Here is a 67,549-nt window from a genome sequence, read left to right as displayed (position 1 = left end):
CCCCACAGATTGGCAGCCGGTTCTAGGACAGGATATTTGCATGTGACTTTTTGCTCTTGCCTTGCTAGAGCGGGGAGGAGGGCGAGGAGGAAGTGGCTTCTGGGGGAGGCAAGCGAATGGAGGGTTGGGTGAGGGACTTAGGTGGAGGGGAGTGGGAGGGGCTACACTTCTGGGGAGGCCTTGCCATAGGCTAGTGAGTAGAGGTCTCTTGCTCAGTGAAGCAAGGCTGTGGGGCACATAGGGTACAGGCAGGGTCGCAGGGCCACCAGAGGGTTTGTTTCTCAAGGGGACCCTGCAGCACTTCCTCCTTCCTCGGGGAACCCAATTAGGGACCCAGCCCTGCCCCTTTCCCGGAAGTCAGCTTCTCCTACCTACTTACTCTGGGTCAGGTGGAGGTGGTGCCTGGGAAACTGATACCAGGCAAGTGAAATTGGTTGCCTAAGGTTGTCAGTGAGCCAGAGCTGGGTCTTGCCTCTTTCTGCAACCCCACTGAGAGTTGGACACGAGGCTCTCCCACTCAGCTCTGGGGTGCCTCTGCAGGCGCCGGGGAAACTGGGTGGTGTGGGTGATGCAGCAATGGCCAAAAGTATGCATTGGAGTTTCAGGTTCGGGTCCTGGAGGCTGTAGAGCTCAGGCCTCTCCTACCGTCCTTGATGTGTTGTTCCAAAGACACATGTGGCTCCTTCCCTGACATGCTCTGTGTTCCTTCAGTGTTCATTTTTTTATTTGGTTAATTTTCTTGAGACCTTGCCTATGTAGTCTTGGCCGTCCTGGAACTCATTATGTAGACCAGGCTGACCTTAATCTCGAAGAGACCCTGTCTCTACTCCCTAATGCTGGGACTAAAGGCATGCGCCATCATCCCCAGCCTGTTATTTTTAGTTTTGTTTTTCAAATTTCCAGTCCAGTTCGCCTATCCCTCACTGTTTCTGCAGGAACCGCCTAACATCAATCTACTCATCAGGGTTTAGAGGTGTCCCAGCTGCTGTTGTGGCCCAGGCAGCTACAGATAGGGGCTCACCTCGGTAGGTAAGCATCAGGGCAAGGGTAGGTGCATCCTGAGCCCAGCCTTCCTACCACCACCTTGCTGTGGGCAGGGAGATAGTTCTAAGCAGCCTGGGAAAGTCGCCCAGGCTGCCCCTGGGATCTCAAGCATGCCCCATGCCACATAGGATCTCTGGCTGGCATGTCTTGGCCTCTTAGTGACCCCTCCACCATGCTGCCCTTGTCTGCCCACGTTCTTGTTTGTTTGCTCGCTCCCTCCTTTTTTCCTTCTCCCTCCCTCCCTCCCTGTCTGTCTGTCTGTCTCTCTCTCTCTTTCTGCCAGGGTCTCACTGTGTATCCTTGGCTTTCCTGGAACTGATATGTAGAATATAGACCAGGGGCTGCAGAGATGGCTCAGAGGTTAAGAGCACTGGCTGTTCTTCCAGAGGTCCTGAGTTCAATTCCCAGTAACCACATGGTGGCTCACAGCCATCTGCAGTGGGATCAGATTCCTTCTGGTGTGCATGAAGACAGAGCACTCATACATAAAAGACATGAATAAATAAATTATAAAAAAGAAAGGAAAAGAAACCAACTTGCCACTTGGACAACTTAACTTGCCTTTCACTAGGACATGGTGGTGCACGCCTTTAATCCCAGCACAGGAGGCAGAGGCAGGCCGATTCTCTTGAGTTTGAGGACAGCCTGGTCTATAGAGTGAGTTCCCTTATAGCCAAGGCTGCACAGAGAAAACCTGTCTTGAAAAACAATGATGTGACAGACTTTGATGATCCCCCTTGGGAGGCCTCACCCTCCCTGGGGAGTGGATGGGGGAGTGGTGGGAGGGCTTGGGAGGACCAGAGGGAGAGGGAACTGGGATTGGTATGCAAAATAAGGTTTGTTTGTAGTTTAAATAAGACTTTATATAAAAAAGAAAAACAAAAAGGGTAGACTAGGGTGGACTCATCCATCTGCTTCTTGGACACTGGGGATAAAGGTGTGCACCACCACTGCCTGGCCTCTCATCTACTTTTCCGTAGTTGTTTTTGGAGACAGAGTTTCTCTATGTAACAGAGATGCCTGGCTCTGCTTCCTGAGAGCTGGGATTAAAGGTGCCACCCCTGCCCCTGCCCGGCTCTAGTCTACCTTCTTAACCTGCAGGAGTTGTGCTGCCTAGGGGCAGTGAAGGAGAAACCTGAAATGCCCTCACTGTTCTTTCTGGTTCCCATCCTGGGGGCCCTTAGCGTGGGTATCCGGAAGGACCGTGTGTTGGAACTTGTGAAGGGCGTGCTGGAGTGCGTAGCAGCTCGGGGCCCCAGTGCGATCCAGCTCCTGATTGTTCTTGCAGGCGGTGGTGGGAATCGAAAAGGCAAAAGCAAGAAATGGCGCCAGATGCTGCAGTTCCCCCATATCAGCCAGTGTGAAGAGCTACGGCTCAGCCTTGGTGAGGTGAAGCTCTGCCTGCCAGAGCAGCCTGGGCTCTGCCCATGAGGACCTTTCCAGACCTTGCCCTGGGTCATGGGCACCACGGGGGAGGGTGTGTCGAGTGCCCAGAAAGACTGAGATCACTTGATCCAGCCCAGTTTCGCTTCCTGGGTTTGGAATGGGTGGAGGGCTGAGACTCGGATTGACTGTTGTCAGTGGAGTGGGCTCGGGGAAGAGGAGGGCTGGGCTGGGCTGGGCTGGAGGAAGGAAAGGTGGCCTGGGGCCAGCAGGTTTGGAACATCAGGCCTATGTTTATGAGCCTCATCCAGGCCAGACCTGAGGGCACCCACCAAAGCTACAGCAGTGTGATCTGGTTATTTCTAGAAGGCATAGAAGCCCCCTCCCCCCCCAATCCTATTTCTTGACTGAGGATCTGAACAGTAGCCAAGGTGTCCCAGGTCCCTGCTGATGGCTGGCATGTGGGTAGAATGTACCCTGCTTGGGAAGGAGGCCCAGCTGAGGGCAGCGGAAGCCACAGCTTCCTCTCACACTTTCGCCAGGCAGGCAACAGGTGTGGGCTGGGCTGGGCCGGAACCACACAAGACCACACCCAACCCCAGAACTGTGACATGCAAGTCTGTGCCACTGAATTGAATTAATCAAGCTCTCTGGGTCCCTTAGACCCCAAGTTACACTGGGGTAATAACAGGGTTGGGTGCCTGCCTGAGCATTGCAGTGAGGGCCCTGAGGGATAAAATGGCTACTATCACTCTTGGGCCAGGAGTTAGTGATCCCAGGTGTGGGGTATAGACCAGAGTGCCCTGCCAATGAATTCTAAGTCTGTGACCCAGCAGCTCCCCTGTTGACCTGCAGAACGTGACTACCACAGCCTGTGTGAGCGTCAGCCCATTGGGCGTCTGTTATTTCGGGAGTTCTGCGCCACGAGGCCTGAGCTGACCCGCTGTACTGCTTTCCTGGATGGGGTGGTGAGTATCCCCACCCCAGGGCCCAGCCGAGCACTGAGGGCAGGCAGAGGTCGAGGATACTGCCCCCCCCCCCCCGTCACTTCCCCCCACTCCTCTCAGCCCCAAGCTCTTCCCTTCTCACCCTGCAGGCTGAGTATGAAGTGACCCCTGATGAGAAACGGAAGGCCTGTGGGCGGCGGCTAATGCAGAATTTTCTGAGCCACACGGTGAGTGAGCTGAGCAGAGATGGGAAGGATGAGGCAGTGGGCAGGGCCCAGTGACAAATGGCAGAGGAGTGACCACAGCCTGGGCAGTGAGTGCCTTGGACCTGTTCCAGGCAACACCATGGGCATGGAGCCCAGGGATTGGGCTGAGCCTGGGTCAGGAAGCCTGCCAGTGGCTGTCTTAGCCTGTCTCAAGTGGGAGGGGGCAGGAAGGGAGTTCAGCAAAGAGCCAGCTAGTGCACTACCCACCCACAGCCACCCTTGGCACCCACAGACAGCTGGCAGTGTCTTGGGAGCAGGCAGCTGTCCAAGGGAGCTCTCTGCATTGACCTGTCTGTGGCCTGTCCCTAGGGTCCTGACCTCATCCCTGAAGTTCCCCGACAGCTGGTGAGTAACTGTGCCCAGCGGCTTGAGCAAGGACCCTGCAAAGACCTCTTCCAGGAGCTGACCCGGTAAGGCTCCATACCCACAAGTCTGGAATTGAGCTAGGGCAAGGGGCTCTGCGGTCCCTGGAGTCCGCAGCAAGCTCAGCTCCTCTCCCTGTCCATGCCCTCCCTTTGTGTGTCAGCATGAAATGTCAGCATGTCTTCTGCTCAGTGTGTTAGTGAGAAGATGCTAAGGGACAAGGGTGATGCTTCGTGAGCTGAGCAGACATAAGACGGGAGGCCTGGGCCTGTGGGCTAAGGTCGGGTTTGTTAGGGACTTCCACCTTCCCTCAACAGGCTGACCCATGAGTACCTAAGCATGGCGCCTTTTGCTGACTACCTCGATAGCATCTACTTCAACCGTTTTCTGCAGTGGAAGTGGCTGGAAAGGTGAGACCCTCCCGGGCCAGACTGGGATAGGCGAGGTTGTGGGGTTTCCTGAAGGAATACCTGTGTAAATACTCGTTTCTTTTATTCCTGTCTGTAGGCAGCCAGTGACCAAAAACACCTTTAGGCAGTACCGAGTCCTGGGCAAAGGTGGCTTTGGGGAGGTGAGTGGCCGCCTGACGCCTTTGCAGAGAGTATTCTAGATGGGGTACCAGCATGGCTGGCCTTCATCTGTTCCTGTCTACCCTGGCTACAGGTATGTGCCTGCCAGGTGCGGGCAACGGGCAAGATGTATGCATGCAAGAAACTGGAAAAGAAACGAGTCAAGAAGCGGAAAGGGGAGGCTATGGCGCTCAACGAGAAGCAGATCCTGGAAAAAGTGAACAGTAGGTTTGTAGTAAGTACACAGGCGCCCTCCTTCCCTTTGCTCACACTGTCGTCCGCATGCCCCACCCACCCGCCTAAAGTCCCTCCCTGTAGCCAAAGGGACTGCCCTCTGCCCTGTCCCTTCCTGCCCTGGCAGAACCAAAGAAGGGTGGGGTAGGAGTGCTATTCCAGGCTCAGGAAGCCTGCTGAGCCCTAAGGAGTGGCACCTAGAAGATTGTTTGGGTGGCTGCCATGAGCACATGCACAGACACGCCCCGCACGTGCGCGCGCACGCTCGCACGCACGCACGCGCACGCCCAGCCGTCCCCCACAGCTCCCCTGAAGGTTTGTTTCTCCTGAGGACAGGTGAACTTAGCCTATGCCTATGAGACGAAGGATGCCCTGTGCCTGGTGCTGACGTTGATGAATGGAGGCGACCTCAAGTTCCACATCTACCACATGGGCCAGGCCGGCTTCCCTGAAGCACGCGCCGTCTTCTATGCCGCCGAGATCTGCTGTGGCCTGGAGGACTTGCACCGGGAACGCATTGTATACAGGTGGGACTGAGCTTCTCCATGACTGTTCAGGACTTGGTCCTTCCTGGGCAGGGCAGCAGTGAGGTACAGCAGTGGCAGCTAAGGCTGTCTGTCAGGCTTGACAGTGGGAAAATAGCGTGCTGAAGGTTTGTCTAACCACAAGCCAACACTGGCTCTAAGCACACACTCACCCACATTCGATAATTTGCAGTACTGCTGACCTAGGTGTTGGGGTCTAGCTGGCTGACCAGTGTGTGAATTCTGGTTTTTCTTACCCTTCTCGGTGTGACCTTGAGCTAGTCAGCTCCCTGCTTCCCACATGAACTGTTTCTCTGGGAGACGGTCATTCCTGCCTTGCAGGTGGGCTCAGTAGTAGAGAGCTGTGCTTATGGTGGTTATGGGTGACGCTTTCATCTGAGCCTCAAGCAGCCCTCTGAGGGACGGAAGAGTAGCCACATGTGACAGAGAAGGTAGCGTTGGCCACCAGGGGAAGGAGCTTCAACGTCAGCGGTGAACGAGTCCAAGGATTGATCTCCAGGGAGCCCCCCTAGATGGGTCCCCCCCCACTGGGTGGGAGTCGTCACTCCTTTGGATTGGAGCCACTTCTCACTGCCCTAGAAAGTTCCTGAAGGTCTGGCTCTGGAAGACCTTGCCCTGCTCCCCTGAGTTGTCTGCTCCGGGGAGAGTAGGGCTCTTCTACCGTGGCAGCAAATGAGCTCTTCAACTTGCTCCATACCTGATCCCAGCAGACAGTTGAACTATGAGATTGCTGATACTGGGTTCCTGAAAAATGGCAGCATCTGACTGTTCCTTTTTTTCTTCCCATAGGGACCTAAAGCCAGAGAATATCCTGCTGGATGACCATGGTGGGTGAGAAGGCCCAGGTGGGAGGGATAGGATGGGAAGGCCTGGCCCATCATGGACCTACCTGCTTCAATGCCTCCATCCAGGCCACATTCGTATCTCTGACTTGGGACTGGCTGTGCATGTGCCTGAGGGCCAGACCATCAAAGGCCGTGTGGGCACTGTGGGCTACATGGGTAAGTCCCTTTGACCTAGTGCAACAGTCTCCTGGGTCCCCTTACTGTGCTAGGCCTGTGGGAGTAAAGCTTAAGAGAACCAAATGCCATTTCCATGGCCCATTGTCCCCTGCAATGGCCCCTGCTTGGAATAACATGGCCATCGGAGATACAGGCAGTGGAGGCCTAGCGTGTGGACTAGTATATCCAGGTTTTCCAGGCTGTCTTGGGCTGCTCACTCTACTTTTAGCCTGTTTCTACTGTAACCCTCATCAGAGCTGGCTCCTGGAGGAGCCTACCTGGGCAGGTGGGAGGTATCAGCAAGTAGGTGCTTTTAGCCCCTGTGAAATCCAGAAGTTACTAGTCAGTGGCTACATGGTCCTGACTTGGCCTACGTTAATTCTGAAGTTGAATTGTTTTTAGAATAATTTGAATTAATTGCCAATACTTAATTAGCCAAGCAAGTTCATGTTTTAAAAAAAAAAAGTGCTGGGGTTTGATGTAGCTCGTGGACTACTTGCCTGACGTATGTGGCCTGTGTTAAAAAAAAAAAAAAAAAAAAAAAAACTCCAGCATTGGGATTCCCCCCGACCACCAAAACAAAGAACAATTGATTCTTGAAAAACAAAAAACCCAGAACAGCCAGACACGGGGACCCTTGGTGTGACTGTCACCCTCCTTCAGGGCCACATCGGCTTCCATGGGTGAAATGTGGCTTCTTATACGGCTGAGGTCTCCACCAGGCCAGTGGCACCCTGCCTAGCCCGTGGGTGTTTGAACTGACCCCTGCTTTTCGTTTCTGGGGCCCACGGGCTCTGTTCCTCACTGCGCACCCAGCCCTGACTCCTGTCCCCTTGCCAGCTCCGGAGGTGGTGAAAAATGAGCGGTACACGTTCAGCCCTGACTGGTGGGCCCTGGGCTGCCTCCTGTATGAGATGATTGCAGGCCAGTCACCCTTCCAGCAGAGGAAGAAGAAGGTCAAGCGGGAAGAAGTAGAGAGGCTGGTCAAGGAGGTGCCGGAGGAGTACTCGGACCATTTCTCCCCACAAGCGCGTTCACTCTGCTCTCAGGTACAAGCTGTAGGCTTGACTGACCTGGCCTGGGCTGGAGCTGGGGATCCCTCAGCTGCTTAAAGGGGTAGCTCGGCCGTTACAGGCTAGGCTCACAACCATAAGGGACCTCACCACCTCTGCCCTGCTACAGCTTCTCAGCAAGGACCCTGCTGAGCGCCTGGGGTGCCGTGGAGGCGGTGCCCGGGAGGTAAAGGAGCACCCCCTTTTCAAGAAACTGAATTTCAAGCGGCTGGGAGCTGGAATGCTGGAACCCCCTTTTAAGCCTGATGTAAGTCCCACTGCCCTTTGCTAATGGTCTGGGCAAGCCAGGATGCAGGGGTCCTTGGAGCAATGGCCAGGGCACTTTCAGGGCAAATGTTGGAAAAACCCATGTACTGGTTTGGGCTGCCTTCCAAAAAGTCTGTATGAGTGTTTGTGTATGTGTGCATGTGCATGTATGAGGCCCAACATAGTGAGTTTTAGCACAAGTTGGGACGAGCGGTGGACATGGGGATGCTCCAGGACTGTTACAGGGACTTGGTTCCTCTCTGTACTGTGATTGGTTAGTCTTTCATGGCAGTCATCCTTTCCCAGAGAATGGCATTGCTGGCTTACTAGCTCAAGCTCACATTTTAGCTAGGCAGCTACCCAGTGAACAAAGAGCAACTCTTGTTTAAGAACTGGAAATGAAATTCTAAAACTGTGCATTGAAGACCCTCACTGGACACTTGGCTCATGCCTTCTGGCCCGTGGGAGCTGCCTCCTTCCCACAAGCTTGTGGAGACTGCGTCCAGTTTGGTGTCTATCAGCCACATATTTATACACTTAACAAACACCTGAATCCCATATATGTCAGGCCTTGAGATAATGAGGTCCATGGAGCCAGCCTAGCCTTATGCTCTAATGGGAACACCAAAATAAACCAGCAAGCAAGGAGAGCTTTCAAGTAGTCCTGGATGCTGGAGCAAAGAGAGGAGACTAGGAAGGCTGCCGTGAGGGGGCGTGGTCACTTCACAGGATAATCTCTGTGTAAGTAGAACTGAGGAGAGAATCATGCCAGGATCTGGGGACATGGGCATTCCGGGCAGACACTGACGCCCCAGAGCAGGGCCAGCCTAGGGACAAGGGACCGCGTCTGTGAGACCAATACAACCGCAACTGTGTGCCGAGCAGGGACAATGCATGTTCTCAGGATGGCAGGGCACCTTGGGGGTTCACCCTGATGTGATGTGAGGTGTGGGAGCCAGGGAGGGGCCTGAGTGATGGCTCACATGGTAGACCTCACCCACCAAGAGGCCGAGTGATGTCGAGTAGGTCTGACTTTTTCTGCTGGATTCCCACTCTCTGCATGTCCTCTGACTGAAATAGTCACACGGCTATGGGCCATTGTTCAAATTTATAAAGTCAGTATCTTGGAACTTAACGTTAGAAGCAGTAGATGAAAAAGCATGCTTGACAATGCTGTTTTATTTTATTTTAATTTGTTATGAATTTTTATTTATTATGTGTACAGTATTCTGTCTGCATGTCTGCCTGCACACCAGAAGAGGGCATCAGATCTCATTACAGATGGTTGTGAGCTGCCATGTGTTTGGTTGCTGGGAACTGAACTCAGGATCTCTGAAAGAGCAGTAAATGCTCTTAACCTCTGAGCCATCTCTCCAGCCCTGCTTCTTTTTTTAATTAAAAAAAAAAAAAAAAAGTCTGCATGTGTATCCCTGTGTGGGTATGTGAATTCAGGAGTCTGTGAGGCCAGAGGTTTCGGGTTCCCCTGGAAGAGCAGTGCAAGCTTTTAACCTCTGAGCCAGTACTTGGCTGTTTTTTGTTGATTTTTGTTTGGGGTAGGGGACATGGTTTCTCTGTGTAGCTCTTGACTGTCCTGGAACTTGCTCTGTAGACCAGGCCAGCCTTGAATTCAGAGGCTGCCTCTGCCCTTTGAGTGCTATGACTAAAGGCATGTGCTATCATGCCCAGCTGACAATACATTTTTAGCAACTCTATTGAGATGAAATTCACAGTTAACCCATGTAAAGCATGCAATTCAATTGAAAGAGTCATGTGGTTGTCACCACATAAGATCAGAATGTTTTCACCAGCCTCTCCAGAACCTGAACAAAACCCTATGTCCATCAGGGTTCAGAATTCTCCCTCTTGTCTCAGGAAATCACTGGTTCTCTGTACTCGTCCACTTCGAATGCTTTAGATATGTGGGTATATGGGACCCTGCTGAATATGGTCCTCTGTGACTGGCTAAGAATGCTTTAAGGTTCATCCATGGTGGAACATAGGCCAATATGCCATTCATTTTAAAAGCTGAATAATATTCTATTATATGGGTATAAATTTTATCCATAGTTGAGGGGTAGGGCTATCAAGAATAATGCTATCTACTTTTACTTTTGAGATGAGGGCCATTGTGTTACCTTTGCAGTTTTGAACTCGCAGACTCGAGCATTCTCTCTGCCTCAGTGCATACATTGCTATAAAATTACAAAGTCATACATGGTATATCTTGTAGGGAGCTTTGGACTTTTCCAGGTCAGACACACCATTTTTACAGGATGATCATGTCTGTACCAGTAGGTAGATTGGTAGATAGTGTATGTGCTGGGGATGGAACCCAGGGCTCAAGCATGCTGAGATGTGCTCTCTACCACCAACTACACCTCTCGACCTGTGATAATATTTTAATTGACTTCCTTTGTGGTAAGATTTTGAAAGCAGTGTAGAGATAGAAAAGAAGTGCTCTTCAAATGCAGAGCCTAACTCCCAGCAGCGACTGGGAAGATGTGAAAAACATCCCAGTCCTGGACAGTCTAGAGTGGAGATCCCTCCAGTCCCTGTAGGGAGCCAGTACCCCCCCCCTTCCCACCCGAACCCTAGCCACATTCCCAGGCGGTCCTGTACAAGCAGAAGGCCTGCCCGGCCTAGCAGCAGGCCTGTGCACAGCCTTATCCGGTTACTGCACAGCCAAGGGTCATGACCCTAGGCTACAGTTTGCGTGCTTCAGAGGTAAGGGAGTGCTGAGCTGAGGCGTGCATGGGCACCTTGCTGCTCTCCAAACGCAGGTGTCAGGGCAGATCCAAGACAAGGGTGGCTGAGATGGAGGCCCTCTGACCCCTCCTGTCACCCCCAGCCCCAGGCTATTTACTGCAAGGATGTTCTGGACATCGAGCAGTTCTCTACGGTTAAAGGTGTGGATCTGGAGCCCACTGATCAAGACTTCTACCACAAGTTTGCCACGGGTAGTGTGTCCATCCCCTGGCAAAACGAGGTAGGGACTACCCTGCAAGTGGGGAGGGCTCCCGGCGGTGTCCCTGGGACCCCTCTCACAGCCACTTTCTCTGGGTAGATGGTGGAGACTGAGTGCTTCCAGGAACTAAATGTCTTTGGGCTGGATGGATCTGTTCCCCCAGACCTGGACTGGAAGGGCCAGCCACCCGCACCCCCCAAGAAGGGATTGTTGCAGAGGCTCTTTAGTCGCCAAGTAAGTCCTGTGTGAGGCTGACCTGTGTCCCTACCTGCTCCACGGGGATAGTGGGTGGGAGGCGGGGCTGGTGCTCACCTACATTGGGAGTGAGCATCACCCAGCCCTTCCGGTGGTGCCTGAGGAGCCTCATTCCTGCCTGTCCCCCACGCCTGGCTGGTCTCATGGCCTCTTTTCTCTTTCCAGAGGTGAGCAGTGTGGGCTCCTCATGGGGGGGCCTTGATGCCTGACCGTGGGGAGCCCCAGGGAGTCCTTCCATGACAGAAGCGAGATGTAGGAGAAAGAAGTCTGGTGTCCACCTCCCCGCTCCCTCCCTGTGCTTGCTTCCCTGCTCCCTGACCCCTTCGAGCTGCTAACCCCACTTAGCATCCGCCTCCCTGTGCCTGAGTCTGTCCAGGGGATGGACAAAGGCCTGCTCGCCAGACCCTGGGAGCTTCCTAGTCTTACCTCGGTCTGTCGCTGAAGAGCTGAACCCTGACTGTTTGACCTGAGCTGCTACTCTAAAACTTGTGGGGCCCCACAGCCCCTTTCTGGGCATGACACTGGCCTTGGTCGGCCTTCATGGTGACTAATGGCACCTGCTGTGCCTCTCTCCCTTCATGTCTTCCCTGTCCTCCAGGATTGCTGTGGAAACTGTAGCGACAGTGAGGAAGAGCTCCCCACCCGCCTCTAGTCCCCAGGCAGAGGCCCCCACCGGTGGTTGGCGGTAGCAGCCACTCTCAGTGACGTTTACAGTTTTGCACAGCGGTGTTCCCCATTGTCCACGCAAGTGGTGGCCTGGGGAACACAGCCGGAACTGTCCCCAGTGTCCTCCGCCCCTCAACCCCTGGCCCAGCTGAGTTTGACGAGGTCTGGGCCATCTTGGGACAAAGGTGCGCCCCTTCAGCTCTTCTCTGTGGAGCTCGGGGCTTCGTGTATTTATGTATTTGTATGAATGTATATAGCTACCAGAGTGTTCTTAATTCCACCCCGGACCTGGGAGAGCCAGGAGCTGGCAGGGGAGAGCCAGTGCCACACTCTAGGCTTCTTGGTCCGAGTCCAGATGAGCAGAATATGGGCCAGATCGGTTCTCTGACCCCAGCACTGCACTGGCCGCCACCAACCGCCAAGTGAGACCTGAGCTGCCTCCCTTCGTGGACTTAGGCCACCACCTTCTGCTTGCCCAGTGCTGTCACTTTTTCTCAGCATTTGTCAGAGCCGGAAATGGGGGCTTTGTGTCCTCTAGGCCTGGACCATAGTATAACCACAGGCTGAACTGACTGGGACCCATCAGACCACAAGACGGGCCACCTGCCTTCCAGGTCCCAGAACACATTATTCCTTATTCTGGGTCATGTCCTGAGATTCTCAGAAGTGCCCCAGCGCAGGCCATAGGAGGGGTTAGAATACCCCTCCAACATTCCAGAAACCCTCATAAAAGTAGACATGTGCCCAGCAATAATCCCTTCCTTGTGTGTCTGGTGGGGATGGGAGGCGGAGTGTGTCAGTGTGTGAGGAGGACAGGGTAAGGCTATGCCTAAGCCAAGACCCTGGCCCTGGCCTATCCCAGACTGTGATGGCTGCCCTGATGCTGGTGTTACGACAACGTGGGACCATAAGGCCCTGGCTTTTCCATATTTAAAGCCAATGTAAGCTGCCACGTGTCTGTGTGACCAATGTGAGCTGCCACGTGTCTGATGTGAATACAGTCTGAGCACAAGCCTGGCCAGCCACCCTGCTTGCCTCTTTTTTTAAAATCGTTTCTGGTGTTTCAAAGTTCTTCCTGTTTTCTTGGCCCGGTCAGAAGGGATTGGAGATGGATCTTGAGTGGGACTAGGGCCTCCCTTCAAAAGTCCATGAACCTCAGGACTTTACAGGCAGATGGGAGCTGTTGTGAGAAACACCAGCCCTGAGTCAGTGTTAAACTGGCCTTCTGCTGTGTGTCCACCCTGACCTGGCCCACATGCATGGTGTCCAGCTCTGTTTTCTCTTGTGGGTGGCGGTGGCCAAAGAGGATCTGAGTGGTTTGGGTGGTTTGAGGGTGTGGCAAGGTAGGAGGGACCAGCCACTTGAGTTTGAGAGAGTCTCCTGAAATCAGTGACTACCAGGTCCTGAAGCAGCCTCCTGAAGAGAGGAATTAGGAAGATCGTTTGGGGAGGGAAGGAGATTTCCTGTCCAAATGTTGGGGGCAGGAGCTGTTTAATAACAAACTTCTCCCAGGCTTTGCAAAACCCCTTTCAGGGTGTTGAGCTTCCCACAAGTCCCTGGGACCACCTTGCCTGTGAGCTGGGCACCAAATGCTTTGGATACGAAAGCCATAGGTACACAGTCTGGCAAACTTTGAAGCTAGCTCTGCCTATGCCCTTTCTTGTCTGAGGATGCCAGTTTCCTTGCATATCAGCTATTAGGATATTAAACAACCAGGGAGTCCATTGGTCACAATTTACGTAGGCCAGACTGGCCTCTAACTTCTGGCCTTCCTGTGTAATGTTAAGGTTATAGTATACTTCTGGCCTTCCTGTGTAATGTTAAGGTTATAGTATACGTCTGGCCTTCCTGTGTAATGTTAAGGTTATAGTATGCGCCATCACACCAATAGGTGGCAACAGACATCTTTTCAGCAGGGCCCTCCCAGCATACACGGTGTTTGCTGATGCTTCTATCTGTACAAAGGGAACAGGGTGCACTGGGTAGAAAGAAAGCCAGATGAAGGAAAGGTATGCAGGGGTGAGTGGGTACCAGGCAGGGCCATGAAATACTCTGCCTGCTACTGGGCCAGACCCTTCCACCTCCTTTGGGCTAGGAGGCATCCAGGGAACTCCTTGTCTAGGGTTAGGGTCACCTTAAATCCTTTGTGAACTTTACCAACAAGACTGTCAAACTCCACTCCTCCCTACCCAGTCCTGCGGTGAGAACTAGGGACCATATGGAGATGAGGTCCCAGCCAGCTTGGAGGTTATTGGTAGGCAGGGAGATGTGGAAACAGTCACATTCAGTGTGGTCAGCATTGTGGTGGAGGATTCTAGAGGGCTAAGACTTGGGGAACAACATTAAGCAGTAGTCCCTTGACCTCAAAAGTCCTGGGGTTGATATTCCCCAGGGTAAGGCCAGCTGTGCCCAGCAAATGGATGATGGAGTTGGGTTGGGAAGTGGTCAGATGCAGCCATCGTTGAAAGCTATGCTTTCAGAGTGTGAACTCTACTGGAGATTGGGAGTGTCCCTGAAGGGTTTTGACTGGCTGCATTTTGAGAGCCTGCCCACCATGTAGAAAAGCACTGTATTATAACTGGCTAGCTATTTTCTGGGGTCCCCATCCATCTGCCTTAGATAGCACTGGGCTTTATCTCCTTGTACACACAACACACAAAAATACACGTGACCCAGGTAGGAGTGCTGGAGGTGTAAATAAGAACATGGAGGTAGCTGGGCTGTGGTGGTGCACACCTTTAATCCAGCATTTGGGAGGCAAGGGCAGGAAGATTTATGAGTTCAAGGCAAGCCTGGTCTTGAAAAAACAAAAAACATAGGATGCTTAGGGATGTAGCTCATGTGTGAGAGCCCTGGGTTTGATCCCCTGAACTGTGAGGAAAAAAAACACCTCGGACAAACGGGCCCCTGTTAGTTGCTAACTCCTCACATAAGGGTAGGACTACCAGAAGCAAGGCTCTCTAGCTGATTGGCTTGGCATCATTGAGTCTAACTCCTAAGTGTCTGGAATCCTAGTGACCAGATAGAAAGTACCTTGGAACAGAATTTTTGTTAGCCGATAACCCTTGATGGTAGCTGGGGGCAGTGATTATCCCCTTGAAACCTGGGTGTTCATGCTCAAAGGGCGGGATCGGACACTGAGTGGGTGTCTGGAGTGCATGTCCTTTCCCATCCTGAGCCATGGTGGATATGAGTCCTAAGCATCACTTGTGGATGTCTAGAACTACAGGGAGTAGTGCTCTCTTCTCACTGGGGATTGGTGGCACAGCTTAAATGAGCTGTGGGGGCCATCCATGCCATTATTTGGGGGCAATGTGCTTGATACCAACTTTTGAAACGCCTGAACCAACTGTGACCAAAGCTAGTTTAGTTTTGAGTTCACTGGTTTTATGAGCCCTTTTCCTGTGAGTTAAGCTTATCCTAGATCTTAAATGTCCCCCATTGATGTGGTGAGAGGTACTTTTGCAAAATCACCCTTAATGCCATAGAGAAGTTGAAGTAGAAACAGTAGAAAAGCCAGTACAGCCTGGGTCAAGCTTAAGATGGCCCACTCTATAGAATACTTGTGCCCTGGGGGTAGGTCTGTATTGCTTCTCACTAGGCATGCTTTAGTGTGCCGAGTGGGAGCCACACTGGGGTTCTGACTTGCACTAGCTACCGCTCCGGTACACGTTTGGATATGTACAGGTTGAGCTGTATGAGTGTCTGGGTCCGTGAACTCACCTGTTCCGCTAAGCATCCTGCGAGTATGGCCGCTTTGTAGCACGAAGCTGCCGGTGTATGCTCCCTTTGGGTAGCCTGTTGCCAGGAGCTGTGCAGAGTGTACTTTCTCTGTGCTAGGATGCCCTTGGTAGTGCGAGCTCACACCTTGGTGTGCCCTGCCTGGGTGCGGCAGGTGGGCACCCCTTCCCTCATCGCAGCAGCCTCGGCGGCGTGTATGTAGCAGGGGGTGGGGGGTGCCTCTGTCGGCTGCGCGCGCGCGCACGCCAAGCTCAGCACGCGCCCGTGCGCGCGCCCCGCGCCTCCAGCCCAGCACTCGGAGCGGCTTTCGCTGCCACTGTCTGCTCCCTCGGGCCGCCGCCTGCTCCAAGCTGGGGCTTCTGTCCGCTGGGCCGCTCGTCCCGAGGCAGGAAGACGAGTTCGAGGAGGATGCCTGGGCCCGTGAGTACCGCGACGGCTGCGGGCCGGGCGGGAACAGGACGCGGGCGGAAGATGGTCTTCGGGCTGATGACCCTCCCTGCGGGTGGCTCAGAGCCTTAGCCTGGTAACGCCACCCGGACCCCGACCGGGACAGCAGGCAGCCCCTCCCCCAGCCCACACCGGAGGGAAGGAAGGAGGGGAAGGAGCGCCAGTGAGCGAGGGAGCCCTAGCCGGGCGCGAGCCGCCACCGGTTCGCTTGGAAACCGTTGCCACAGCAACGGGGTTGCGCTCCCCAGCAACGCGACTGCGGGGTGGCGACGCCCCCTCCCCCACCACGGCCGGGGGCGCGGGCGGGGGGGGGGACAGGGACGAAGGGGGTGCACTGTGGAGAGAGCATTGCTCCTCTGGCCGGTCTGGGTGTGCCTGCCTGATCACGTCGAGGGTGGGGGTAAGGGCGAGAGGCTCTGGGCACGAGCCGGCTCCCACGTGGCTGCAGTCGTCGCAACAGGGCTCCCAGGGTGGCTGCGAACGTGGAGGCGGCCCAGGGTCTGGGCCGCCTCGGGAGGGACAGGCCTGGAGGTTGGGTCTGGGGTCTCTGTCGGATACTACCATCACTAGTACCAGCACTAGGGTGGTCTCTCGCGCCCTTGCGACATGGCCTGGTCCAAAATCCCTTTCTTCGGTGGTGATTTTTCCTTACTAGGGAAGAGGAAATAAGCTAGCCAGCCTTTCCCCTCATGGCCAGGGTATGTGTCAAATCACGGGCCTGCGGTGGGCCCCCACCTGGTGTCCTGGCCGCCATTCTCCAGGGAGGATAGAAGCAGAGCAAAGGACATTGCTGACCCGAGGAAGCCAGTCCCAGGCCAGATAGGAGCGACCCAGCTCATTGTCTGGACCACAGTGCCCCTTTCTTGTCTGTGCACAATGCCCTGACTGTGTGGGGTGACATGGAGGTTGGCCTGCAAAGAGGCCAGTGCCACATGGAGGTGCCCTACCCAAGGGAGCCCCTCGAATGGCTGCTGAGTCAGAGGAAATGACCTCTGGCTCCCCTCCCAACCTCCCTTCAGCAGGCAGTGTGCTGGGGAGAGAAACGGCCCCCTTGCAGTAGGGCCTGACTCAGCAGATGCCAGTCCTGACCACAGGCCTCGAGACCACAGCCACCATGGGGTTTTTTGTTTTGTTTTCTCTCCAGTGAAGTACTTGGTACCCAGGACCTGGGGCATTTGAGGCCTTGGCATACGATGCCCTTAAATGGGTGCTGCCTGGGAAGTCAGGCCTGAGGTCCCGAAGGCAGGGACCTGGGGAATTAGTGACAGGTTCCTTTCATTTTTTGCCTGCTCGGAGTGCTCTGCATTCACGGTCTCCTGATCTTAGAGCACTTGTGCAAGGTAAGTTTGTTATCCCTGTTTTAGACATGAAGTCTCACGGGGTTCAGGAGGTGAAGAGACTTGTCCAAGGTCAAACGACCCCTCTGCAGAAGAGCCCAGTCTCCTGCAGGCTCCTTTGCTACCACAGCCCCTCTCAGCCATGTGATCCAGGCAGGAGCTTGCCAGAGGACCATTCTTAGCCTTCCTTCATGTTCCTCCAGCGAAGAACTTACCCGTTTGAAGCCTTTGGTGCGCCTTTCCTTGTTCCCACTGAACCAGCCGGCTTCCCCCCCTCACAGTCAGGGTAGGGTGTGCTACTGGTAGGCTGCCCCCCTCCCTCCTCCATTTTCTCTCTAGCTGAGCCCAAGCCTCAGTCGGGCTGCTTTCGCCCCTTGGGAAGACCCCAGTCTCTTAAGCAGAAGTACAGGCCTCACCGTGCTGGACTCCGTGGTTAGCCAGTCCTGCTGAGGCTGGAAACCCAAATGCCTCCATAGGTCACAGGTCACAGGGCCAGTGGGAAGAGGGAGGCAGCCAGGCACCTGCTTATCAATTCGTGTCACAATCCGTTGTGGACTCTGTGTGTTTAGAGCATCGGTTTTGGAGATCAAGCATAAAAACTGGCCTTTATGCAAATGTTGGGAAGAAAATGAATATTGAAAAAAAAAAACTATTAGTCATTGGCCAACAAAACACATCCATGAGTTGTGTTAAAGTTGAAGGTCTTAACTCTTAGGCTGCATGCAATCCATGATAAAGTGGGGACGATCTCCACTGGACCGCCGACAGACACGATGCTGGGTGCTGGCCCTCAGTTGGCCACATGCAGGTGTGTACATTGGACTTAAAGTGTTCCTCACCAGTTGTCCCCCACCCCCACCTCAGGCATTATTGGAGAAGATGTTTTAAGATTTATTCACTTTATGCGTGAGTTTTGCCTGCATGTATCTCTGCACCCTGTGTGTGAGCTTGGTGTCCGTGGAAGTCAGAAGAGGATGCTCTATGTCCTGGGACTGGAGTTTCGGCTCTTTGTGGAGCACTGTGTGGATGCTGGGAACTTAACCCAGGTCCTCAGCTCTTAACTCTTCAGCCCCTAAGGCAGATCTTACCATCCCTGTCTCCAGGCAAAGAAGCCACGTGAAGTGTGAGACTAGGATGGGATCACATGGTTCAGTTAGGGCAGAAACAGGATTTGAATTCATGCCTCCCTCAGTACTTGACATGTTACCACAGGCTGCTCCGTATGAGACACAAGCATTAGCTTTCCCTATCACGTGGCTTCCTTCCTCATTTGCAAAAACAAATTATCATGTCCATGCTGAATGGGTAATGGAAACACAGGACACCACAGGAGTAAGGTTTTTCTATGAGTATGGGCTTGTTTGTTTTGGTTTTTCAAGACAGGGTTTCTCTGTGTAGCTCTGGCTATCATGGAACTTACTCTGTAGACCAAGCTGTCCTTGAACTCAGAGATCTTCCTGCCTCTGCCTCCCGAGTACTGGGATTAAAGGTGGGCTCTACCTGAGTCTGGGCTTTCAATGTCTTACCCCATTTCTCCCACACCCTGACAGGGCCAGATCTGAAAAATGAGCATATAAAGAAACCCTGGTGTCAGCAGATCCGCTTGGGCTCAGATGTCCCATTGCAGGTTCTTTGTGTCGTGGTCAGTTCACAGGCCTGGGTCAGGACCCTGAAGGCCAGGGTCCCAGCCATTACTGAGTCCTACTGGAAGTGAGGTTATGAGGTTATGGCCAGCTCCTTGCCAGGCTGACTTTGGGGGCTGCAACAAGTTCGGCTCTCAGTGGCCTCCATACATCTGGGTGGGTGTGAGAAGGAGGTGTAGAAATATCACCCATGTCCCTCTGATATGCCTTTCTTGCCAGGACAAGGCTTTCCTTTCCAATCAATTGAGTACCGCTGAAATCACAACTGCATAGGCTAGTGATACCTGCCGGGATAGGGGACAGCTGCTGTCCCCTACCCACCCCACTACACTGCCACTCCTCCCGTGCGTCTCCTCAAGCCTAGGGTTCCATTTTGTCACGCAGAGTCCCTGTGACCCGACCACTCTCCACTCCGTGCCTCTGTATTGTTTTTCCTTTTATCCATAGATGACTGGAGTTTTGATTTAGTTATAGCCCACTCCAAGGCCAGGTATAGTGGTGCACACCTTTAATACCAGTACTTGGGAGGCAGAGGCAGGAGGATCCCTTTGAGTTCAAGGCCACTCTGATCTACATAGTCAGTTCCAGGACATCTGGAGCTAAATAGTGAGGTCTTATCTTGAAAAAACAAAATGCCCTACATGGGCTAAGAGCTGGGCAATAGCTGCTTCTTCGGTACCGTTTCCCAAGAATGACGTGTAAAGCTGACCCAGCTCCCGAAGGGTCCCCTCCCCTGCAGCTGAGGTGTCAAACGGGTGACGGACAGGGTATCAACAAGTGGCTCTTAGCCACCGTGTGCCAGCCGATCAAGCCTTCATTAATACTCTAGAGCATTCCGAGGTCAGTAGGCTTTTACTCAGCCCAGGGCGGCAAGGTGGCTCAGGGTAGACTCTCTGGGGAATGTTGGAGAAGGCCAAGAGGGCCTGGCAGGAACTCATTCTGGAGGCCAGGATCTAGGTCACAGGGTTTTTCTGGCTTCACATCTACTAGGAAATTGTTAGAAGTATGGACTCCGAAGCCAGGTGTGGTGGCTTTTGCCTGTAATCCCAGCTTTTGGGAAATGGAAGCAGGTGGATTGTCATGAGTTTAAGGACACAGCCTGGGCTATCGACTGAGATAGACTAGAAAACATGAACAGGACTACCCTCCCCCAGACTTACTGAACCGAGTGACAGTGGCACTAGCTTTCTGGGTCTGGACAAAGCTCCCTCTCCATGCATTTCAGACATTGTACAAGCTTCAGAGATACCAGTCTGAAACATTCACCCCAGCCCCAGAAAACTCTGCCCTTTGCAGTGGCTAGCTTAACCCTTCCCATGGTGATTCAGGAGGAAATAGGCAGCAAAGTGGAGAGGAAACACCTGGGGCTCTTGCTTCTGTCCCTTGGTGTAATCCCAGGATGGTCTAAGAGAACCCAGCAAAGCCATAAAATGCTACACAAACCAAGATGGAACCCTGGGCAACCAGCGATCTGCAAGAATAAAGCAGAAGAGGGAATACAGAAAGAGTAATATGGCAGATGCAAACTTGAGTCCATCTGGAGGGCATGGTTCCCAACAGGGAGGTGAGCAAGTGGCAGGCGTTTGCTGTCAGCTGTGGAGCCAGAAGGCTTTGGGTCTGGGGCTGCAGGTTCCTCCAGCTAGGGCCCAATCGTGCAGAGGTGGGGAAGAGCCTTGGGGCAGCAGCTTTGGAGAGTTTGGCCTGTTCAGTAGAACGTTTCAAGAAATCCAAATGACCCCCCTGATGCTTATGTACTCGACAACTGTTGTGGACTAGATAACGTACAGGAGGAAGGCTTCAGGCATGACTGGCCCTCGGTAGCCCCACGAAGAGAGCGTGTTCAGCATTAGTTGGACTGTCGTCAGACGCTGGCTCAGTGGTGTGTTCTCAGGGAAGGGATTTCTCTCTGACCCCTAGTCTGTACACAGTGCAGTCAGTGGCGGCTCCTGGTCCTTGCAGAATGGACTTGCATCAGTGACAGCAGCACACAGATTGTGGGTTTAGGCTCTGGAATCTGGCCCAATGCCCAGTCTGCTGAGCGAGATACTCTGGTGGCATAGTCTCTGTGCTTTGTTCCACATTGAGCCTCAAGCTGTCAATCTCTCTCCACCCTGTAGTACTTCCCTGAGTGAGCTACGCCGTAACAGGTGATCCAAGGCCTTGACAGGAAGGAACAGGAACACATACTTTGGCTACTAGTTAGCCACCAAGCTCTGACATGCCGAGCTGACACCAGAGCTTCCATCTGTAGCTCCCCACAGGAAAACCTTAACCCTCATCAGCTGTACAACCGAAGCGAGTCTTCCTTCTAAGCTTGTCACTCCATCAAGTGGTGGTGTGGCAAGGTGATTTTAATACTGTTACAGTTCTGCGAGGAGCCCCGTGTGGTGGCACATGCTCTTGAGCTTGAGGCTAGCTTGTCCTATGTAGTGACACCTGTCTCAAAAGCAACAGAAATGCACATGGGAAGAAGGGACAAGTTCTGATGACCTTGACAGACATTTTGAAGCTCCCTTGTATTCATACACTCAGAACCATGATGCCATGTTGTCCATGGTGGCCAGTCTTTAGGGCTCAAGCCACCCCCACCCCTTGATAGACACTTCCAATTTAGAAAGCACCTTTACCTCCAACCACAGAAATCCTTTTCTGACCAAGGACTGTTTCTGCCCTTTTGGCCAAAACTGTTTCCTCAGAACATTCCTATTCCTGGGGGCTCAAGGAAAGGAGAATAACAGATTTAATTAACTCCCAGTGACTGGCAGCATCGTGTTTTTATCTGGGCTGCGTCACCATGGCAGCCTCATGGTGGGGTTGTCGAGGGGGCGGGCAGAGCTGTTGTTCCCACCCTGCTCTGGAACGCAGGCCCAGGAGGATAGGCCTGGCATGGGTACCAAGGGACACATGGCTGAAGGCAGCCAGAGAGTCAGACAGGAGCCATCTGGGGGAAGATGGAGTGGCCAAGGCCTGGCGCCCTTTCAGCTGGGATCGTAAGGGGATGGCAACCAAAGCTGAGTGAGTGGTACTGTGCCAAGGGCAGGCAGCCCTTTGGAGTTTTCCACAAGCTCAGGCCAGGGCTTTGCTGCTAGGCCTAGGTTCGAATTAGCGCTGCCATCTGTGCAGTTAACTGCTCTTCCAATTCTCAGCTGTGCATCAGGAATACTTCATTATCCAGTGGGTTGTGTTAGAGCTCCTGGTAGAAGGCATTCAAAAGGGGCCGTGAGGAAGGATGGTAACCCGTCTGTTGCTTGATGCCCTTAACTAAGCAGTCAGGGCTCCTGCATTCTCTCCCGATGCAGAGATGTCCTCGGCCCCCTGCTGTGACAGGAGGTGGGTCCGAAAGACAAATTCTCATCTAATTTTCCACCCCTCTGCAAACAGGGAAAGGAATTGGTGGAAGGGGGGGGGGAGGCTGGAAGTAAGAGAGGTGCACCAAGCGGGGTTTGCGCATGAGTACGTGGTGAGGGAAGTCAAGTTGGGGCTGGAATGCGGCTGGCAGAGGCGCCTAGAAAGAAGGAAAGAGCGCCTGGCCCATGCCCAACACATCGCGTCGGGAGCAGACAAAGGCAGGGCCGGTGGCATGCAGTGGCAGCCGCCCGCCAGTCTCTTAAAGGCGTGGCTAATATTTGGAAGCAGCACAGGGCAGAAGCTGGGCGCCAAGCGGGCTGCTTCTGGACCTGCAATTAATGGACTGTCCTTTTCCTCACGCAAAGTAACCGCGCCTAGACTACCCTAGTGCCCTAGTGGTCACACAGCCTCGGAAACCACCTCGAGCTGGACCCTGGGGTTGCGGGCGGACTCCGCGCGCCCTCTGCTGGCCCGTCTTGGGTCGCGTCGGCACGCGGTGGCCAGGTCTCGATTCGGGGAAACCCTATCAGGGAAACCTCGGGCAGTGACGTCATCCCTCGGTGACGTCACCCGGCCCCCGGGGAGTGCGGGGGTTCCCACCGAGGAGGCATCCCCGGCCCTGCGCGGGACGCGGGTGCAGTCCGGGAGTCACCCAGGATCCCGGCGAGCCTCGCTGAGCCCTGTGTCTGCCCCGCAGGTCGCTCGCGGCCCCGGGTGAAGCAGGCCCGCGCCGGCCGGCGCCATGGAAAGGAGCGGGAACCAAAGTTGCCCCCCGCCGGCATGCGCGCCCATTGAGCCCCGCCGCAGGCAGCCCCCGGCCGCAGGTCCCCAAGTGACGCTGGCGGCACCTGGGAGCGTGGCGCGGCCCCGGGGCCACGCCGAGGAGCCCAGCGTCCAGTAAAGCTGCCGAGGACCTGCCGCTTGCGCCGCAGCCATGGTGATGTCCCAGGGCACCTACACGTTCCTCACGTGCTTCGCCGGCTTCTGGCTCATCTGGGGTCTCATCGTCCTGCTCTGCTGCTTCTGCAGCTTCCTGCGCCGCCGCCTCAAACGGCGCCAGGAGGAGCGACTGAGGGAGCAGAACCTGCGTGCTCTGGAGCTGGAGCCCCTCGAGCTTGAGGGCAGCCTGGCTGGAAGTCCTCCGGGCCTGGCGCCGCCACCACCACCGCACCGCAGCCGTCTGGAGGCGCCTGTGCACGCGCACTCGCACGTGCACGTACACCCGCTGCTGCACCACGGGCCCGCGCAGCCGCACGCGCACCCGCACCCACACCATCACGCACTGCCGCACCCACCGCCACCGCACCTCTCCGTGCCGCCTCGGCCCTGGAGCTACCCGCGCCAAGGTAAGGCTGCGCTGAGGCGGGCGAGCGCTCCCTGCCGACGCATCGGGAGAAGCGGGCTGGGGTGGTGGTGGCGGGGCGAGGCTTCTGCGGGAGGCCGGGGCCGGAGGCTTCATCTTCACAGCCCGCTCGCTTCCCGTTCCGCAGCGGAATCGGACATGTCTAAGCCGCCGTGCTACGAGGAGGCGGTGCTGATGGCCGAACCGCCGCCGCCCTACAGCGAGGTGCTCACGGACACTCGCGGCCTCTACCGCAAGATCGTCACGCCCTTTCTGAGCCGCCGCGACAGCGCGGAGAAGCAGGAGCAGCCGCCTCCCAGTTACAAGCCTCTATTCCTGGACCGGGGCTATACTTCGGCGCTGCATCTTCCCAGCGCCCCGCGGCCCGCCGCCCCCTGCCCCACCCTCTGTCTGCAGGCTGACCGCAGCCGCCGGGTCTTCCCCAGCTGGACCGACTCAGAGCTCAGCAGCCGCGAGCCCCTGGAGCACGGAGCTTGGCGCCTGCCAGTCTCCATCCCCTTGTTCGGGAGGACTACAGCCGTATAGAGGGGCGCCCGGCGTCCCGGGCCCCACGGGCGAACTCCTAGCCTGACTGCGGGGCTTTTTAAATGCTTCCCTTGGACTGCAGGGACGGGTGGGGGGAGGGTGGGATTTCTTACCCCGTTTGTTACATTTTGAGGATAATAAAGGTGTGTGATCTGCTTTGGTACAAGCGGAGGGGAACACCAGCTGCTTTAAGCCGAAGGTGCTAGAGACCAGGCACGTTGAACCTTAGGGAAGGAGCCTGACTGCTGGCCTGCTGGGGCGCGTATGTGTACAGAGATGAGTCGTCCACAGGATAACAAGTGCGCCCCCTGTAGCCTCGGAGGTGACAGGAATTGGGGAGCGGGTCTTGAGGGCCGGCGCCCACGCCAGATCAACCCCTGGAGGCCCAGAGCAGCAGGCCCGAAGGGATCTGGATTTCTTTATTAACAGACATGAGCATGACCCATTACATAAAGTTGTGCTTTAAAAAAAAAAAAAAAAAAAGGAAAACGGGGGAAGTTCATGTGAAAAAGAACCCAAGCAGAGGCGACGGAACGGGAGGGGGCACCCAAACCCCTGGGTCCCATCTATAAGCCCTGACTCTTGAGTCACGCCTAGGACCTCCAGCCTGGGACCTGCCCGGCAGGAGAGGGCGGGAAGCCAAGGGCCCCAGGTGGGCCTGATAATTCCTTTCGACCAAGCAGCGAGGGTGAAGAGAAGGGGAAGGGTCCCAGGGAGCCAGAGCCCACGAGCCATTTATTGCCATGGTTTAAAATTCGTGCAAAATATCTGAAGCCCTGGATAGAGAATACAAAGTGATATTTTTTCCAAGAAACATAAAACTAGGAAAAGTGATGGGGGGAACATTTTCCCACCAGAACCCCCAACTCCCACCAGGTCCCAAGCAGGGTGAGGCCTCCACCCTGGTCGGCCGAGCGGAGAGACTAAGCTACAGTCTGGTCTGGGCAGGAAGGGGGTGGAATCTGCAACACCATCTCAACTACCAACGGGAGGAAAACCAGTCAACTGTACAAGTCTATCAACTTTTAAAAAAAGAAAAAAGAGAGAGAAAAGCTGTAAAAGTCAGGCCCTGTGGGTAGGGAAGCAGACAGATCCCCGGCCAGAGCCGGAGTCCAGAGTGGGTGCCAGGCGGGGCCGCCGCTAATCAGGCGCTGCAAGCCGTCTGGCCAGAGGCTACCGCAGGTGGGCAGCCTTGGCGAAGGCAGCCAGGGGGCAGTTGCCACTACTAATCACCACCCTCGAAGCCCTCTTCCTCTTCCGGTACTGGGTCTGCGTCCCAGCAGGTGATGTCGATCTCTAGGATATATTAGGAGGAGAGGAGAAGGCTGGGCACATCTATCAAATGTCCCCCAACCTCTAAGAGCTGTGCCAGCTGTGTCCAGTGACACTGCTAGCCCTCAAATCCCATTCTGTCACCAGATTTCCCATCATTCATCCAGACAAGTACTACCTGGAGGCTTGTTGTAGAATACAGGAGGTGGAGCCTTTGCACACGGCTCTTCTGATTGGGCGAACTCTTCCTCCTGTGATTGACTGAAGTAGCCCTCGCTGGCCTGCTGGGTTTAAAAAGAAAAGTTAGGGAGCACAGGTCACTAGGCCCACCAGCCAGGGCTACAGCTGATCTATCAGGCATTAGTCTGTTTCCCTGGCAACCAAGGATTCCAAGAGGGGTTGCTGGGGAAACACAGATGCCTGCCTGCCAGGGAACAAATGCAGACAGGGGAAGGGGAATGGAACAGAGCTGCTTCTCAGTATGATCTACAAGCCGTCAGCCCTCCCCCTTAGCCCTGACTGCTGTTGCTCCCGCCAGGCCAGCCCCACCTGGGTCCCCTCCTTTTGAGTGGTCTCTCCATTGGTCAGCAGGTGAGGTTCTGGCTCCAGCTCCTGCTCCAGGACCTGGTCTACCTCCTCTAGAGCTGAGGGCATACTTAAGACCTGGGAGGCAGCCAGCGGCTCCCCGTCGGCTTCCTCCTCTGGGTCACAGAAGGTGGCTGGAGGTTCTGGCAGCTCATCAAAATTAAGGAGGTTGGCACAGCCTTTGCCCGCTGGAGGCAGCGGCTCCTGAGCCGCCTCATTCAGCAGCGGTACCTCTGCCGGGGCGGCCTCAGCACCTGAGGGTGGTGTGGGCACCCTGGGCTCAGCCTGAGGTGCTGAGGCCTCTTCCCCATTGCCAGGCCATAGATCAATGAGGCTGGCAGGGGTGACATTGTTGGCAATGGTGGTGGCAGCAGTGGCAGCGGCGGCCTCAATGGTGTCGCCAGCTGCTGAGGTGACAGAGGCAGCGGGTTCTGCAGGGGCAGCCGAGGCAGCCTGCGCTGGGGATTCTGCACACACTAAGTCCTCCACGGGGCTGCTTGGCACCAGGGGAGGGTCCTGTGCCTGAGGGGGCCCCTCCGCACAGCCGGCCCAGGCCCGAGGGGTCGCTGCTGCTTTGCCCTCCGTGCTGTTGTCTTCACCATCCAGTCTGGAGGTTGACTCCTGGGTCTCTGTCACAGGACGCATGAGGGATACAACGCGGTCAGCACCCATGCGGGAAAGACAGATGCCCTGGGCCAATCGGCAGTGCCCTGCCCAGCCACAGAAGAGGAAGGGAGTCAGGGACTTGGGAGGGAGCAGCGCTCTCGGCACCGGCTGCACCTAGCTCTCCTTGCACCAGCTGGTTTAAAGCCACCGGGCAGCCCAGGGAGGGAGGCCACATGGTCATTTCAGTGGGGAGCCAGCGAGGGTTAGAGAAGGCTGGGCTGACAGCAACACCAGACCTCGCCTCTGCTACAGCCACTTCCTGAGTGTGGTGCTGGGGATGAGTGGTCCAGTTCCCTTTGAACTATGTTACTGTGGCAACCAGAGACTGATGCAAGGATACAGGTGGAACCCTTCTCTCACCTTGAGCTGGCGGGAGTGGCGGGGGTGGGGGTGGAGGCTGTGAGGATGTGACCTCATCCAGGGCCCTCTCAATCTGCTCAGTGACAGGAGTGGAGGCTGCGCTGGAATCAGATGGGCTCCGGGTGGGAATAGGAGTAGGCGCCATCCTCCGGTGGCTGTCCAGGTGGCTGCCTGTGGAACAGATGCCCAGGCTAGTCAGTGAGGGCCGGGGAGCCAGGTGGAATCAGGACTATCCACCTTGTCTTGAGTATGGGTGGGGGCGATGAGCTCCCCAGGCCCCTCAGGGGCCAGATTACTGCTCCAGACCCTGTAAATCAGGCCCCTGGGGGCCAGTGCCCTGCAGGGCCAGGGACAAGTGGCAGGTAGTACCTGCTCTGGGGACAAACACCAGCAGTCAGCAGTCAGGCTGGGGGAGAAAGGGCGAGGGGGCTGCTGGGAAGCGGGGCCCTCCTTACCCCACCCTGCCGAGGCCTGGGGCTGCTACCTACATGGGAGGGAGGAAGAGAGGTTTGGGGTGCGGTGACAGGTGATATAGGGTAAGGGAGTCCGTGGAGGGGAAGAGGAGGAGGAGGAGGAGGAGGAAGGCCCACTGTCCGATGCCTTTATGAAAGGGCAGTACGGACGACCTGCCAAGAGAGACAGACAGAGAAAGAGACAGAGGACAAGAGAGGGTCAGTCTCCCCCACCCCCGCCCAAGGCCTCACCCAGCCCCAGGGCCAGCCCTACATGTCCAAGCCACCATCATTCAGCCAAGCTGGGCCATAGCCTCAAGCGATCTGATGCCCCGCCCCCCCCCCCAGCCAGCACAAGACACACACATGGGCACACACAGCCAGGCTGAGTAGCAGCACAAATGAGTGTAGTCCGCCATGCTCCTGGGGCCACAGCACATGACCAAGCACACAGTAGTAGATGCAATTACTCAGACCAGCAGACAAGAAACAGAAGGGCGCTTCGAGGGGAGGCAGAGGCTACACAAGGAGAAGCCAAACAGGATCCGAGAAGACAGCTGCTCCAGGATGCTCAAACTAAAGGCCAGGGCAAGACCCCACCCTACCCATGCATCCAAGCCTTCAGGCCAGACCTAGTTCAGCCCACATGGAAGCCCCCAACACCAGCCCTGTGTCTGCCCCTGCACCAAAGCTGCCCAACTGGGCCTCAGTACTATCCATTGCTCAGCCAACGGCCAACACGGACACTGCCCGCAACCCAGCCCCGTGGGTGCCACCACCTGCAAAGCCGTGGGCAGAAGCACACCGAAGGGGTCTTGCCTTCTCCAAGGAGTCCTTGGGCAAGGCTTCTTTTCCAAGAAGTTGTCCCACAGGGAATTAGGGCCACAGTCTGAGGAATATGGTTGGGGCAAGGACAGGGCCAAGAACTACCTGGTCGGTGGTTGAAAGGTGAGGGCGCATCACAGCTGCCAGCAGAGGCCGACGCAACTCGTTCCTGCTGCCTGAAGAACTCCCGTGGGTTATCAGGCCGCTGGGCAATGATGGCCGCAGCCTCCTGAGGGCACAAGGACAACGTGAACGAGCTGGGCATGGCTAGCTGGCTGAGCCAGCCCTTGTCCATCTTACTCGCCATCCCCCGCACTCACCTCCACTTCAGATTCTGACTTCTTCATCTGGGACTCTTCCTCTTCCTCTCGCTGGTCACCCTGGAAACCAAAGGGGCGATGTCCTGAGAATCTCTTCTACAACCCCAGCAGCATCTTGAAGGTACCCAGTTATGCAGCCTTCTCTTTTCCTTCAGCCACCTCATTCCCAGACTGGCCAGGCCTTGGGGACCTACCTCATTCATTCCACATCTAACCAGACGCCCAGGGCCATCTGGGGTACTCCCTGTCTTCTAGGTAACTTAGGCCACAGCACACTGGCTGAATGTGGCCTATGCATTGGATATTGTTCTGATGCTGTATTTTAAAGCCATTTTAAAAAATGTTTATGTGTGCCGGTGCTTTGCGTGCATGTATAGCTGGTCACCATGTGTGTGCAGTGTCCTCAGAGGCCAGAAGAAGGCATCACATCCCTAGAACTGGAGCCAAGATGACTCCCAAAATGTGAGTACTGAGAACTGAACCCCGGTTCTCTACAGGAGAAGCCAGTGCTGCTCATTGCTGAGCCATCTCTTCAGCCCCAGATAGCAGGTCTTTACACCCATGCCGCCAGGCTCAGACCTTCAATCACAGCACTCAGGACACAGAGGTAGGTAGATCTGAGTTCAAGGCCAACCTGCTCTACAGATCGAGTTCCAGGACAGTCACGGATACACCGAGAAACCCTATCTCAAAAAAAAAAATAAAATAAAAACAAGTTCAGTTTCATATTGACTGAAATTACATTCTGGTTTCTTATTTTGTCACACTAGGGATTGTACCCAGGTCTTCACAGAAGGCAAGCAGGTGCTTTACCAGTGACTATACCCATAGCTCTTTATGTTTTTATTTTAAAACAGGGTCTTATTAAACAGTTAGGCTGACCTTGAACTTACGATTCTCCTGCCTCTGTCTCACCTGGCTTTTTTTTTTTTTAAGATGGGATCTCTCACAGGCCCTGAGTAGTATCCAGTTTGTATTCTCTATCTCTGTTTTCTGTGTGTCCACTCCCCCATTACCACCACCAACACACACACAACACATCTGGGGCCTTGTAAACACTGAGCTGCGTACTCAGGCCCCTAGCTTTTCAACACCATGGTAGCCAGATACAAACGCTGCCTCGCCCCGGAAGTGTGCCACTCTCTAATTCCCATTTCATGACTTATGCTTTAAGACTGAAACTGAGGACTATAGGTAAGCAGTCCCCTTGCTTGGCTACATTCCCCCCTCCATCTGATCCAATCTTCATTATGCTTCCAACCCAACCCCTCCTTCTATCCCAGCTCCAACTCGCCCACATACTCTGCCAGTCGTGGACATAATGTCCTCTGCATGCTACAGTCACAGTGCCTAGAATAGTCATACTATTTCCCAATTGCATGCTTTGGCATGAAAGATCTGTCCATCCCTCCCAAATGCCTAACCCACCATCACCCTTCGTTTAGCCTCTGCAGTTGAAGGCCTCTGCTCAGACACTACCTCAGAGGAAGGCTCACTCTGGTCATTTCCTTCTCTGGGTCCCAACAGGGAGTTCCCAGCAGACACCTCAGATGGCATCGTGTTCCCTGTTTCTAGAGTCACTTCTCTCATCCTCTGTGAGCAACACAGGATGAAGCCCCAGTCTTTCTGAGTGGCCAGCACAATGTCGGTCTGTGTCACTAATCCAAAGTGTCTTACTTCACCTCCCGCTATCCATGGGGCAAACTGGGCAGAGAAGGGGCTACTAGGCAAGGGGAAAAAAGGTAGGTGAAGAACAGAACTTTTGTCTTTTGAAATAGGGTCTTACTTTGTAGTACTGGCTGGCCATGACGTAGACCAAAGTCACAGAGGTATGTCTGCGTCTGCTTTCCCAGTGTTGGGATTACAGGCTCGAACCACTACTCCTGGCTCAGACCCTCTTTGGTTCTGAGCATATAACTTAAAAGTTGCCCAGTGTAGTTTCACCAGGTTCCTTTACTTTGCTTCAGAGAAAGGAGCAGAGAGAGGCTGGATAGCTCAGTGGGTAAAGCATGACGGCCTAAGTTTGGGTGCTTAGCAGACACACATAAGCCCACAGAGCAGCACATGCCTAGAATGCCAGCACTGGAGGTGCAGAGGTGGACCTCTTGGGCCAGACATTCTAGCCAGCATGGTGGGCGCCAGGTTCAGAAAGAGAGCCTGTTTCAAAAAACAAGGTGGGTAGCAATAGAGGAAGACAGAGGTTAACTTCTGGCCTCTACAAATGCATGCATGGGTAAATGCACTGTCCACACCAGATAGATAGACACACACACACACACAGAGGCACACGCGCGCACACGCGCACACACACTGAGGAATACAGCAGTTAATCACTGTGGACAGTGTGACCTCTGAACTAAGCGCTGTTGGTAGGAGAGAGAGCAAGAATCCAGCAATGTGGGTCAAGAGCACAGTTGTGCCTAAGCACTTTGACACACGAGAACTTCCTAGAACCCAAGGCAAAGCGGGAACCAAGGGGCTGGAGAAATGGCTCCTTGCTTAAGAGTACTTGCTGCTCTTATAGGGACCCAGATCTGGTTCCCAGCACCCACATGGCATCTCTCAACCATCTGCAACTCCAGTTCCAGGGGATCCATTGTCTTCAGAGCCCTGCAGGCACACGGCAGGTACACAGGCATACACGCAGGCACTACACTCACATAGAGTAGGGTAAATAAATCTAGACAAATAAACTTATTACAGGGAAGAAAGCAGCACAGCCCCCAAGGATCTCTGAGTTAAGGAAACACTACAGGGCGGTAAATTCCAATTTCACAGGGGACCTTCTTTAAAGGACCTGAAACCAAAAGGCCACCAAACCACTGGTTACAGTTCGCTGCAGTTACTTTCCCTTGAGGTAAGGAAGTGGGGGCAGGGATGGAGGACAAGATAACAGCAAGAGCTCTGCAGCCTCTTGGGACGTTGACAACGGCAGAGGGATGCCTAGTTCAGAAGTCAGCACACTAGTACGCTTTTGTGCGTGCACGCACACCTTTGAAATTTCTATAAAATGAAGCTTTTGCAAAAGACCGTGCTGTGAATGGGCAAATGTAATACAGATCAGGACGGCAGGAAGGAAGGGGGGGGGCTGCGTATGAGTAGTCCACAAGAGCACTGGCCTGCATTCATTCCGAGCCACTGTCAATATGCAACCTAATTCTCAAGCCCCCCCCCCCCCCGCCAAGTACAGAACCCACGACTAATACACCCATGTCCCCAGGCCCCCAAGGGGGAAGGGGGCCAGGTCAGTGAGGGGCTAGGTCACGGTGGATTTTCTCTTCTATAAGGCCTGTGCCATCCCTACCCCCACACACAAACACCAGGTTCCCCCGTGACAGGTGCTAACACGCTCACGATACTGATGTCCATGCATGCTCCAGAATACCCAGTACTAGTACTGTTGCAGGGTCCCAGACGTCTCTAGAGGACCCCAGCACACTTGGACCATCGTCACCTCCTGGCCAGGCATGAGGGCCCTGGAAAATAACTTACAAAGATAGACTGTTCCTTTAGTCTCCTCTTGGCCTCCTCAGCTTCCAGAGTCTGCTGTTTCCTCCTAGAATGAGAAGCACAATCACACCCTTCTCGGTGGCTGGGGCGGGCAGCCGCCTGCGTCGGGGCGGTGGCTGGGGGCGGGCAGCCGCCTGCGTCCGGGCAGACCCCACCTGTGCTCCTCGATCTGCTGCTCCCGCTCTCGGTAGCGCCGCTCCCTCTCCTCCTGTTCCTGCCGCTCCTGCTCCATTCGCTCCTGCTCAAACCTGAGCCTGGCGTCCAAGGCCTTCTTCCGCTCCTCCTCCTTCCTCAGCTCCTCCTCCTTCTGCACCCCACACCCAGAAGTACAAGCCCTGAGCCCAGGCCAGCCTCCGTCCCGTCCCTCCGTGCTGCCCCTACCCATGCTGGGAACTGGGGGCATGAGCCCTGCCTTGCAGGAGACCAGAAAGGTTTGCTCTTTCTGCTGAGAGAGGTCAGAGCTACCCTGAAGGCTCAGGTAGGGATGCGTGGGCCTGAAGGCTTCGGGTCAGCATTGCATACCTTCGCCTGCTCCCAAAACTGCTCACGGTTAATCCGTTTCATTTCCACGGCTGCGTCTGTCTTCTGGTAGGTAGTGCCCTGCAGAGTCAAGCGCCCTGACATGAGCACAAGCAGGCTGGGCGGTTTAGTACTCACACGTGCAGAGTAAATAAAGGCTAAGAGAGACTGCAGCAGCCCGACTCAGGGGCCATGCCACAAGGGAGACGCCTTGTTGGGGAAGATTATTTTAAAGTGCATTACTTTTGTTACTTCTGTGTTATGCTGCATTTGTTATAACTCTGGGGCTGTGTTACTTTGCCTGTCTAAAGTACCTGATGCTTTAATAAAGAGCTGAACCCTGTCTAAAGTACCTGATGTTTTAATAAAGAGCTGAACGGTCAATAGCAAGGCAGGAGAGGACTAGGCAGGCTGGCAGGCAGAGAGGATTAAATAGGAGAAATCTGAGAGAAAGGATTGAGGGTTATGGGAAGGAGAAAGGAACAGGGAAGACTTCAAGGGCCAGCCACACAGCCACACAGCCAGACACGGAGGCAGAAGAAAACGTATATACGGGAATGGAGAAAGATAAAAGCCCCGAGGCCAAAGACAGATGAGATAATTTAAGAAAAGCTGGCCAGAAACGAGCCCAAAAGTCAAAAGCCAAAAGAGTAAAACACCACACAACAATGTCTGGGCAAGACCAGCCTGTCCCAGGGATACACTCACCACGGGCTCCGCATTCTCATCCTCTCGAAGCCGCAGTCGATGCAACACTGGGCTGGAGAGCCGTGCCAGCCCATTGGAGAGCCGCTGCCCGATGGCACCAGCATCGATGTCTTCCACACTGCTGGCGTTCACAATTACGTCTACGCCCTTTGATTAAAAAAAAAAAAAAAAAGCAGTGCTTAGGTGGCAACCCAAACTCCCATGGCCAGCCCCAGCATACAGTGACTGTCCCTGCCCCCTTGGTACCCAGTCCCTACATACCTGGAAGAATTCAGCCACCTTAGCCACGTGGCTGGCACAAGCACACTTCCGGGCATCAGGCACATCCTCACCAACCTGCAGTGAACCCAGTGAGGAGGGCTCAGCAAAGGACAGGACAAAGACAAAGACAACAGCCCGCAGCCCAGGCTGCCCTCCCAAAAACCAGTGTGGGGTTTTCCCAGCAGTGGCTGTGGTGGAATGTGACCACTTGGGGCCTTCCGTTCCCAGCTCCATCCCACAGCTGCATACCCAGTTGATGAGCACATATTTTGGCAGGGCCGCCTGGGAGTCCTTGACGCTGCAGAAGCCATACATCACTTTCTGGTTCTCGAAGTGGCCGGAAAGCTCCTGCAAACCCCCTTCTGGGGAAACCAGGAAGGTGTCAGGGCTTTCTGTCTCCTACACCCTTGACCCTACAAAGGGCCTAAAACCCCCCAGGGGATTTCCATTCTGTGAGTTCGAGGCCCAGGTCTCTGTGGAAGGAGATGAAGGGGTGGACAGGATGCTAGCTTTGCCTCTGAACCCTCCTGGGCCTGATCCGAGATGGAATTGAAAGGCTGTGTGTTCACACATCTGCATTTCTCAGTCATAACACCTCTCATTCTTACCAGGTACTAGTGCCCAGCGAGGTAAACAAGCCTTCCCTAAGGAAGTCCTCCAGCTCTAGAGAAAGCAGTGCTGAGCTGGGCCACCCTACTCGGCCCCTTCCCTAGCTGTGTGATGTTGGGCACGTTGCTTTCCCTCACTGTGCCCTTCCCAGAAGTCAAACAGGAAACTAGGCTCCCTCCCTCTATACGCTGAGGGACACAGGATGACAAGAGGAAGGACCCCATCAGACAAGTGTGGGTCTGCTGGATGGAGGCAGGAAGGTGGACGGTAGCCAGGGAGGGGGAAAAAAACAACCAGAGTAGGTGGTGGGAAGGAAGAGGAATGGCTGGAATTCTTACCTCCTGATGCTGCAAGCTTGAGGTCATCTGAGCCATCCTCGTATGTGTACAGAGCCCTGGGGAGAGGGAGGGGTGGCTCATAGAACTGTCAGGTCCTAGGCAGCCAATTTTGGGTGGAGAAGGCATGAGGGAGGAAAAGTGATTGGGGGAGGGGCAGGGCAGAGGGGGCAGGGCAGAGCAGGACAAGGAGGGGAAAAGCTTTGGTTGTCAGTTGGTTGTGACAACAAGGCCAGGCATCATTTCCGCTGAGCCGGAGACCCGGGTCAGATGGCAGTCAGGGAGTAGTGGGGGCGGGTGCAGTCTCTGCCTAGCCAGCTCAGCGTCCGGCCCGAGCCCTGGCAGCCCACAACCCAGTGGAGCGGGTGTGCGATGGAGATTCCAAGGCAACGGTTCCTTGGTTACCGTTCCCTGGCGACCATGATTCTCATCTCTCATTGGCCAGAGCCAGGAATCTACCTGGAGTGTGCCTTGGTACCCGCTGCCCCTCCCCCTGTTGGGAGGGAGGAGGAGAAGAATCTGGTGCTCAATGCTGGGCATCCCCTGGTAACCATGGCAACCCAGCAATTGGCACAGAAACCAGCCCACCAGAGCTGTAGTCTCCTCGAACACAAAGGACCCCAGGGACATCCTCAGACTCAAACTCTCCCTCTCTGAGATGGGGATGAGGTCACTGTGATCACTCCCAGACTCTAACCCTAAGATCTCCTGGTCTTCTAACCCCTAGGTTGCCTGTGCCTTAGCTGAAGTCTCCTAGGACTGCCATGTAGACTGAGGCTGGCCAGAGAGCTAAACTAACAGCTTCCTTCCCTCCTAGCCTTTTCTACTCTGTATCCATTCCCACAGCATCCATTTCGTAGAAGGCAATGTGGATATTCTCCCCACCCCCACGCCCCAGAGCCCATCCTGACACAGGCAGGGGCTGGAGACACATGGGGAAGATAAGCTCGGTCCCTGAGATTGAGGAGGGCTCAGACCCTGTCTCAACTCCATTCCCCATCTGCTAAGTCCCGAGGCTGGGGTGTGAGAAAAGGAACAAGGGAGATGGAGGAGGGGGAGGAGCACCGAGAGGACTCAGAGAAGAGGAGGAAGAGGACAGATGAGAGGCAGGAGAGAAGGGAGGGGCCAGAAAACAATGGAGGAGGGGTGGAGGAGGAAAGGGAAGAAAGGAGCAAAACAGAAGAGGGGTCTAACCCACCCCCAGAGGTTGTCAGCCCCTCCCTGCTTTTCCCCACAAAGAGACACAGGTGGGCTGTAGGTCCTGGAGCCCTTGGTGCAACTGCTGCCCCCGCCGCTGCCCTGACAGCTGCTTCCCAGCACAGCTGTCCCAACACCTGTCAGGCTGCCCTAACCCATGGCCAGGAACAAAGAGCCCTCAAAGAAACAGCGGGTAACCCTCTCGGTTCTCAGACGCAGCATGCGGACAGCACCAAGAACCCTGGCTTCTCCCAAGACATCACACCTCTCTGGGATAGGCTGCTGTCTGAGTTTCAGGGCTCTTCAAGGCCATTCCCTCCTGCCCATCCACCTCCAAGCAGCCCCTCCTCCCCCCTGGGGCCACATCCCTCCTCCAGCCTTCCATCGCTCAGCTCTGCTCGCCCCTCTTTTCAAAAATGACGGTTGCACTCATACCCACACCAGGGCCACACTGGCTCCCGCGTTCAGTTCTGAAAACTACGTTCTAGCCTAGAGCTGCCTTGTGCTTTTCCATACACGGAGACCACTCAGGACTACTCTGCCAGCTCCATGGGCAGCCTCAGCCTGAGCTTCACGCCCCAAAGCACCAACAGAGGCATCTGCTCTAGCCCCAGGCCCCGCTGGACAGTGTTTCTCTACCACACCACAAACACCTGGTGGCTGGCTGGTGAGAGCTGGGAAGCAAACAGGGAAAAGTAGATGGTGACAAGGGGGCTTAGATATATTCCCCTCAGCAGCACCAAAGCCTGGAGACAGTGACTGCCACACTGCAGAACTGACTCTGCTAACACCAACTGCTGGCTCAGTCCTGGGTCCAGCACGAAGTAGCACCGTAGGGATTTGTCATGTTGACACAGAACAAATCTCTTATCAACCATCTAAGCCACAGGAACAAGACTAGGGCAAGGTGACAGTGTGACTTCGACAGCTCCCAGGCCTGCTAGGAGTGGAGGGTTGAGGACTGCCTTACTCTGAGGGTGCTCCAACTGGAAAGGCCCCGAAGCCCCTGCGGGGCTGTGCCCAGCCTCCTCTTTTCTCAGAATGCGTGAGAAGGGAAGAGAAGGGACTTCTCACACAATGAATCATAAGGTGCTGCTGGCCTTTCCAACTGCACAGTCCACTTCCCCAGTGTTCTGCTTCCAGCACAAGGGCAGTAGCCCATTTAAGAGACCCTGCCACCTAGGGGTCAACTACCCCAAGCTCCACCACACCCACATTCAAAGTCAGCATAAAGGAGGAAGACACCAAATACACATGCCCCAACATTTGGGCCCAGGACACCCCTCCCACTGGACGATTAAGTGCAGGGTCTACACTGAAACTTGAGATCTCACACAGCTCCTGGCTGTGTGATAAGAGCTGGGAAGAATCATGTCATCTTCTATAAGATGTGATCTTCACACCTTGTTCGCAACATGCTGTCTAGACCCTTGGGAGTAAGCAAACATACATGCACTCAAGGGTGCATATGTGCATCCGTGTGTGTCCCACATACCACCCAGATGGGGCTGACGCATGCCAGGGATGCATAAGTAACTCCCTTTGGCCACATGGATGCTGCTGGTGGTTAAAAACCCAGCCCTCTGCTGAGCTGAGCTGAGCAGAGCATGGAGCAGCAGTAGAGGACTGCCAGTGTCTGCTCTTGAGGGGTTAGAGATGTGGGGTGTTGTCTGTACCCCTAAACTGGAGAAGAGGGCAGGGTTCCAGTCAGGGCCATGTCCCCCAACCAGCTCCTCCAGCAGGCCAAGCAGGCCACTTGCCCAGATGGCCTCCTATGATCTCAGCCCCTCAGGGACAGGGCTGGGACAATGTGGGAATTGCCTGCTTGGCCTGTACAGCCTCTCCTATAACTGACCTGCAAGACACAAGAACTTGTCTCCCGAGTCCATCCCTCTGGGCCTGGCTGCTGGCCAGTGCTGCAGTACCAAGGCATGGAGGCCTGGCTGTTTGGTTCCCTCCTCCAGCCCCCCATCTGGCTGCCCTCCCAGAGCGTGGCCAGCCCAACTGGGGTCCTCAGACCAGCCCCAACTCTGCCTCAGCTTTCTCAAAGAGGAGCCTACTGTCTGTCTGATGAGGTCAAGAGCCCTAAATGCAAAATGGGGGTCTGCCCCCTGAGAAGAACACTTGGGGCTGTGTTGGGAACCCCTTGGCGTGCCTGACACCCTGGGGCTTCAGCTCCCCCCAGCAGGTGGTTCACACCCTCCTCCGCCTCGGGGAGGATAACAGCCGGGGAGGGGGAGAGAAACAAGTCCATGCACACCACCCTGCACCCTGATGAGAGGCTGAAGCCCCTGGCAGCTGAGTGAAGAGGCTGGGGTCCCACAGATCTCGGCAGCATCCCTCAGCGGGGGGGGGGGGCTCCCACCACGCTTCCTCCTGGCTGGCCCCGTACACAAGCTGCTCGGTCCTTCTCCTGGGTCTCTTCCTGCCTAGCAGCCCAGTCCTAGCGGTCTCCTCCTTCAGAACGGGAGAGAAGGGCTCAGCCCTACCTCTCCTCCTCTGCGACCCGTGAGGGATAAAGGAGTCACTTCGTGGTTGCCATGTGGCCGAGAACCTCTCTCTGGCACACCCTGACCTAGATGTGGGGGGAGACCACCCTGAGAAGCCCCCGGTGGGCGGGGCACGCGGGCCCCCGGCCCTCTGCGCTCCTCCCCCGCCCTAGCTTTCCTTTGTGCTGTGGCCGGGCAGGCTGCTCTAGCTCCGCTAGCTCGGTCCCCGCCCCGTCCCCACCCGGTCCTCGCCCGCTCGAAGGTGGCGAAGGTGCCCTTGGCTGGCCCGTGCACACCTGTCCCCCGGGCCGGTGGGGGGAGGCTGGGGGAGGGGGATGGGCTCCGGCGGGCCCGGAGGACCCCGGGCGCCACCTCGGAGCTGCACATCGGCGCGGCCGGCGCGCGGCTCCCGCGCCCCCAGGGCGGCCCCCGGGCTCCCGGCTCGCGCGCCCCGCCTGGCCCGACCAGCCCCTCCCCCGGCTCGCACAAAGGCAGCCCCTGCCCGGCTCTCCCGGCCCGGGCACCATTTCGGGGCATCCCCCTCCCTCCCCGGTGGCAGAGCCTCCGAGGAACAAAGGCGCGGCGGCGGCCCGGGGACAAAGGGGCCGGGGCCGGGGCGGGGGCCGGGGCGGGGGCTCACCAGTCGGCCGCGCTTTCCTCTCGGATCACCTCCTCGTACGCCGCCAGCAGCTCCAGGCGGTGCCCACTGAAGCTGACGCCGGCCATGCTGCGGGCCGGACCGAGGCCGAACGGACAGACGCACGGACGGGCCGACCGACGCGGGAGGGAGGGGACGAGGGAGTCGCCGCGGCCGCCTCGGAGCCTCTGCAGCGCTGCGAGCGAGCGAGCGAGCCAGCGGCCGGGGGAGGGGAGCCGGCCGGCGGGGGGCGGGGGGCGCTGGCTCCGCCCGACTCACTCCCTCGACTCGCTCGGTCCTAGCGCCGCCCCGGCCCGGCCCAGGGGGAGGTCCGCCCCCCCCCAGCTTGCCCCGGGGCGCCCCCATGCCCCTTTCCCTGCTGGCCTGCACCCACTCACAGCTTCCCACTCTGCTCCCAGGGCCAGTCCCATGCACCTGTCTTGCCCTACTCCTCAACCTAGTAGCACACCCTCTTCCCCAGTTCGAAACCCACCTCCAGGCCCTACTCAGCCCAGGTTCATCCCTCTCCGCCTCCCCAGAATAATTGGTCCATTGATCTCCTTGATTCATTTCACTCCAGCTGGACCTCACCTCATTCCCAGGTCCATCCCACCCTACAATAAACCCATTCTGGTCCTTACCCTGTCCCTGCCCCAATTCAGTTCCCCATTAAGCCAAACCACGGTTGTGAATAGCCCATTTCCTCGGTAAAGACCCTTCCTAGCCCACCACCAGTACTACCAGGGCCATCCAGGGCCAGCTGCACACCCTGCCCCAGCCACAGACCCATGCTTAGCATGGCACGCCCCCGCCTATTCACCACACCCTCTACCCTGTCTGAGTGCCGCTCAGATCCCTCTCCCTAACCATAGCCCTCTCCATCCCTGCCCTATGACCTTGTCTCAGCCATTCCCATCCAACCCTAGCTCATCACCTTACCATTCCAATCATTTTCTTCCTCCTGGATGGGTATCCAGGAAATCATGTCTTCTTTCCCAAACACCATACCTCCTAAGGAACCCCAGGTAGGGTCTCCAAGGCAGAGCGCCTCCAGAGTCTCCTGGCTGAACTTTCTGGCACCTGTTATTTCCCCAAGCTCTGAGCGCAGAAGGGCCTGGGCCTCAGGGAGTTTCCTGTGGGCAAGAGGGGACACAGGAAGGGCACAGGTTCCCGTGGATGCTGGAGCCCTCCTCCACAGCTCCACAGCTCCACAACACCTTTGCCTCACCACCAAGCCTTCCAGTCCATTTCCCGGGGAGGTGCCAGAACCCAGGGCCGCCAAGCTCTACCGGGGCTAATCTGTGAAGCGGAGGTGGTTTTCAATGGGTCTCCCGCTTCTGATTTAGTCAGTCATCTAGGCCAGTAAGTATACTCACCGCAATCTTTCAAATGGGGTGAAGGGGAGGGGAGGCTTTAAAAACCCCACATTTCACAGCCCTGCCTCAGGAGCGCTGGGAGCCTAACATCCCTGGCATTTTCTCCGCTATTCACACCTATAGCGAGCCCCGGGAACGGTCAGGCCTAGGCCCTGGGCCGATGCAGGTGGAACACAATGGTGATGGCAGAGGGAAGTCGTCGTGATGACAGGAGATGGGAACCGAAAGTGGTGAGAAGCCAGAGTGAGGACAGAGCTTGAGTTTGCCTCGTCACCAGACAGGTGAAGAGCGCCCTCCCGAGGAGGGGGAGGGGAGGGGGAAAGGGAGCGGAAAGGAGGGGGAGGGGAGGGAGGGGGAGGGGAGCGGAGGAGGAGGGGGAAGGGAGGGGGAGGGGGAGGCGTGGAGGTTCAGGCACAGGACTAGGTATCGCATCTCTGGCCCCAGCCCCTTCCTGCGCCTTCCTACTTTCCCACCCTTGCTGTCTCTGAGGCTCCTGCTTAGTGCATTTCACATCCCAAAAGCAGACCGACCCACAGGCACCCGGAACCCTCCCTCCTCAGATCCCTGCCTCCCCGCCAGCCCACCAGCTGCTCCCCACCAGCCCACCAGCTGCTCCGCCAGCCCACCAGCTGGCTCTGGGCACGCCTACTTCACCTCCCATCTGTATCCTCTTTTGTTCTGCTCAGTTTTTAAAAATATTTCATTTGGCTGGGTATGATGACACATGACTTTAATGCCAGCACTGGGGAGGCAGAGACAGGCAGATCTCTGTGAGTTCCGGGCCAGCCTGGTCTACATTATATGAGGCCGAGGCGGCACACACCTTTAATCCCAGCACTTGGGAGGCACACATGTACCACAGACTCCCTGCGGAGGTCAGCAGACATCTTTCAGGAGTCTGTTCTCTCCTTCCACCACGAGTCCCGGGTTCCAAAGATGTCACTCAGGTCATCTGGCACTTGTACCTGCTGAGCATCCCCACTGGCCCTTGTTTAATTTTTGTTATTTGAGACACAGTTTATCCTGTAGCCCAAGCTGGCCTCCAACTCTGTGTAAGAGTGCCCGGATTACAGGCATGAGCCACCATACTTGGCTTCCCCTCTCAGGCCTGGTGGACATGATGGTGATTGTCATCCCAACATCAGGATAGGGAGGCAGGAGGAACGTTCTCCATTACATGGGGAGTTCAAGGGCTACAAGAGTCCCTGTTTCAAAAACAAAAGCCAAGCAGTCAGGAGTGGTGGTGGCGCACACCTTTAATCCCAGCACTTGGGAGGCAGTGGCAGGCAGATCTCTGTGTGTTCGAGGCCAGCCTGGTATACATATCAAACTCTAGTCAGCCAGACTACATAGAGAGACCCTGTCTCAAAAACAAACGAAAACCCAGAAATGAAAGTTTTAGGACTGGAGAATCAGCTGAGCCAGTGTTTGATCCTTAGCATTAATGAGGAAAAGAAAAAAAGGAAATAAAGTATAAGCTTAAGTAGTGCATAAATGCCACAGCTCCACATCCAGTTTTTCTTCTTTTCAAAGGATGGAGTGTTCCACTATTTGTAAGTCACAGAGGTCCCTCCTTATACCCCAGCCACCAAGTTTCTGGGTGTTTTTGTGGCCAAGGTCATCCTTTTCAGTTGCTCTGTTAAAGCTGTTTCCATAACTGTATTTGTGGGAGGAGGTGGCCGCTGCTCGCTGCTCAGAGACGCTGCCTCCTTGCAGCCCCCTCATGGCCCCTGCAAACACACCCAGTCTTGGTGGGTGGCTGCTTGGAGGTCCCTCCCACCAGGCTTCTTGTCTGCCACCCCTGGCATTGATCACCCTTCAAATCGCTGACATGTCGGTGTCTCCCACCCCCAGAGCTCCCCACACACACCCGGAGGCTGGTCCCATGGCTTTTGGGTCCTTGGAATGGAAAAGATGAGAAGAGACAGGATTCAGATTCAGAACCCTGCTCCTTGCTGTGTGCCTTTGGCTAAAATACTTCCTCCTCCTTTGGGAGCCTGCTGGGAGGACAAGTGGTCCTGGATGGCAACTTAGAAGATGGGAACCCCCTTCCCTTCCTCCTGGCAGCCCACCCCCCACCTTTCAGAGGTTTCGACCCTGCAGGAGCATGCGGGCTGCAGGACCTTTCAGCATCAGCATCAGCAGGCAGAGCCTTCCCTGACCTCACCCTGCCCCTTGAGATCCTACCAAGCACACCTTCAAAAGTGTCCCCTCATCATTATGACGCTAAGTGCCTCCTGGGCATCCGCCTTGGCAGCGCGCCAAGCACATTAGCTCTTCTCACAACGCCAGTGTCCTTACCCAGCTGTGGCCTGCCATTGGTGTGACCTTAGGCAGATTTGGAGTGCCGGTGTGGTGTGTGGTTTGTTTTGCTTTGTTTTGAGGCAGCAGTGTCGGTATCTCAAGTTCCCATCTCATCAGAGATTGCCAGTGCGCCTGGCTTCAGTGTGATTACCCGCCTCCCCCAGCCCTGGAGGCCTTGTACTGTTGCTGTGTTAAAATGCCATGACCCAAAACAACTTGGGGAGGAGAGGGTTTGTTTCATCTCAGGGTTATAGTCCATCATTGGGGGGGGGGCACGGACAGATACAAGTCGGAGCAGAGACCTGGAGGCGGGACCTGAAGGGGAGGCCATGGAGGGATGCAGCTTACTGGCTTGCTCTCTTTGACTCTTTCTCAATCAGTCCAGGACCACCTCCCAAGGGGTGGCACCCTTCAGTGGGCCAGGTCCTCCCACATCAATTATTAACTGAGAAAATGCCCCACAGATTTGCCTACAGGTAATCTGATCTGAGCTATAACTTTAGGACCTTTTTTATTTTAAAGTCTCACTAACTGGCCTGAAACTCACTCTGTAGCTCAGGCAAGCTTTGAATTTGTGATCTTCCTGCCTCAGCCTCTCATGTGGCTAGGACTGGAGGGAGTCTGGTGTGGTAGTGAGTTGATTTTTTTCAAAGGTATCTAGGAAGTGCTTAAAATGCAAAAATACCCAAGTAGGTGTGTTGGCTGCTGGGGCAGTGACTTGCCTAAAGGTACACAGCTGAGTGGCAAAGTCCGTGTTATTTCAGCATAGCAGGTCACAGACACATGCGCGCATGCATGCACACACACACACACACACACACGCAGGAATTTCCTTGATCATGGACTAAACATCCTAAAATTTGGCCAGCAGTTCCCAAAGCTAGGCTGAGAGGCCTGGGAATGGAGTCAAGGAGCACAGGTCCCTGCCATGGAGAGGCTGCGGTGCTGGACAGCTGTGTCAAATCTCCTCACTCTTCCTGGACCCTGTAATCCAGCCCTTGGGGAACCGACCTGTGGCCCATGTCAGTTAGATGGAGCTTCTGAGGCCCGCAGCAGGGTATGCTCGGTGACAGACTCTATGTCGAGGCAGAATCAAGGGAAAGAGTGTAAGCCGCCATCGCCTGTGTCTGGCATCTGCTACTACTGAGGCCGCGGCAACTAGTTCTGGAACATTATCTCCTTCTTTTTTTTTTTTTCTTAAATGAGTTTGAATTTCAGCAATAATTCTTCCTCATCTACTTAGTCCCTGAAGTGCTGGCCATCTTTGTTGGTGGCCAAGGATGTGGCTGAAACCTGAGTTGTCCTAATAGCTGAGCAAAAGGTCCTGGGTCCTCCTGAGTTCTCTCCTGGCTCTGAGCTGCCAAAGCATCCCTTGCTACAATGGCTCTGGAATCTGGACTAAGCTGTGGGTCTCTGTGTGCCTACTGCTCTCTGGGTGGGCAGCCACCACGCCCTTCAGCCGACCGCCTCCATTCCTTCCTGCAGCAAGGCTTGGAGGGCGGATGTGTGCCTTCTGTGTGTACCCAGGCCATGTGGGGCTGAGCCCTGAAGAGGAGGCACAGGGGCATCCTTTCTGGAGAAACAGTCCCTCGCCCGCCCTCTGCCACCCCTCCCTGCTGACTGCAAATGAGTTAGAGTTGCTCAGAGCAGGAAAAAGTCCCTCCCTCATCTCCTGCCCACGCGGACCCCTGTTGGCTGGGGACACTGCACTCTCTCCAAGGGAGCTAATGGCCTCTCCCGCCTGGCATAAAGACATTCATTTCCAAGTGTAGGTTCCAGCCACACAGCCGCACACTCCAGCTTGGGAACAAGGTGATCTTACCAGCCCTGGATTGGGGGAAGGGGTGGTTAGGCTGTGAAAGGGTGGGGAGAGGGGCAGGAGCTCAGTGGGAAGTCCACAGAATAGCGATTTCTGGTCATTCCTGATGGGTGGCTCTGGACATGTCATCTTTGCCTCTCTGAGCCCAAGTTTCTTAGTTTTTAAAGGCAGTCTTAACACGCAGCTCTGGCCTGCCTAGCTCTCTCTGTAGCAGTCTGCCATTGAATTCCTACCCTCCTCCTGCCTCAGCCTCCCAGAGTGCTGGGATTAGAGGCCTGTGCCACCCACCATGACTGGCTCAAACTGTCACTCTTAGCAGGTAATGGAAGAGCTAGGTCCAAAGCACTTGCTTCACAGTGCCCAGGATCCAGACAGGTCCGTGCCAGCGCTCACTCTCCCTGAAGTGGCCCTCAGTGCTTCCTCACGCCCCTCTTGAGCCCTCTAGCTCTGCCTTCAATCACGCTCCCCACATTATCTTGTACTCAGCTGACAGGGCCTCTTGTCCTCCTGTGGTGTGGTCCAGTGTGTGTGTCCCCCGTGTGAGCCTTTTGAAGCTGTCTGCAAGCTCTCCACACATACACCTGTTCCTCTTTATTCCTGGCAGGGGCCCAGCTCTTTTGCTAAACTGATCTGGCAAATGTCACCTTGTTTTGAAATACCATGGGGACTCCTTGGCCTTATCTGCCTGGTTGACATTGTTGGCAACTTCTGGAAATGCTCTTGGCCTGTGTGGAGGTCCTGCAGGAGTGCCCCGCAGGCTGTCATGCTGTCCCTGGCGGCTCCCTCTGCTTTCCGTGCCCAGCTCCATGATTGTTCTGGGTCCTCTGTTGGTTTTCTGTGCCGAGTCCCTAGCTACCCTCACACTGGCTTTGGCCCGCATTTATTATTTTTAAAACAGGATTAAGAAAGTAAGATGCAGCTGCCAATACAAAAAAATAAAAAATAAAGAAAAAAAAAAAACAGTTCTCACATAAAACACCAAAACACAGGAACCTGCACACATTGTTGCTAATTTGGCAGATTTGGCTTCACTGCCTGGAGGACATGGCAGTCCTGTGTTTGGGACTGGTGGCTACCTCCAAAAGGGCGCCTAGCAGCAATTGCCATCCACCCTGTGCTTGTGCTCTTGGGTATCCATGGAAACTGAGGATGGACTGAGAGGGCTTCACAGTTCAAGAGAAGCAAGAGAGTACATTTCTTTGTGAACTGAAAGATGCTGCCTTTAATATGCTCAGTGTGTCTATGTTGAAAGACAGACACATCCTACCTGCTCTGCTCCTGGTGTTACCTGCTGGGGCCTGTGCCTCATCTCTCCCCAGGCGTTAATTACAAGCATTTACACTGAGTGCCCGGCCCTGGCCCAAGTTCAGTCCAGGGTTGAAGCTAAGGTGAATGAATCTAGGCTTGACTCTTCAGCTGCTTCCTAGACCTGTCTCCTAAACATCCGTAACACTTCACTAAACAAACATTTACTCTTCCTATACACCAGATGTTCTAGGCTCTGCAGGATAGCTAAGAGCAGCCTTTTTTTTTTTTTTTTTTTTTTTCCATAAAGGGGACCAGCCTGAATGAAGACAGGGACCTCCAAAGAACACATGGCCATGAGTCCCCTCTTCAGTCCCTCGCCTATGACAGTCCCTTTAGGATGGTAGAGGGCATCATGGGAAGTAGGAACCCCTGGGAACTAATGAAATCCACCAAAGCCCATTAGATACAGCGGGATCAGTGGTTAAGAGCACTGGCTGCTCTTCCAGAAGACTGGAGTACCACATGGTGGCTCACAATCTGTAAACCCAGTTCCAGAGAATCCAACGCTCCCTTCTGGGCTCCACAGGCACCAGTCATGAAAGTGTACATACGTCTTTATAGGTGAAGCACCCATACATCCTGGGTTCAAGTCCCAGCACTCTAGAGACAGGGGAATTTGAAGTTCAAGGTTTTCCCTGGGCTACATAGTGAGTTCATGGCTGGCCTTAGGATACATTAAACTTTGTTTCAAAAACAAAACAAAAACCAAACAAGCAAAACTTAAAAAAAAAGGAAACCAAGAGTCTCAGGGTGTGATAGACACCTCATGCTGCAACCTCGCATTTCAGAGGCTGCAACCGGAGAACCAACTTAAGTTTGAAGTTGGCCACGTGACAGTGAGTTCTAGGCCAGCCTGGGGTACAGAATACCAACCTGTTTCAAAAGAAACAGACAAGGGGGGCTGGAGAGATGACTCAGTTAACAGCACTGGCTGCTCTTCCAGAGGACCTGGGTTCAATTCCCAGCACCCACATGGCAGCTCACAGCTGTCTATAACTCCAGTTCTAGGGGATCTGATACCCTCACACAGACACACAGGCAGACATAACACCAGTGCACATAAAATAAAAATAAACACGTTTTTTAAAAAAAGAAATAACTGCAGCCACCTGGCAGGGTGTGTGGGAGATCACGTGAGCAGGCAGCCTCTGGCACACACTAGATCCCTAGCGACATTGTCCAGGGTCCCCGGGGCTTGTCACAGGGTTCCATTTCCATCACTGCTCCGTCAAGGGCGTCCCTGACAGTCACTGCTGTCCACATGTCCCCGTCCCCCCCTGCACACCTGCTCCGCCCTCACCGCTTCACAGCTGTGGGCACTGGGCCCCGCACAGGGGATCCACACTGCCTTCTTCCCAGTGATCTTGCAGGGTTACTAAGAGGCTCAGCTCCAAGAGCTGCCCTCAACTCATCCGTCCGTTTGTCTTTCAAGACAGGGTTCCTCTGTGTAGCTTTGGTGCCTGCACTGGAACTCACTCCATAAGACCAGGTTGTCCTTGAACTAACAGAGATCTGCCTGCCTCTGCCTCCTGAGGGCTGGGATTACCAACCGGCTCCAACAACTGTCTTAAACCCACCTTCCTTCTGCATCAAGTCCCGCCATTCATTCCAGTTGCAAAGTGGGAGGGCACGCACACACAGCACACAGCTAGATACAGGTTTATTGCGGCACTGGAATGAACAGGGCCTAGTATGGCCAGCACCAGTGAGTGATGGCGGTGGGGAAGTGTAGGCAAGGGGACTGTGAAGAAGGTGAAACGGTTCAGGGAACCCCAGGATCCAGCGAGGAGTTGGGGCTGTGACAACTACTACCAGCCCTACCCAGAAAAGTTGAGGGTGATCACTCGAGACTTTTCACCCTTCAGGCAGGGTGGGTGGCAATAGTGTGTGGAGGGAAACTCATACGTGGGAGAAGGCGTGGCTCTTGCAAAGGGGCTTGTCCTTCTTGGAGTAGAAGGTCTTTCCTTCCAGGTTGATTTGACATATCTAGGAACAATGAAGGTCCGGTCACACGAGGCTGGGGGGAGTGGGGAGGCCATTTCCCAACCTCTCCTCCACCCCGCAGGTAGGAGATGGGCATGGGTGTTGAGTAACAAGAGGCGCACACACGCGTGTGTGCGTGTTTGTGTAAGGGGAGGGGGGGTCGCTTACCGCACAAACAAAGCATGTGTCATGCCAGCTGAAGCCCAGAGCTTCGAGGAAGCGGTCTCCAGCGTCAATCTTGAAGTCACATCCTCGACATTTTGTGCCAAACATCTTCTCATAGTCTGGCAATGGGGACAGAAGGGGGGTCTGTATTCACACCTGCCCCCCCCCGCCCCATCCGGCCCTCCCTCCTTGCCTCCTCTAGACCACCAGGTACCTCGCTCGCAGTAGGGCGCCCCTTCTTCCATGTAAAAGGCCCTGTTGCGTATGGGCGCTTTGCAGGCGGCACAGGTGAAGCAGTGTACATGCCAGGTCATCTTCAGGGCATGCATGATCTCCTGGAAGAGGCCAGTCACTGTCAGGGTCAGCCCTGATGCGGTCCCCGGCTTCTGAGGTCTGGGTTTTCAGGTGTGTGCCACCGTGTCTGACCCAAAATCCCGCCTCCTCGCACACCCCTCATCAGCGGGCACTGAAGGGCCCACCTTCAAGACACACCCAGCATGCTGAACGCGAAAAGGCCCTGCTGGGCATAGATCCTGTCTTTTAAAACGTCACGTCCCACGCAGGATCCGGCCAGTCAGGCCTGTCCCGTTCCCTCCCCTCACTCACAAGTCGATCCTGCCACACCAGCCTTTTAGCTGTCACTGACAGGGCAAGCACAGTGTTGGGGCTCTCCTTCCGCCCACGGCTCCCGACCTCTGACTTTAGGTTTCTGTACAACTGCCACTCATTCCACAGGGCCCACTCCGACCCCAGTGAACACGCCAGGCCGCCACCTCTCCTACGGCACACTGGCAGGGCCTCTCCCACTGCCCTGTATCAATCACTTCACTAATGCCCTCCCCGATGATGTTTGTTGTATCAGCTGCCTACCATCTCTTCCTGCATGGAAGGCATGCACATCAGCTGCTCTATGAGTGGGTCTATTCCAACAGGGCCTAACCCAGGGTCCTTAGTGAACTTGGCCCCAGTGAATGAGCTCTCCCCAGGGTCAGACTGGCCATTCCTGGAACTGTTAAGTGCCCCACGGCCAGAGGCTGTGTACCAGGCAACGCTTTATCCTTTTAGAACGTGGCTACCTATCTTGGGAACTGAGGGCCTGAACCCAGTCTTGCTGGACTGTTTAGAAAACAGCCTCAGGTTGCAGCCAGGGACCCCAGGCTCTTTTAAGGGTCAGATGGGGTATTCAATGGGCCCAAGTGGAGCCTGCATCACTTGGGGATTACTTGGACTGTTTCAAACACTGGTTCTGACCGGTTCACTGAGAATGACCTGAAACCTTGTTTTTCTTGGTGCTGCTGACAAAATCGAGGACCTCGTGTGCTAGGCAAGTATTCTACCACTGAACTACACCTAACCCAAATTTATAAAGGATGCTGACTGACTCAGAAATAAAAGCATGGCCAAGCCAAACGTAATTCTGGGAGACATCTTAGCTCTGGGAACACTCTACATCTGTACTGAATCCAAACTATACTGACTAGAAATCTCTTTGCCCAGCATCCTAATACCCCCCCCCAGTATGAGCGCAGGTCCCCCTCCCCTTTCTGAAGTGCTACCTGTGACACAACCCCCCCCCCCCCCCGCTTGCAGCCTTCTCTGCCCTGAGGGAATCCCCACTTGTGCCTGCCTCCCTCTTAAGGGCATTTTCCACTTGTCCACACCCAGGGAAGCAAGATGGGTCAAAACACAGTAAGACAGTAAGGTAACTGTGGGGAGGGAGGCCTGATGGGAAGAATGGGTACTGGGGGAGGGGCAGTGATGGCATATTTCTTTTAATCCCAGCACTGGGGAGGCAGAAAGCAGGTGGATCTCTGAGTTCAAGGCCGGCCTGGTCTACAGAGTAAGTTTCAGAACAGCCAGCATAACAAAGAAACCCTATCTTGAATGAAAGAAAGGGAAGGAAGGGAAAGGTACTCCCAGGACCGAAGAGACTGATGACCTCTCTTGAAGGGGACCCCACGTTTGGTTTCCACCCATTTTGGGCAAGTATAACTCTAGCTCCAGGGGATCTGACACACTCACCTGGCTTCCAGGGACACTTGCTTCATTCATCGGTACACACACAATTAAAAATTTAAAAAGGAGGATGAAGCGGTTCATGAGGAAGTGAGCTACATCCCAGCTGAGAAAGAGGGGCAGTGGTAAAGGATGCTGAGTCTGCAAAAGCACTGTGGTAGAAGGACCTGAGCTCATGAACAAAACGGGGAGCCCGGGCTGAAGCATGAAGGAGAGGGACCCCGTATACTGTACGCGACTGGACTTAAGAGCAGAGTCCTCAGTTTATGCCTAGATGATGCCAGGTGTCCACTACGAGCCCCTACCCTGGTAATGGTGAAGTCATCTGACCTCCTGTCCTCAGGGTTCAGGGCGTGACTCCTGAATGAGGGAGTGCAGTCAGAAGCAGGGAGTATTTTCAAGGGACTTCTGAGTAGACAGGGCCCTTACTGGAACACCTGGAATACTATAATGAGGTCAGACTTTTATCCCTAGTAGTGTAAATTCCTTCCTTTCAGGCAACTGATGAAAAGGTTGTGCGGCTACCCAAAATAAAGGCTGCATTTCCCAGCTTCCTTTGCAGCTAGGCGTGGTCACTGGCTGGGTTCTGATTAACAGGATGGAAGAAGGGCTAAGTGACAGCATCCTTTACAGATGAGTGCCTCCCATATCTTCCTCTTCTGACTGAGGGCTAGCTGGAACGTGGACGTCTTGGTCAAGGCTCAAGAGGCGGCCTGGACTATGAGCTCAGGCTGAGATGGCTGGACCACAAAATGAAGTAGTTCCAGTGTACCATTCGGTCCCAGGCCATCCACCACTGGGCGGAGCTGCCAAGAGTTCTCTATTTTCTCACTAATCAGTGTCACACAGTGGACTCTGACCACACCCAGAAGCCTTGTGGAATAAGCAAAAAGCAGAGAAAGCCCAAGCTGCCAGGAAGTGATGGGAGATGTTATTCTGTATGTTTCTCATACTGGTTAATGAATAAAGCACTGTTGGCCAATAGGAAAGGAGATAGAAGGGACTAAGAGACAAGGAGGAAAGAGGAAGTAGAAAGGAGGAGTCAGGATGGAGAGCCTGGAGAGAACAGAACCGCCATTCCTCTGCTCTCCGGTAAGACCACATGGAAATACATAGAAATGGGTTAATAATTAAGACAGAGCTAGCCGATAAGAAACTAGCACCTGGCCAATAGCATTATATCAAATACAGAGTCTCTGTGCATTATTTGGGGCTGGTGCGGCGGCGGGACCAGACCAGGCGGCGGGCAGAAAAACCGTACGTGTTACAAGGAAGGACACTGGAGAGGCCCTGGGCTCAGCTTCATGCTCTTGGCCTCCACTGGGTAGTTTCTGCCTCTTTCTAGGCCTCAGTTCCCACGGTGTAGAATAGAAACCTATTCAGGCTGTTGACCATACCTGTTCTGCCTCCCCCCTCCCCCCCACACACACCTTGAGCCTGTGTCACCTGCAGGTCCCTCTCTCCCAGTGAGAGCACCTGGGAGTGGGTTCCCTTTGGGTCACAGGCTAGATCTGCCTACCAGATCTGAATTCTTGCTACATACACACCAATGAAGCCTCAAGCCCAGCTCTGATGGTAGCACAGAAAACTGGTTGGATTATGCTCTTGTGTTTAGGCTTTGGGGGACAAACAGGGTTTGCACCAAATGTTTTCGTTTGAATTTCTGCCTCTGCCACCCAGGAGTCTTGTCTAGTTATCTTCCAGTCTCTTTGTACATTAGGAGCAGTAGACACTGAGCTGGCTGCTGCTCATGGCTTTTTACATTCCTTCACTTCTACCGGCAGCTGCGACCTAGACTGGACAGCTAATGTACAAGTGGCCCTCAGGGTCCTCAGGTCCAGCATCTGTGACTTTAATCAACAATACTTGGGAAAATACCAGGGCCTGAAGCAGACAGACACAGTGGGGTTTTTTGTTTGTTTTTGTTTTTCAAGACAGGGTTTCTCTGTGTAGCTCTGGCTGTCCTGGAACTCTGCTCTGTAGACCAGGCTAGTGTCAAACTCACAGAGATCCACCTACCCCTGCCTCCTGAGTGCTGGGATTAAAGGTGTGCGCCACCACCCAGCCAGATGCTACTTCTTGTTCTGGCCATTATTCCCTAAACAATACAGTGTGACATTTATGCATTTATGTTTTATTGGGGGTTGTAAATGGGCAGAAGAACAGAGGAGATGTGCACTGCTTACAGGCGACTGTGATGCCACTCTATGTAAGGGATTTGAGCGCCAGTACCTGTGGGGTCTTGGAACCCTCCCTGCCAACGGCCAGCTAGAGTGACAAGCACATTAGGTTTCCTGCTCCCCACGTAGCCCAAGGTGGATGTATAGCATTTCTAGCCAATAATGGAAGCCAGTTTGTATCTTTTGGATTCAAATGCAAAACCTTACATGCAAGGCCCTAGGCTTGATTCTCAGTACTCTACTAAAAGAATGTTATTTGCCTCTCTCCTGCCTGGGGCTTCAGCAGCCATCTAACAGCATTATATATCAGGTACCTGAGGACCATCCTAGACCAGGAATTCTCTTCACTGAAATAAATAACCCACTTCTAGCAGGGCAATGATCCTTTCTGTTACTGCAGTCAAATACAGTTCCAGTTGGTGCAGCAGCTGCCTTGACCATTTCCCTTCTTAGGGTACATGAACCTGAATTTATTTCAGGGCACCAGCCATCCCTCAGGTACCATGGTTCAGATGGAGCTCCAAGCCACCACCACCAGTGAATGTTGTCAGGCTGGAGATTCACCTGACAGACACTGGGGGGGGGGGGACAGACTCCAGCCCCATCCAATCAGACGCGTCAAACTTTACAGAGATGACGACGTCACTCAAACTAGGCCAATGAGCGTCAGCATCAGAGCCTCCAGGCATCAGGGACTGAGGGGTTTTCTCTACTATGGAGCTACCCTGGTAAAATGGAACCTTGGAGGCTCCACTGTTATTATCTTTCTCCAGAGAAAAGCATGCTGGGAATGAATGAAGCCAACAAAAAATAAAAAAAGAAGCAAACTCGGGAGACCACAGTGCCGAGACTTGGCTGGGCCTGATGTCACTGCCCCTAGCTACTGGAGCAGATTTCCACCCCTCCCCCAAGAAAAAACAGGGTTTCTCTGTGTAACTGTCTGTCCTGGAACTGGCTCTGTAGATCAGGCTGGCCTCGAACTCACAGAGATCCTCCTGCCTCTGACTCCTGAGTACTGGGATTAAAGGTGTGCCACCATCCAGCTTTCGCTTTTTTTTCTGCATGGAATTTAATCTTTTAGGTTGGAGAGGTGGTTCAGTGGTTAAAAGCACTTGCTGCTTTTGTATGGGACCCTGATTTGGTTTCCAGCACTCACATGTAGATCACAACCATCTGTAACTCCAAGTCCAGAGGACACCATCTTTCTGACCTCTGAGAGCACCGGGTGTGAATGTGCACTCACATATATGCAGGCAAAACACTCAATACATATAAAATAAATACACCCCCCAAAAAAATTTTTAAAGGCTGGCCTTTTAAGAGTATTCTGAGCCAGGCATTAGTGGCACACACCTTTATTCCCAGCACTCGGAGTCTGAGGCAGGCGGATCTCTGAGTTCCAGCGAGGCCAGCCTGGTCTATAGAGCTAGCTCCAGGACAGGTTCCAAAGCAATACAGAGAAACCCTGTCTCGAGAGTATTCTGGCTAGCTGGGTGGTATTGGCACACACCTTTAACCCCAGCACTTGGGAGGCAGAGGCAGTAGGATCTATGAGTTCAAGGCCAGCCAGCCCTACAGAGCAAGCTCCAGGACAGCTAGGGATACACAGAGAAACCCTGTTTCAAACAAACAAAGAGTATCCTGGCTGGTGTAAGTGATGCCATTTTGTTTTCTTCAGACAGGCTCACTGTGTGACCTGGGATGGCCTGTTATAATCCTCTTGCCTCTGCTTTCCAAGTGCTGGGATTAGGCCACCATGCCTGATGAGGCTGTTGGTACACAGAATGGAACTAGGGCCTTGTAAATGCTACGCAAGCAAGTTCTCCATCACTGGAACCATATTCTGAGCTGTGAGGTCTTTAGGGTCCTGAAGATTCATGCTGAGCACTCACATCAGCAGTTGCTGAACACTACTGAATGATGCCATGGGCTCAGCATTTACTTTCCTCCCTGCCCCCCCCCACCAGCCACACTCACTCCAGTGATTTTCTTCTTGCATTTGGCACAGCTGGGTGCATAGCGCATGTCATAGCAGGAGGGGCAAAAGATAGCCCCCTTCTCCTCGAAGAAGCCACCCTCTTCCAGGACCTTTCCACACTGGCTGCACACAAATTCTTCAGGGTGGTATGCATGGCCCAGTGCTACCAGGTAGCGGCCCCTGAGGGGAAAAGGAAAGCATGCAAATGAGGCAGGCACCCCAGGAGGAAGACAGGGGTGGTTTCTCCAAGATCTACGGCAAGAGGGAGCAAAGGCAAAGAGAACCCTTATACGCAGTCTCACTCTTGATGACTGCGGTGTCCTGGTTTGGGAGGGGATGACAGTTTGAGACTACAGTAACACTCCTGGGGGGCTACTGCCCCAGGTGAGGGTGGAGCCTCAACAGAGCCCGGTGAACACCCTGTCCTGCTTCCCTGTTCCCTTCGGCCTGAGCAGGGGCCTGCAGGCCCTGGATAAATGGGGGTGCCGGGAGGGGATGTATTTACAAACCCTCTGCCTAAAAGGTGATGGGAGACAAGAGCAGCCCACCAAGGCCCACTAGGAAGGTTCTAGAAGGTGGCTCTGAGGTGCTGTGTGACTTGGCTGGGCTCCAGGGAGCAGTGTACAGAGGGAGGCACCCATGGCCGACTGGCTCTGAACGGAGTGGTTTAGCAGAGGCCAGGCATGTTGGGGAAGCCGCAGGCTGGGAGGCCTTCGGTACCCAGAGCGGCAAAGTGAGCGCCACAGCCTGGGGCTGCTGCTTGCAGCTCACTGATACAGACTGCTGTATGGAGAAGTGCAGGATTAAGAACCTGAGAATCGGGGGCTGCTGAGAGGACTCGGCAGTTGAGAGCACTTGCTGCTCTTCCACAGGACCCAGGTTTGAGTCCCAGCACCCACATGAAGGCTCACAGCCCTCTCCAACTCCATCCAGTCCCAGGGAACTCCAACTCCCTTTTCTAAAGGTTTCTGTGGGCACCAGGCCTGCAAGCCGTGCAGATACGCACACAGCTAAACACCCGTATGCAAAAAGGAAAATAAATTTTAAGCAATCTAAGGTTCCAGGCTAGATCCCTCCCTGCTTCAACCAAATCCCTAATTTCCTCAGAGTAGCAGCTGAGGGAGGGCAGGTAGGTAAATGGGGCCGAGGCTAGGCAGGCCGCAGGGCAGGAAAGAGCAAGGCCGGCCGGGAACACTCACCGGATGATCTTGCGGCACTGGTGGCATATGGGAGTCTTGCCGTTACTGCTGCCCGCTCCTGCGCCCCCTCCAGCTGCGGCCTGCAGTATGGAGGTGCGGTTCTGCAGAGGCGTGGGTGTGGCTGGCTGGCTATGCCGGGTCAGCACCGTGCTTGTTTTATCTGGGGCATAGCGCTCAGCAAATGCAGGGTCCACAGCCCAGGGTGGGCGGCTGGTGGGGCTGGGGGTGGTGGGGCCTGACAGCCAAGGAAAGTACATCCAGAGGGCACTCAGGGAGGCCAAAGCGCAGAGGGTAGAGCCCGGGGTAGCCTACAAAGGCCCACCACCCCTAAGAGCACGGTGGCGGCTACCCACCCGTCTTCAGACCACGCCCTCTTTCTTACCAGGCCAGGGTTCCTGGGATATAGTTGAGGCTGGGGCTGGGGCTGGGGCTTCTGTCCTGGGTACCTGGCTGCAAGATCGGCCATTCAAGGCCCTGCCTGGCTGAGGCTCTGGGCATGGTCCCACCCCCTAAATTCGGTTGTGCTGGCCCCATGAGTCAATCTGCTGGGATGGGTCCCAGGCCCCTCTGGGGTACAGGTAGGAAGGGCTGCTCCCTCGGTAAGTTACAGCTATCTGCTCTGCTGTGTGCAATGTGGGAGCAGGGTGGGGCTCCTCACAGCAGAGCCACGGTGCGGTACTTCCTCCCACTGAGGAGCAGACTGCAGGCCCCCGAGTCTACAGCACTTAAGGCCCCATCCCCAAACCAGACTCAACGAGATAGAAGACAGAGGCAAAGACTGAGAACATTTATTCTCATGCTCAAGGCAGTGCAGGCCCGGCGGACAGTAGAACCACAGGGCCGACAGGGAAGGCAGCGTCAGACGAGGCCAGGCCGGCTGCCAGGCTGGCTGCCAGGGCCATGAAAGCGGTAGGCAGAGGCTGGAGGCACCAATGGGTGCTCTGGCAGGGAGTAACAGAGAAAGGAGAGCTGAGAGCAGCAGGCTGGAAAGGGCCAGGCTATGACTGCACGTTGAGCACGTGGGCAGAGCGCTGGTGGTGCCAGTCCCGGAGGCGTGTATAGCGTGGGCTCTGCAGCTCCAGGACATACTTTTCCCTGAGGGGCAGAGAGAGAGGAGGAGGGGTGAAAGGAAGGAGGCGGAGGGCGGCAGGGGATGGAGGCAAGGAAAGGAGGAAGGGAGAGAAGACGGCCTGGCCGGAGCAGGCCGGAGCAGAGGCGGGGGGCTGGGGGAGGGCCAGAGCCCACGCTTTTACCTTGACTTCTTCGCGTGGTCCTCATCCGGGTCTTGCACTGAGAGGACAGAGGCAGGCATTGGCCAAGAGAAACCAGGGTCACCCCAGCCTCGAGTCCTGGCAAAGTCAGGCCTAGGCTAAGGTCCAGGGAGTCCGCCCTGACCTGGGCCAGCACTTACTGAACTCTGTGCCCGTGAGGTGGGCGAGGATGCGGAAGGAGCGGGACTGGCCTGTCCCTGGCCGTGGCCGCCAGTCTTCGGTATTCTCCATCAGCCGCTGCTTGCTGGCATCGGGGACCAGCTGTCTGAGCAACTGTCTGTGGGAAGGGCGTGGCTCAGAACCCTGGCTCTGGTGGACAGCGGGGCAGCCCCTCCCAGGGTCTGATGTGCATGATGGTGACAGGTGCTGGGCAGGAGGGCGGGCAGGTGAGAGAGGGGAGCAGGGGAGGGAAGGGAGGGAGGGGCCACCACCCGAAAGGGGAAAGTGACAGGAAGAGGGGCTCACTGACTCGTCAGGGGTCTGCACCTGTGAAGGAAATAAGACAGATAGACAAGTAAAGGGACGGACAGGGAGAAGAAAGATGGGGGAAATAGAGAAGCGGAGAGGGAGGCAAGGGGGCATGAGCGTCTGAGACTCAGCTGGCCCAAAACCACACCCCAACCCCAGGCTGCCCAGGAGGGCAGCCTGTGCAGCAGCAATGGCCTTAGGGGGCTCCATACCCAAGGCCTACCCAGCCGCCGGGGACTGCTGCCACACGGTGAAGGGGCTGGGGTCCAGCGCAGACTGAGCGGTAGCGGGCAGCTTGTGTGCAGACAGTGTGGACCGTAGACAGGAAGGAGTGAGTGGCAGGGGCTGACATACCCATTCTGTTGCGGGGTGCTGTCAGTAGGTGGGGGTGCCCCAAAGGGCCGGGCCGTCTTGTTGAGGGAGGCGCTTGGTGCAAAAGTGTACCTCGGGGGGTCGGCGGGAGGGGTCAGGGCCTGGGCAGAGACAGAGCCAGGCAGGGTGGGTGGGAGTGGGGGCTGAGGCGGGAGCGGAGTCACCATCACCAAGGACAGTGACAGGTCCAGCTCCACAAACACATCTGGCCAGAGGCTAAGGGCGAAGGGGCAACTATGATCTCGAGGGGCCCATTTGGAAGTGATGAACTCGGTAACCCACTCTGGGCCAAGGGAGACCAAGGATGGGCAGGTGCACACAGCACAGGCTCGTGGGAAGAAGCGGACAGACAGACAGACAGGCACGTGTGGCGCCCAGACCGTGCGGCAGCTCCCAGCCCGTGCGGCAGCTCCCAGCCCACTCAGTCCCCCAGACACTGCCCCTTCTGGCATCTGCCCTCTGCTCTTAGGGTAAGGCTGGGTGAGGGAGGGCCCAGGAGTCCAAGCCCCTCCCTTTCTCAGCCTGGTTATCTCCTGTTCAACCTACCTTCTGCGGTTTGCTCTGCGCAGGCTGGGCTCTGGAGAAGAAGAGTAAACAGTGAAGGCAGATGGGCGAGACCAGAGGCTGCCTCCACCCCTTGGCCCTGTGGCCCCTGTACCTGCTGAGCCCCAGGCTGAGGCGCTCCCCACAGGCGCGGATCTTGTTCTGGGCCTCAATGTGCGTGAGGTTGCCCGTGTTTTCACCATCGATGCTCAGTACCCAGTCTCCCACAGCCACGCCAGCCTGTGCGGCTTTGCCCCCAGGAGTGAGCTGTAGAGGAGCGGTCAGAGGCCCATGGGCTCACACCCAAGCTGCAGCTTCCTGTCCCTACTGCTTACTTGTCCACTCTCCTCGAGCCTCCCTCCAGGGCACCTTCAGGCTAACACCCGCAGCCTCGGGGAGCTCTGCTCTGTAGGGTATTTCACCCACCAGATCGCCCTCCGCAGATGGCTTACCTACCTGTGTTAAGACTGGGTTACAAAGGCCTAATAGGGCTGACCAGTGTTACCTTTACCAGGGTCCTGACAAGTGTCCCAGCCCCCACCCCACCCCACCCCTTTCCTTCCCCATGCACTCAACGCCTTCACAAATGGACTCTTGCAAAATAAACAAATAAACATTAAAAAACAAAGGACAGGCTTAGACTTCGCGGGTGGCAGGAAAAGGGGGGTACAGGCCACCAAAGGTGCCAGCAGGCTCCTCAGGTGAGCAGATGCAGTGGGAAGGCTGGGAGGTTCTGGGGATGTTAGGGACAGACAGTCCTGATGCAGAGACTGGGGACATCGGGACCTGACAGCTCCATTTTGTGCCTGACGGGGAGGTTAGCAGAGGAGGAGCCCTTTCTTTACCTGCTTAACAAGGGTAAGAAGAGCAACTCAGAGAACACCTAGTATGGACCCCGCATCTCCCTGTGTGCTTGCAGAGTCTGGGGATACACCCTGCTCACACTCAGAAAAAACGGTGCTCACGGCATCCAGCCGCACTAGGTGCCGCCAGGGATGTGGCTGTCCGCAAGCACGGATGCAGCCGGCACAAGTAAGGGGTCAATAAATACTGTCTCACACAAGCGAGAGCTCACCACAAAGACTCTGGGAGCTGGGCGGCGGTGGCACACAGCCCTAATCCCAGCACTCTCTCTGGAGCCCAAGGCCAGCCTGGTCTGCAGAGTGAATTCCAGAACAACCAAGACTACACAGACAGATCCTGTGTCAAAATATTTTGTCTTTTGGTTTTTCAAGACAGGGTTTCCCCAATGTAACAGCCTTGGCTGTCCTGGAACTTACTCTGTAGACCAGGCTGGCCTGGAACCAAGAGATCCGACTGCCTCTGCCTCCCCAGTGCTGGGATTAAAGGCGTGGGCCAACAACACCCTCTAAAGTTTTAAGAAATTAGAAACAAAAGGAGCCTGGGTGCCAGGCCTGGTACACTTGCAATGCCAACACCCAGGCATGGTGACCAGGGCTGACAGTTCAGTGCCAGGCCACGTCTGAGAGGCCCCTTCATGCCCTGGCTAAGTCTGGGGTCTTCATGCTCACCTTTATCCCACTCCAATCAGCCCCTTGTAAGGGGACAGGGAAGTGACACCCTAGAGGGGAAGTGACTTACTCATGACCATGTGAGTCAAGAGATGGGACCTGGTTTAGCCACTCCTTCCTCTACAGGCAGCTTCCTGAGAGGGGTGGGGTAAGGCCAAGGTGGGGTCCTGAGAGAGGGGCCACTGGGATGGAGGAGCTACTTTTATGGGGTGAGGAGGGCAGGAAGGATGTGAGGGTAAGACGGTGGTCGGTCAGAGCGGGAGAAAGTAGATGGGGCGCGGCCCTTTGGGAAAGGGGGCCAGCGATTAAGGAGGTAAAAAGCCAGGGGGCTGGACAGCATTATGGATGTGGGTGAGTCAGCCTGGGAGCTCCACTGAGCTGCCCAACCCCCAAATCCCAGACATTACCTCATTTTCCAGGCCTGGGCCCACAGCCAGTCCTAGCCCCTCCTTCCTCCCTCTACTCTGGGGTCAGGGGAGGGATAGCGGGCTGGCCCAATTTAGAAAAGACCACCCCACCCATTCCAGGGCAGGGCTCAGCTGGTGGCCCCACCCACACGTTAAGGCTGCTGACAAAGGAACCCAGGGACCAGAGTGCCTCCAAAAGGCAACATCTGAGAGGCCATGGCTACCACTGAAGAAACCAAGACCTACACCACACTGGCCAGCACTTTCCCAGATGGAGGGAAAGTGTGGGGGAGGGTCCTCTGCTCTTAGTCACCCTGCTGGTTGGGGCAGATTCCAAGAAGGCCCCAGGGAAGGATCCTGGGAAGATCGTAGCCTGTACGCCCTGGCCGCGATGTCGATGTCGGGCTCCCACAGAGGGATGCAGCTCTGACACCCCTCACAGGCTGAGCAATGCCGGGAAGTTCTCAGGCCCCTTCGGGCTGGGCTTGCCCTGGGCTTCCTGCCAACAGCTGCCTGCCTACTCCATGGCTGGGTGGGCCTCTCTAGGCAGGAGGATATCAAGGCAGGAAGTCCCTGCCCCTTTTTTGACCCCCTAGGCCAGTCAGAGCTACCAAGCTGGCGCCTTGGCCTCACCCACTCTGGCACAAAGTTTGCTTTGAGTCCCACTGACACAAATGACTGATGATCAGGTGAGGGACCACCAATGGGCGCTAAGGGACCTAGACCTAGGACAACCCTTTTGGGTTCTGTTGACTGGCCACTGTTGGCCATCCCGGCTGGGGCTGCATTCTTGGGCTTATAAGGCAATCCCCCTCCACAGGGAGGAGTCAGCTCCCAGCCCCACCCCCACCCCCACCAGGGCTGTCTCAGTGGGAGGAATGGGAACAAGAATCCTGGAGGTCGGCTGGCCTCACTATGCCTCTGCTTAGGGTCAAAGGTCACTATAGTCTGACCAGAACCAGCTGACTGAGGCTCAGGTCCTCACTCAGCTGGGAAGAGACCTCCGTCCTTGAACTTACAGGAAGGACAAGCCATTCTGTGCCTCAATTCATGTCCTTGCTCTGCCAGAGACTCGCTGATGGAGCTCCTCCATCCCTCCGGCCCTGTCCTTGGTCAGCAGTGATACTGAAGTTAGGTCCTGCCTGGCACCTGGCGACACACATCGCCACACGCTGCTCTTCAGGCTAAGGCACTTCTTGGAGACATCACCCTCCCATACTCCAGAACAGGCTTCTCCTTGGCACTCACAGATAGCCAAGGGGGCTTGGAACAGCATCAAGAAGCTACCATGTCAAAGCAGGGGGCTGGGGGAGGGGCTCCCCCTTCCGCTATCTACCTAGTTGGGAGTCCTTGAAGGTAAGTGTCCATGTGGACCTGGGTACTGCTGTCCGCTCCCTCTTGCTGTTTCATCCCAACACTTGCTGGAAACGTGAGCACTCAAGAACCCTTGGGGAGTGAGTGGATTCCCCAATCTAGGCTTACCCGAGAGATGGAGAGGGGCACATTGAAGTCCTTGCCCCCTTGCAGCCGGAAGCCCCAAGGTGCTGGCCCCTCCAGCACTACCTTGAAGGACTCCATGGTGCCTGCTCCTGTGAGGACAGAGGAGAAAGTGAGCGGCCACAGCCAGCACTGCAAATGGGCAGGGGAGTCCAGATCTGGTCACTGGCATTGGCCAGGTACCAGAAGCTACAGGCAGACGCTCAGCACACACAGGCACTGGGAGGCAGGTATCTCGTGGGGCTTGGTGGGGCTCCTGGCAGGCAGAGCTCACAGGCAACAGACAAGTCGGTTCCCCACCCTGCCTTCTGCCACTGGGAGCGTGAGCAAAGTTCTCATCAAGTTCAACTTCTTTTCTCTCCCAGGGGTGGGCTGTGGGGCTAATTGGCACTGCTTCGCCCAAGCTAACCTGGAATCTCAGGAGGGCGGCAGGGTGAGTCAGGGGGCAGCTCCCCCTCCTTCCCCGGGTCCCAGCAGGCCGCTGGAGCCGGCTCGGACTATATAAGGCGTGTAAGCTGACACTGGAGAACCCGTGGAGGGAGCACTTTAGGGGCTCGGGATGGAGGGGGAGGGGTGAGAGAGGAGGCCGACTGCAGCGGGTCCTGGCCATTTTGGGACAGGTCGAGGCTGCTGGAAGCCTGGGCGGGACCCTGGGCACTGCAAGGGGGGAAGAAACGGGGTACTGGTCCTTTGGAGAGTGGCGGGGGTCATGTCCCTAACGCGCGCGCGGGCAGGGAGGGGATTCTTTCTGGAAGCCTGTGAAAGTGGTGCCACCCACGCACGAAGCTCCCTTTCCAACGTGACTCTGTTTCCCCTCGTCCCCCGCCCCAGTCCTGCGCTTGGCCGCGTCCCCGCCGCACACGGTGGCGCAGGCGCCAATCAGCCCCACTTCGCCGCAGGAAGGCGGGGGCGGCTGCTGCGGCCGAAGCCAACCGAGGGAATCTGGCACAGGCCACGACCGCCCACGCCCTCCCCAGCACCTCAGCAGGCCACAGGACCCCCACGGGGCGCAGCCATGAACCCCCCGCGGCCGCCTGTACCTGAGTGCCCGGCCGGGCCGCTCCTCGGCGGCCTCCGGGAACCTCGCTGGGATCCGCCGCTGCGCTCTGACCCCGCCTCCGCGGACGCCACGCAATTTGAGCCCGCGGAAGGGGGCGGAGTCCTAGGCCACACCCTCTCCAGGCCAAACGAGTGGACATCCCAGGGTCGGTGCGAGGCCCCACCCAGTCCATAAGCCCTGAGTGCCCCGCACTGCGAAGGAGGGATGGGCATTTACCCGGGCACTTCGCTCCCGAGCCCGATCGAGGCCCGCCTGCGCCCTGCTCCAGGCTCTCACCCAAGCCCCTTGCGCCTCCCACTGGCGAAGTGCAAGAAAAAGCAGCCTTTTAAAACACCCGGGTTTTAGCGGTCTGTCTCCTCTCACCTCATTCTCCCCTTGGAGGGGAAAAAGGCATTATAACACCCTTCTGTCGGGGATACTATAGAGGGCAAAGTGGTCGAGGGCAAAGTGATCATGGTAGCCACCATGGGACATTTCAGATTTTTCTAAATTTTAGGGAATGGAGAAGTGAGACAGAGTAGTTAGTTTCAAGTTAGCTTTTCCAGGGGTTGGGGATAGCTCAGTGGTAGAAAGCATGCTTAACTCAAACTCGTGGCAGGCCCCTGGTTCAAGCCCCCAAACCAAAACCAACCATCTAACCAACCAAAGTCAGGCTTGCAGGATAATCTGGAAGGCAATAAATAAGTAAATGAATAATAGATAAATAAATAAGTAGTAAGAGCCAACAGAGTTGGAGGAGGCCCTTAGCTCCACACTGGGCCCGGCAGTATGAGGCCATCCAGAGTCAGCAGTCCACAGCTCTGGGACTTCCGCCAGGCACCAGGACTGGGATGGATTGTATCCCCTTACCACCCCCTCCAGAGTACACAGTCCCTCCTATGGGGTTGGGGTGGAAGGGGCTGCCATGGGGTGTCCTCAGAGCCCAGCTGTGATGGGCAGAGGGAAAGCTGAGTTCTCCTGAGTGTGTGAGCGGTGAGGCGTGCGCGCGCGCGCGCACACACACACACACACACACACACACACACACACACACACACACACACCCCGCCTGCCCTCCTACTGTCCTTACATCCCCTCTTCCCCATTATTTCCTGACCACTCAAACTCCTATGGGAGTTGTCATCTTCTCAGGAATCTGCTATGCTTCTGTCCCCTTTGCTTTCCTCTTGTTAACCCTTGTCTCCTATAGTACTCTTGCAGTTTTCTCCAGGTTTCCGTGACCTCCATCAAGTCAGCTGCAGCCTTCAGGTTTATCCTATCCTGCTAAGTATGCCAGTCAAGGCCAAGCCATTCCCTCCCTCCCTCCCTCCCTCCCTCCCTCCCTCCCTCCCTCCCTCCCTCCCTTTTCTTTAAGATCCAATGCCCTCTTCTGACATCTTCAGGCACTAGGCACACATGTAGTGCACATATTTTCATGACAGCAAAACACCCATCCTCATAAAATAAAAGTAAAAGTAAGGTCTCCCAATGTAGACTGGCTGGCCTTGAGTGTGCATGGGTTCCAGATCTTCTAGCCTCTACCTCCTCAGAGTTGAGACCACACCACCAAACCCAGCAGCTCCTTCATCTAAAAACACCTTTCTCCCTGGGTTCTAAGGCTTTCTTCCCTCAATAGCTCCTCATCTGCCTCCTGTCTGGGCAGTCTGGTCACTACACTCACATCTTAAGACCCCATATTGTCCTTTGGCTTTCCAGAACACCAAAAATGGCCAACCCGTGCTTCCCCTTCAGGAACTGCAGACGTCAATAATTAATACCTTGTCTGGATGTCTGCTAGGCAAGTCTCTGAAACCCCACTTCCCACTCCAAATTCGTGCTTTCTTCTAAACTTCCTCCTGGTTCCAGTCAGTGACATCATTCACCCAATTGGCTCAGCAGAGCGTATGAAGGTCTTATGCCTGTCATCTGCCAAATTTGGCATATTCCACCTTTAAGATGTTTTCACAGCTAATCAATGCTGCTGCTCTGCTGCTATCATCCCATGCCCCAACAGCTAACAGTCTCCTAGCTGAGCTCCCCGATTTCACCCTTACCTCCTCCGGTCTTCCCGCAGCCTCCTATGTGATATTCTTAAAGCAGAGATCACACCTCATCTTTTAGCATTCCAGTGGGCTCACACTACATTTAAAATAAAACTAAAATCCTGAAGACCTACGCAAGACTAAGAAACTGGGTCAAGTGTTAGGCCTGTTAGCATAGCCCTGTGTCATCCCAGCTACTGGGGAAGCTGAGGGGGAGGGTTACATGTTCAAGGCCAGCCTGGGCAATTGAGGGAGACCCTGTTTCCAAATAAACAAGTAAGTAAAATATAAATGAAGGAGGGGAGGAAGTTGTGCTTAGCCTCCCCAGCTTTCTGAATCTCTAATCCTGGGAAATAAATGAAACCAGATCAGCCCCCTTCCGTGGCCTCTGCATTCCATTCACACTCCTGGCCTTCTCTCCATACCTCCAAGCACATTCTTTCCTGCCTCGGGGCCCTTTCGAGCTTTGCAATTCCTCTTGCTTAAAACACATTTTTTTTTCTTTCTGGAGATCTAAATAAACTTTAATTTCCCCCCCCCCTCTGTTTGAATACTGCCTCCTCCAGCAGGGTTTCTCTGAACAGCTCATCTCAGTCATCAGCCCCAACTGGAACTAACAGCACCGGCTGCTCTTTGAAAGGCCCCAGATTTGATTCCCAGCACCTACAGGGCGACTCACAACCATCTGTAACCCCAGTTCTGGGGGATTTTAGACACCCTGTTCAGGCCTCCATGTGTATCAGGCATGTACATAGTATGCACATATACAAACACTTATACACATAAAATAATAAAGAATACATTTTAAAAAATTAGCCAGGTGGTGGTGGCGCATACCTTTAATCCCAGTGCTTGGGAGGCAGAGACAGGATGATATTTGGTTCAGGCCAGCAAGGGATACACAGAGAAACCGTGTGTGTGTGTGTGTGTGTGTGTGCACGTGCGTGTGCATGCGTGTGTGTATCTATGTGTGTGTGTATCTATGTGTGTATCTATGTGTGTGCGTGCGTGCGTACGTGCGTGCGTGCGTGTGTGTGCACGAGTGCGTGCGTGTGTGTGTGTGTGTGTGTGTGTGTGTGTGTGTATTGGGGGAGAGCACAACACCAAAACAATTAAAACATTAGTTGCCTCCCCTGATATCACCCCTAGTCCCTTAACCTACTTTATTTTTCCCATAGCAATTTCCACTGTCTGACGTAGTGTGTCTATTGTCTCATGAGGTCTGGGATCCTCTATCCTGTCCACAGTGCCTGCACAGAGAATAGAAGGAAGAAAGGTTTGCAAAAGTGACAGAAGAAATGGACAAAGGAGGAACTGGCCGTCTGGTGGCTCCTGGCTATGTCCCAGCAGACAGGAAGACACCCCCCCCCCCAGGTCCCTCCCTTACTCAACACAAAGGCTTGGGACTAGGTGCTATGTTGGGATCTTTCCAAGAACATACAGCCTCAGGGGTGGATCAAGCACTGGATAGAATGGATACAGCGCCCCCTGGTGACCAGAATCCCTGTGCTCCGTGGTCAGGGTCAGGCCTCTTTTTTTTTCTTGAGACAGGGTTTCTCTGTAGCCCTGGCTGGCCTGGAACACACTCTGTAAGCCAGGTTGGCCTCAAATTCAGGGATCCGCCTACCTCTGCATCCCCAGAGCTGGCTTAGTTTTTTGTTTTGTTTTCTTGAAGTGTTGGGGATCAACGTAGGGTCTTGTACGTTCTGGAATAACTGTCTACCACTGCCATATATCCCCAGCTCCTCCGAGACTTAGATTTTTTTTTTTTTTTTTTTTTGGGGGGGGAGGCACGTTTTGAGACAGGATTTCTCTGTTTAGCTTTGAAGTCTATCCTGGAACTCTGTAGGCCAGGCTGTCCTTGAACTCACAGAGATTCACCTGCTTCTGCTGGGATTAAAGGCATGGACCACCTCTGCCTGATCGAGGCTTAGAATTTTAACTAAGGAAAAGCTTGCCAGACTGAGGATTCAAGAGTCCTGGATTCCAATTTTGGTCATGACCATGACTCCGGTGTGTCCTAGTATCTAATGAACTAGCAAGGGCTTGGGCTAGCCACTGTGGGAGAAAGTTTGGCAGCTATTCTGATGGGAGTTTTCTGGCCTTGTCTGCTCTGTGGCATTCTGAAAATGTGGAAGATGTTACTTGTCAGTGTTTGGTGAGTGATATGCAAACCTGCCCCTCATGATTCTAACATCCTTCTAGACTTTTCTCTCTGCTCTCAAATACTCCTCGCAACAGTACTGAACAGAGCCCCGATTTTCCAACTTCTCTTCACACAGTAAGCTTGGAAATACCTTTCTTTTGGTAGTGTTGGGGAATCAAGGGCTTTAAATACACTGGGGGTGGGGTAGGTGGACAGATGGCTCAGAGGTTAAGAGCACTGGCTGCTCTTCCAAAGGTCCTGAGTTCAATTCCCAGCCACCATGTGGTGGCTCACAACCATCTGTAATGAGATCTGGTGGCATATATACAGACAGAACATTATATACATAATAAATTAGTAAATAAATAAAAACCTAAAAACCAAGAAAACAAATATACTAGGGAAGGTTGTACCCCTGAGCTACAGTCCTAGACCTAGAAATGTCTTTCAAATACTCAGTGTACAGTGTGCAGTTGTATTCTTGAATCTGGAGTGTTGTGCAATAGAATATTTGTTTAACAATGTAAAGATGTGTTACTTTTGTTGATGCTACATTTGTTAAACTTTAAAGCTGTGTTTAACTAGGTAAAGATGTGTTGCTGTTTCTCCTTGCCTTCCTAAGGCTCCTGATTGGTCTAATAAAGAGCTGACTGGCCAATAGCTATGCCGGAGGAACAAGCAGGGCACAGAGAGGAAGTAGGACACACCATGGAGAATCTAAACAAAATGGGAGAGAGGTAAAAGCCACATGGTGGAACGTAGATTAATAAAAGTATGGATCAATTTAAGAGCTAGTGGGACAAGCCTAAGCTAAGAACAAACTTTCATAATTAATGATAACTCTCTGGGCTGGAGAGAGATGGCTGAGTTTAAGAGCACTGGCTGCTCTTGCAGAGGTCCTGAGTTCAATTCCCAGCAACCACATAGTGGTTCACAACCATCTATAATGAGATCTGGTGGCGCCCTCTTCTTCTGGAGTTCAGGAACACTGTATACATAATAAATAAATAAAATCCTTTTTTTTTTTTTTTAAATCTTCTTGTTGTTATTTGGGCCTGGAGGCCCAAAGGAAAGTCCAATTGCAGGATGCGTTATTTTAAGTTAAAAAAAGGCTAGCTAGAAACAAGCCTAAGCTAATTAATAAATAAGTATCTGTGTCATGATTTGGGAGCTGGTGGTCGAAGAAAGCCTGCTACAC

General features: G+C 54.8%; 4 protein-coding genes across 12 annotated transcripts in view; 2 read left to right on the top strand and 2 right to left on the bottom strand.

Moving 5' to 3' along the window:
• Grk6 (G protein-coupled receptor kinase 6) overlaps positions 1-12,608 on the top strand; it is a 14,904-nt gene extending 2,296 nt beyond the window's left edge. The window contains exons 2-16 of one of the 2 annotated variants that reach the window (XM_051194216.1): positions 2,333-2,428; positions 3,283-3,395; positions 3,524-3,601; positions 3,950-4,050; positions 4,321-4,413; positions 4,511-4,574; positions 4,667-4,807; positions 5,143-5,333; positions 6,141-6,178; positions 6,263-6,352; positions 7,193-7,401; positions 7,535-7,672; positions 10,520-10,657; positions 10,736-10,870; positions 11,490-12,608. In XM_051194216.1, the coding sequence (XP_051050173.1) occupies positions 2,333-2,428; positions 3,283-3,395; positions 3,524-3,601; positions 3,950-4,050; positions 4,321-4,413; positions 4,511-4,574; positions 4,667-4,807; positions 5,143-5,333; positions 6,141-6,178; positions 6,263-6,352; positions 7,193-7,401; positions 7,535-7,672; positions 10,520-10,657; positions 10,736-10,870; positions 11,490-11,543 (1,679 nt within the window). In that variant the 3' untranslated portion in view covers positions 11,544-12,608. Of the gene's footprint in view, positions 1-2,332; positions 2,429-3,282; positions 3,396-3,523; positions 3,602-3,949; positions 4,051-4,320; positions 4,414-4,510; positions 4,575-4,666; positions 4,808-5,142; positions 5,334-6,140; positions 6,179-6,262; positions 6,353-7,192; positions 7,402-7,534; positions 7,673-10,519; positions 10,658-10,735; positions 10,871-11,056 lie in introns of both variants that reach the window. The other variant, XM_051194217.1, reaches the window with a different exon arrangement.
• A 2,961-nt stretch (positions 12,609-15,569) lies between these two features.
• Positions 15,570-24,127, top strand: Prr7 (proline rich 7, synaptic). 2 transcript variants are annotated; one of them, XM_051194219.1, is made up of 3 exons: positions 15,570-15,718; positions 22,771-23,419; positions 23,564-24,127. In XM_051194219.1, the coding sequence occupies exons 2-3, from the start codon at positions 23,008-23,010 to the stop codon at positions 23,959-23,961; spliced, it is 810 nt and encodes a 269-aa protein (XP_051050176.1). In that variant the 5' UTR covers positions 15,570-15,718; positions 22,771-23,007; the 3' UTR covers positions 23,962-24,127. The 2 variants fall into 2 exon arrangements, with proteins under 2 accessions (XP_051050176.1, XP_051050177.1); XM_051194220.1 differs by having other exon boundaries at positions 15,687-15,821.
• A 550-nt stretch (positions 24,128-24,677) lies between these two features.
• Dbn1 (drebrin 1) lies at positions 24,678-38,903 on the bottom strand. Of its 6 annotated transcripts, none has more exons than XM_051194210.1 (15): positions 38,710-38,903; positions 34,387-34,442; positions 33,689-33,801; positions 33,440-33,514; positions 33,179-33,325; positions 32,474-32,551; positions 32,107-32,258; positions 31,934-31,997; positions 28,442-28,501; positions 28,227-28,350; positions 27,333-27,470; positions 26,845-27,015; positions 25,783-26,447; positions 25,412-25,517; positions 24,678-25,257 (listed from the first exon to the last, which is right to left on the bottom strand). In XM_051194210.1, exons 1-15 carry the CDS (start codon positions 38,793-38,795, stop codon positions 25,187-25,189), a joined length of 2,106 nt encoding a protein of 701 aa, XP_051050167.1. In that variant the 5' UTR covers positions 38,796-38,903; the 3' UTR covers positions 24,678-25,186. The 6 variants fall into 6 exon arrangements, with proteins under 6 accessions (XP_051050167.1, XP_051050168.1, XP_051050171.1 ...); XM_051194211.1 differs by having other exon boundaries at positions 25,412-25,514; XM_051194214.1 differs by having other exon boundaries at positions 34,387-34,481; positions 38,710-38,860.
• An 8,253-nt stretch (positions 38,904-47,156) lies between these two features.
• Positions 47,157-62,329, bottom strand: Pdlim7 (PDZ and LIM domain 7). 2 transcript variants are annotated; one of them, XM_051194208.1, is made up of 13 exons: positions 62,165-62,329; positions 61,110-61,216; positions 57,804-57,955; positions 57,692-57,722; positions 57,128-57,246; positions 56,446-56,582; positions 56,288-56,324; positions 55,417-55,484; positions 55,035-55,269; positions 53,835-54,015; positions 47,876-47,996; positions 47,665-47,780; positions 47,157-47,499 (listed from the first exon to the last, which is right to left on the bottom strand). In XM_051194208.1, the coding sequence occupies exons 2-13, from the start codon at positions 61,203-61,205 to the stop codon at positions 47,413-47,415; spliced, it is 1,380 nt and encodes a 459-aa protein (XP_051050165.1). In that variant the 5' UTR covers positions 61,206-61,216; positions 62,165-62,329; the 3' UTR covers positions 47,157-47,412. The 2 variants fall into 2 exon arrangements, with proteins under 2 accessions (XP_051050165.1, XP_051050166.1); XM_051194209.1 differs by lacking the exon at positions 57,128-57,246 and adding an exon at positions 56,775-56,791.
• Between the last annotated feature and the right edge of the window lie 5,220 nt (positions 62,330-67,549).

This window comes from Phodopus roborovskii, unplaced genomic scaffold, assembly GCF_943737965.1.
Source record: "Phodopus roborovskii unplaced genomic scaffold, PHOROB, whole genome shotgun sequence".
Classification (NCBI taxonomy): Eukaryota; Metazoa; Chordata; class Mammalia; order Rodentia; family Cricetidae; genus Phodopus; species Phodopus roborovskii.
This window is presented reverse-complemented; position numbering and strand designations above follow the sequence as displayed.

Excerpts from the sequence above, each read along its gene's own strand:
- Prr7 (XM_051194219.1), top strand. The coding sequence starts at position 23,008 with ATGGTGATGTCCCAGGGCACCTACACGTTCCTCACGTGCTTCGCCGGC. Across the intron at positions 23,420-23,563 it reads CTGGAGCTACCCGCGCCAAG|CGGAATCGGACATGTCTAAG; the intron begins GTAAGGCTGCGC and ends CCCGTTCCGCAG.
- Dbn1 (XM_051194210.1), bottom strand. The coding sequence starts at position 38,795 with ATGGCCGGCGTCAGCTTCAGTGGGCACCGCCTGGAGCTGCTGGCGGCG. Across the intron at positions 32,552-33,178 it reads ATGAGAATGCGGAGCCCGTG|GGCACTACCTACCAGAAGAC; the intron begins GTGAGTGTATCC and ends TTGACTCTGCAG. Across the intron at positions 26,448-26,844 it reads GCCACTCCCGCCAGCTCAAG|AGACCCAGGAGTCAACCTCC; the intron begins GTGAGAGAAGGG and ends GTCCTGTGACAG.
- Pdlim7 (XM_051194208.1), bottom strand. The coding sequence starts at position 61,205 with ATGGAGTCCTTCAAGGTAGTGCTGGAGGGGCCAGCACCTTGGGGCTTC. Across the intron at positions 55,485-56,287 it reads GACCACGCGAAGAAGTCAAG|CCAGGTACCCAGGACAGAAG; the intron begins GTAAAAGCGTGG and ends CCGATCTTGCAG. Across the intron at positions 47,781-47,875 it reads GGCGCCCTACTGCGAGCGAG|ACTATGAGAAGATGTTTGGC; the intron begins GTACCTGGTGGT and ends CCCCATTGCCAG.